Below are 70,613 nucleotides of genomic sequence, written 5' to 3'. Positions count from 1 at the left end.
TCTAGCAAAAAAAAAAAAATTGAACAGTTAGCTGGGTATGGTGGCACATGCCTATAGTCCCAGCTACTTGAGAAGCTGCGGACTGGGGGTTGCCTGAGCCCAGGAGGTCGAGGCTGAGGTGAGCTGTGATTGTGCCACTATACGCCAGCCTGAGCAACAGAATGAGACCCTGACTCAAAACAAAACAAAACAAAAAAAGAGACTGTTCCCCAGCAAGGGCCCATTTGTCATGCTACACAACCTTGCTCCTCAAAATGTGGTCTTCGACTAGTATCACCTGGAAGGCTGTTGGAAATGCAAAGTGTCTGTTCTTACTCCAGACCCACCAGATCAACTCCCTGATTTCACAAGCCCAGTAACATGTGCCGAGCCCTGACTGTCAACCTAAGCGGCCTGACCCCCTGCTGACCCCTGAGGGTTGTACTGCCTTCCCCACCGCAGTGACCCCAGGCCTCAGCTTGTACTTCCTTTCTTATTTCTTTCGAGCCAGAGTCTGGCTCTGTGGTCCAGGCTGGAACGCAGTGCTGCGATCACATCTCACCGCAACCTCGAACTCCTGGGCTCAAGCGATCCTCCTGCCTCAGCCTCCCAAGTAGCTGGGACTAGATCCTCCTGCCTCGGGGTCCCAAGTAGCTGGGACTACAGACATGCACCACCATGCCCTGCTTTTACTTCCCTGAGAGGCGATGCCATCCCCCTCTATCGTCCTACCGATTTGCTGATAATTGCACTGACACATGACTCCTTTTACATGAATGAGGGCATCTAGCTCTTTCCAAGGCCAAACCCTCGCCTAGTGCTCCGACCCCATTCCCTAGGGCCAAATAACTACAAGGCATTTGTCATCCCCACCACAGGGAACAAGGGTCCACTGGTCACAGCGTAGCTGTTATGGAGAGCACACTGCCAGCTCATGTAGCTGCCTTGAAGAGGAGTTTTGAGCAAGATCAGCTAGCTGTTGGCCACATGAGATTCCAGAAGGAGGAGTTCCTGAGTCTTCTTGGAGGATCCAAAGGGTGGGAACCTGAGCTGTGCAACTTCTGAGAACTATGAAAATGCCGGCGTTCAGACTAGCACCGACAAGAGGGTAGCAGGCTGTGGAAGCAAAGGTTTCGTTTTATTTTACTTTTTTTTTTTTAAGAGTTGGAGTCACACTCTGTCGCCCAGGCTGGAGTGCAGTGGCACACTCACAGCCACCGCATCCTCGACCTGCTAGACTCAGGCGATCCTTCAGCCTCAGTCTTCCAAGTAACTATTACTACAGGTGCCTGCCACCACACCGGGCTAGTTTTTTGATTTATTGTAGAGATGAGGTCTCGCCAAGTTGCTCAGGCTGTTCTCAAACCCGTGGGCTCAGACAATCCTCTCACCTCAGCCTCCCAAGGTGCTGGAATTATAGGCATGAGCCACCGCATCTGGCCTATTTTACTTTTTTAGTTGGGTTCTCACTCTGTCGTCTAGTGGCAGCCTCGACCTCCTGGGCTCAGACAATCCTACTACCTCAGCTTCCTGAGTAGCTGGAACTATAGACATACACCACCATGCCTGGCTAATTTTTTGATTTATTGTAGAGATGAGGTCTTGGTATGTTGCCTAAGCTGGTCTCAAACTCTTGGGCTCAAGCAATCCTCCCCTCTTAGCCTCCCAAAGTGCTGGGATTACAGGTGTGAGCCTCTGTGCCTCCCTGTGGGAGCAAGGTCTTTTTTTTTGAGTTGGAGTCTCACTCTGTCACCCAGGCTGGAGGGCAGTGGCATGCCTCCCGGCCACGGCAGCCTCAACCTGCTGGGCTCTGGCGATCCTTCCGTGTCAACCTTCAAAGTAGCCAGAACTACAGGCACGTGTTACCATGCCTGGCTAAGTTTTGATTTATTGTAGAGATGAGGTCTCGCCAAGTTGCCCAGGCTGGTCTCGAACCTGCGGGCTCAGGCAATCCATTCGCCTTGGCCTCCCAAAGTGCTGGAACTGCAGGCTGAGGGTTTTAACATTCAGTCAGCCAGCCCCAGCAACTGTCCCTCACATGATTGCTTATGGCCAAGGGATACAGTGGCGCTCCCTCATCCCACCTCCCGGCCCGTTGCTTATGCTGCCAATCTAGGCTGGAAGAATAGAATGGGCACGTCTGGTCCCAGGTGCAGGCACGCACGTGTAGGCCAGGACACTCCACAGCAGGCTAAGGCAGGAAATGAAGTCTCCACTGCCTTCCAGTTAAGGAAATCAGAGCACCAGCTCCCACGGGAGAAATCAAAACAGTATTGTTTCAAACAACAAAGCAGTACAGAAGAGAACAAAGGTTTTGGCATTGATCCCTCTCTGGGGAAGATATGATCACAGACATTCCACCCCTCTCAGATGCATCCAGTCTGTCTGGGACGCAGAGGAGCCTAGAGATTCACTGATTAGGTCCATGCTTAAGAGTAGTGATCCAGCCGGCATGGTGGCTCACGCCTGTCATTCCAGCACTTTGGGAGGCAGAGGCGAGAGGATGCATGAGCCCAGGGGTTTAGACCAGCCTGGGCAACTTGGAGAGACCTACAATAAATAAAAAAAATTAGCTGGGTGTGGTGGCACGCATCTGTGGTTCCAGCTTCTTGGAAGGATGAGGTGGAAGGATTGCCTGAGCCCAGCAGGTAGAGGCTGCGGTGGCCGTGAGCATGCCACTGCACTCTAGCCTGGGCGACAGAGTGAGACTCCGACTCAAAACAACAACAACAACAAGAGTAGTGACCCTTCCGTAGTTTTGTTTGTTTGTTTGTTTTTGTTTCTTTAAGTCAGAATCTCACTTTGTCGCCCAGGCTGGAGTGATATGACCACGGGTTCCGCCTCAGCCTTCCAGGTAGGTGGGACTACAGGCACACGCCACCATGCTAGCTAATTTTTTTGATTTATTGTAGAGATGAGGTTTTGCCATGTTGCCCAGGCTGGTCTCGAACTCCCGAACTCAGGCAATCTCTCACCTAGGACTCCCAAGTGTTGGAATTATGGGCATGAACCACTGTGCCTGGCCCCCTTCAGCAGTTTGGCTAACGCTCCATGCCTTCACAGTTGGCAATGTGAGAACAAAATCTGATGAGCATTAAGAACAGCTTGTGAGAAACAGCAGTCTTACAATTTAATTTACAGCCGTGTGGAGAGTCTGGCAGGGTGTTTGCATATAGCCACCATATCTGCAAAGGGGACCTGGACTCACACCAGTGGCAGTTTGTGACCTCAGTATAATGCCTTTGTGCTAGAAGAGAACGATGGAGCTAACAGAAACCTCAGAGCCTAGAGTTCAGTCCTTTCTACAACCTCCATTTTTAGAGACGAAATTCAGTTTTAAATTTACATTCCAAATGTAAATCAGCACCCACTTCTTGCCAAGTATTATGACTGGCCCTTGGAAAATAGATGAAAAAGCAATAAGGCCTGTCTTCAAGCTCACTGTCTGGTGGGGACATGTAAGCAGATCATTTTCATCAACAGTCCAGGGCCGTTCAGGGCAGAGGCAAGAAGCCCGACACCCCCTAGCTTCAGATCATGACCCAGCATCACTGAAAGGGAACCAGGCACAATGGCGCACACCTGTCATCCCAGCACTTTGGGAGGCTGAGGCAGGAGGATTGCTTCAGCCCAGGAGTTCAAGACCAGCCTGGGCAGCATAGCAAGATCTTGTCTCTACAAAAGAAAAAAAGCCAGGTGTGGTGGCACATGTCTGTAGTTTCAGCTACTTGGGAGGCTGAGGTGGAAGGATCTCAAGGATGCAGTGGGCTGTGATCATACCACTGCACTCTAGCCTGAATGACAGAGTGAGACCCCGACTCAAAAAAACAAAAAACAAAAAAGTCGGGTGTGGTGGCTCATTCCTGTATTCCCAGCACTTTGGGAGGCAGAAGTGAGAGGATTGCCTAAGCTCAAGTGCTCAAGACCAGCCTGGGCAACATGATAAGGCCTCATCTCTATAACACATAAGAAAATTAGCCAGGTAGGGTGGCGCACGCCTGCAGTCCCAGCTTCTTGGAAGGCTGAGGCAGAAGCAGTGCCTGAGCCCAGCAGGCCAAGGCAGTGGTGGCTGTGATCCTGTCACTGCACTCCAGCCTGGGTGACAGAGTGAGACTCCGACTCAAAAAAAAAGGAAGGTAGAATCCAGAATCCCAGACAGGTCTAAACACTTTACTCAGGTACATGTGGGGAAAGAGAGTGGTACAGTTGAGCAAGGGTACACAGGAAGCCTCTGGTAAGGGTACAGGTATGTGACTTGTGTGTTTTGTTTTGCCACATAGTCTTCTATATGCATGAAGAAAAGAAGGAATAAAGCCAGGTCTTGGCACTACTGAGCCTCCTGGATGAACTGTACCTTTCATTTGCCAGTCCCCCAGGATGTCCATCCAGTCACAGGATACAACCATCTTTCCCTCTTGCTCAATCAATTTGAAACAAGAGTTTTCAGTGATTTATCACCTAATTGTTACAGCATTTTCATAACTTATTTGACTGTGGGATTCCTTCTTAAGGAATATCTTTTGGGACAGAGTGTTCTGGAAAACACTCTGGATTAGAGGTCTGTTCAGGAGCTAGAACTGATGAGGGTAAATTCACAAATTTCGTTACTTCTGGACAAGAAGCCTGAAGACCCAGCCCCAGATGCCTTGCTAATAAGTGTTTTCTTCACTATTTCACTATGGATTCCAGGAATGAATATAGATTTTCCCTCCTCCCCGAGTGTCACAAAAGTGGCAATCTGGAATTGACCACCAATAGGTGGTCAAGGTAAATCCATTTTTAAAAATTGAGATATTTTCCAAAAAGTATTTAAAAAATGGTTTTATCCAAATACTTCGGTTATAAAGCAGAATAAAGAAAAGCAAAACACAAGAGCTAAATAAATACACATATTTCATAAGGAAGAACACATCTGTATCTATGAAAAATCGGGCTGGAATAGCAGACATGGTTTTAGATTACTTAAAACAGAAACATCTCAAGTTCCTAATGCAGTTGAGGTAGACACCGTGCCTAGAATGATCTGGAAAGTCCCTGGAATGTTAAAAGGGTTGCCAACGACTTTATCTTATAGATAGGGATACTGAGGCTGGAGAGGGAAGCAATTTCTCACAATAACGTATGTCAGAGTTGGGCTCAAAGCTGGACTGTCTTACTATCACCGGGGCCGGAGGCAAAATGAGACTCTGACGGCAGCTGTAGTGTTGATTTGCTCAGCCCCATATCATCAAAGATCTAGTCCCCCTTTTTTATTTTTATTTTTTGAGACTGGGTTTTTCTCTGTTACCCAGAGCCCGGAGTATGGTGGTGCAGTCGTAACTCAGTACAGCCTCAACTTCCTTGGTGCTGGCAATCCTCCTGCCTCAATCTCCCAAGTAGTTAGAACTACAGGCACACACCACCACACTTGACTAATTTTTAAAAATTTTTTCGTAAAGACAGGTGTCATTATGTAGCCCAGGCTGGTCTGGAACTCTTGGCTTCAAATGATTCTCCAGCCTCAGCCTCCCAAAGTGCTGGGAATACAGGTGTGAGCCACTGCTCCTGTCTCAATATATCCTTTCCTGTGTTCATGATGCTCTTTTGGGGAGCACTGCCTCAATCCATACTACTTAACACACTCGAAAGACCAGAGCATCAAAAAGCACCTTTAGGACAGAAGCCTCACTGATCATATCATATGCTCCAAATTCCATTTGGAGCAGGTATTATTCTGCCTTAAAAGTTCTTTCTTGCATCTTTTGTTAATTATGCTTCCAGGGATGGAAATTGTTCATTAGTGGAATCAAAACAAGGGATACTTTAAAAGCTCCGGGAAAGTCACGTTTCCTGGAGATTAAAAATATTTTTCTCAAAGGGAACTAAGAAGAAGAAAGAATTTTTAAAAGGATGATCTATGAAAGAGTAACTGCCCTAAGTCCCCACTTAGCCCAGACAAACCAAGTTTGATGAATAGTGCCAAAAATTCAGAACTGATCCTTCACATGGATAATTGTATTGGAAATTCAATCACCTTACTGCCTTAATTCACAATCCTCTCAATACTATGCGTTGGGTGCGTAGTCTTTTGCTGTAATGGAAGAGTCTGTTTAAAAACCAATTATAAAATAATAATTTCAGTGTGGGGAGGAGTTTACAGTTTTAGATTCAGAATAATAAGATTTTTTTTGTTGTTTTTTTTTTTGAGTTGGAGTCTCACTCGGTCGCCCAGACTGGAGTGCAGCGGCCGATCCCGGCCACCGCAGCCTCAACCTGCTGGGCTCCGGCGATCCTTCCACCTCGGCCTTCCGAGTAGCCGGAATTACAGGCATGCGCTGCCACACCTGGCTGATTTTTTGATTTTACTGTACAGATGAGGTCTCGCTGCCCAGGCGGGTCTCAAACCCACGGGCTCAGGCAATCCTCTCACCTCAGCCTCCCAAAGGCGCGGGATTACAAGCTGAGCCACTGAGCCTGGCATAAAATGGTTTTTCTTAATCAAAACCCAGTAGACATTGACACGGATGTGGAGAAAAGGGAACACTTATACCCTGTTGGTGGGAGTGTACATTAGTACAACCTCTATGGAAATTGGCATGGAGATTTCTCAAAGAACTAAAAGTAGATCTACAATTTGATCTACCACTACTTGGTATCTACCCAAAGAACAGAGGTCATTATACCAAAACGACACCTACATTCATATGTTTATCGCAGCACAATTCACAACCGCAAAGATCAAAGTCAACCTAAATGCCCATCAATTGATCAGAGGATAATGAAAATGTGGTATATATACACCATGGAATGCTATAGTCATTTTAAAAAATGAAGTAGTGTCTTTTGCAGCAACCTGGATGGAATTGGATACCATCATCCTTCGTGAAATAACGGCATGGAAAACCAAACACCACATGTTCTCACTTGCAAGTGGGAGCTAAGCTGAGGGTCTGCAGAGGCATAGAGATTAGTATAGTGGACACCAGAGACTCAGATGAGAAGAGGGGAGGGATGAAAAATCACCTGAGCATGGTTGAGGGTGATGTGTACACGTAAAGCCCAGACTTCTTCACTGTAACCAGAAACCATTTGTACCCCCTAAAGCTAACGAAATAAAAATAAATGAAATGTCGCCTGCCGCACACTGCACGTTTGTGGGGAATCTGGCACTAAATCATTCATGGAAGACCTGCTTCTGGGTCAGGGTTCCTACGTAGCAGAGCAGTTCCTTCGCTGTGATCTATTGAAAGTCAGTCCTCAGCAGGGCTCGGTGGCTCAGCTTGTAATCCCGCGCTTTGGGAGGCTGAGGTGAGTGGATTCCCTGAGCCCACGGGTTCGAGACCCACCTGGGCAACTTGGCAAGACCTCATCTCTACGATAAATCAAAAATCAGCCGGGCGTGGTAGCGTGCGCCTGTAGTTCAGGCTACTTGGAAGGCTGAGGCGGAAGGATCGCCGGAGCCCAGCAGGTCGAGGCTGCAGTGGCCGCTCCCAGGCGACAGAGTGAGACTCCAACTCAAAACAAAAAACAACAACAACAAAAAAAAAAAACAAAAAAAGAAAGTCAGTCCTTGACACAAGAGTTTGTAAACAATAAATAAACAAATACATAAATTTTTAAAATGGGTTTTCTTGTATTCATTTCAGCAACACTTGTTTCCAATTTTTAAAAAATTTTATTTAGAGTCTCACTCCTTTGCACAGGCTGGAGTGCAGTGGCATGCATGCTCACGGCCACCCAGCATCGACCGTCTGGGCTCCAGCGATCCTTCTGCCTCAACCCTCCGTGTAGCCGGAACTATAGACGCGTGCAACCACGCCTGGCTATTTTTTATTTTATTGTAGAGATGAGGTATCGCCAAGTTGCCTGGGCTGGTCTTGAACCACCGGGCTCAGGCAATCCACTCGCCTTGGCCTCCCAAAGTGCTGGGATTACAGGCTGAGTCACGGAGCCTGGCCTCAATTTTTCTTTTAATCGGAGTCTCACTCTGTCACCCAGACTGGAGTGCAGTGGCACGCTCATGGCCACCGCAGCCTCAACCACCGGGCTCAGGCGATCCTTCCTCCTCAGCCTTCCAAGTAGCTGGAACTACCGGCCTGCGCCACCATGCCCAGTTAATTTTTTTATTTATTGTAGAGGTGAGGTCTTGCCAAGTTGCCCAGGCTGGTCTCCAACCCCTGGGTTCCGGCAAACCTCTCACCTTGGCCTTCCGAAGTGCTGGCTTTACAGGTGTGAGCACCACGCCTGGCCTGTTTTTAAATTCAACAGCTCTAATTTTATGATTGTGATGCTTGAATTAACATCAAACACAATGGAAATTATATTCTCTAATTGTGACAGACTCAGTTGAGGTTTTCAAAACTTACAGAAGTGAAATGGCTTGTTTTAGGTGAGGATGATGAGGCCTATTTACGGGAAGTAACTTGTTTAAGATCACACAGCCGGTCAGTGTCAGAGTGAGATTCCAATCCAGGATTCTGGGATCCCAGCGTCTCTCCCCTTAACCAACTACTCCATGCTACCTTCTCCTGCTGATTCCATCTCCACCGAAGGACAAAAGGCTGATTCTGACACGCAGGCAGGAGCCTACCTCCAGGACAGCTGGGCAGAGCTTCTGTGAGTTCCTGAGGGCAGCAGCAGCAGAGCAAAAACAACAGGCCGGTCACCTTCCCTCTGTCACTAGGGCTTTCCTCTTCCTCCGTGGAGCATTCCCCACACCTGGGCCACTTCTGTAGCGTCCAGGCTCCAAACTGCAGTCCCAGAAGGAAGCAGTGTCCTCGCACAGTGGCTTCCAGTATGGGCAAGGTGGCCAGGAGATATTGCTATTCTTTGCATCTGGGGACGCACCTGGGGGGGTGATGCACAGACAGGTAGGCAGAACGGACTCAAAAATGGCACACAGGGACACGCACACAGAAGGACCTGTGGCCGAAACCCAGTGCAGGAGACACCACGGGGGAAATCACTAGACACAAGAGGTGGAGTCACTCCGTACGTGGCTTTCCAAGGGACAGTCCATGAACATCCTCTTGTGTAGTTATTGTTTGAGTGAGTCATCCGTTGGGACATGCTTTTTCACTTGGATGGATTCTTGTCATTTGGGGATGAACTAACTCAGCTCAAGTACATGATATGCTGGAAGACGCAAGGAAAGAGAGGAGATGATCACTCAGGTTGGAACCTCACTGTCACCCGTGGCACGACACACGCAAGTTCAACAAACCACTGCTCAGCACAGGGTGTCTGCCTGGACACCACACTGTTGTTCCAGTTCCCAGAGCGGCACGTGCGACTCCCACTGCCCGCAACAGTCTTCCTGCAATTCTCTTCCCAGACAGGCCTTCAAGTCACCTCAGGACTCCTGTTCTTCCAGAAGCTTTGCCCTGGCTCCTCCTCCAACTGGGAACTGTTCCCACAACCTGTGCAAACATCTTTACCCTGCTTCTCACACCACAGGGACTATGCACGTATCTTCAGCATTAGAGGACAGGAAGGGCATTTTATCTCTGTATTTTCAACTCAATGCCCAGTATAGTGCATTTAATAATACTTGCTGGCTATCATAATTAAAGCTCTCAAAAAACGCTACATAAAAATTACTCGTTGGCCAGCTATGGTGGCTCATGCCCGCAATCCCAACAATTTGGGAGGCCAAGGTGGGAAGACTGCTTGAGCCCAGGAGTTTGAAACAGTGAGACCTCATCTCTACAAAAAAATAAAAAATAAGCTGGATGTGCTGTGAACCCATAGTTCCCGTTACTAAGGAGGCTGAGGTGGAAGGACTGCCTGAGCTGAGACCCCAATTAAAAAAAAAATTTACTCTTGTTAATTACTAAATTTCTGAAAACAAAAATTCATACACATGCCTTAGTTTTCTAGCATCTTTAAAAAACAACTCCACAAATCCGCAAAGAATTACAAGTCTTGAGGAAACAACCTTCAGCCTAATTCAGGTTTTTCCAAATATTTGCATAATGTATTCATTCTACATTTTCATGTGCAAATGTATCAAGCCAAAAATGACTCAGAGTTACCCATAAAAGTTGGTAAAAGAATTTTATTACGTGGCTTAGGTAGGTTTTTGTATTCTACTGACAGAAAAGCATCTTTCCATACCTTATTCAACCTAGCAAATTATATATTTGGATTGTATCTACATGACTGCAGTATTATACTGTTGAAAATCTTCCTTTCATGTGTACTTTGGTGCAATTAAACAGTAGATACCTCTCCCTCCAGAAACTAAAAATATTCTCAATCTAACCTCAGAAATGGAACAAAGACATGAATACCCAGTGTGTGTACCACTTGGTAAAAGATTGCAATAAAAATCCAAACAGTATGCTGTAACATACAAAGAAGATGAGACACCTGCCACAGTTTCAGCAGACCCCTTGTAGGAATGGTTTAGCATCTGGGTTTATTTTTACTGCAGTTTTCACATATGATAGGTAGAATTGTACCACAATGAAGAATAGTCTCATTTGTACGAGACTCAAATATTGGACTCTAGTACAGGAAATGTCGCTTGGAGCTTAGTAATATACAAACTGATAGAAAAAAATTGCCTTAAGAAAAATTTCACAATTGACCACACATCTGAAACATTTTCATGACAGTTTTCACATATTAAAAAGTTTCCTCCGGAGATGAAGCTTCTTTGTGAAACAGAGCCTAGTCACTGTCGTCTGACCCGTGCTCGGAGCCTCGGTCAGAGGCCTCGTTGTTGGACCCTTCTGGCTCCGACTCATTGCCAGAGCCCCGGCCGGAGCCCTCATTGTCGGATCCCCTCTCCGACTCGCGGTCTGACTCCGCGCTGGGAGAAGCCGGGCGCGAGTCGTTCTCGGACCCTCCCGAGCGGCTCCTCCCGGACTGCACGGACTCATTGTCGGACTGCTCCGAGCCTGAGGGTCTCCTCTTTCTGGCAGGCTGGTCGCTGTCTGAATCCTCCTCCGAGTGCTGTCTTCGGGGCCTTCGGGGACTGTCCGCCTCGCTGCCAGACTTGTTCTGGTTCTCATCGGAGTCGCTCTCCGATGAGACCGGCTTCGTCCGCGGCTCATCCTCGTCGGAGTCGCTGTTGCTGTTCCTGGGATGTCTGCCAAAGACAAGCGCTGGTCAGAGGGAGGATTCTGGCTAATGGGCCTGGACCAGCCGAGCACATGCTTTTAAACAAGGGCGTCTGGTGTACTATTGCTTCTTTTTAACCAAAGGTTCATTTCACATGTGTTCCATTTCGTGACCTGGATGGTGACCCAGGTATGCATTCTGTGCTATTTGTTTTGTGTCCTGTTCTGTGCGATATATTTCACATTAATAATAAGAACAAAGTTTAACTGATGCAAGTGGCCCAAATAAACTTGGCATTGATCTCAAGTACAGGTTTGGCAGCGGCTCAGCCTCTCACACTGAACCTTTCTGCCTACGCATCTCACAGTGCTCATTCCTTGAAAACATATTTCATCACACAGACTATGCATGCCTCTCACCAGCAGACCAGAGCAGCACTGTGCAGGCAAGAGCAAAAACATGGCATTGGGGAAAAACAATCCCAGTTTGTGTTAGTGTCTTCAGAGCAAAAGGGAACTGCACATCTTTCCAGATGGTTCTCTACAGACCTCTACCCTACAAGGCCAGTCCCCCACGGAATCCTTAGCCTCTTTGACACACTAACCTCTGCCTCTAACCAAATAGGACTCCTGATTTTTCCTAAAATTCAACTCAAACACCCTTTCTTTCTTTTCTTTTTTTTTTAAAGCCAACTCTTACAACACCCACCATCACCCAAACTCAGATCAGGCCTAGTGCCTGGAGCACAAGAAGTGTACAACTTAAGTGATGATGCTTCCCACTACCACGTGGTTTGGTTTATCCACTATTCTCTACTGCACTAAAGCAACACTTCCTTGGGAAATTTATGGGTCTGTGCCTTTGTCTGTATCCCAAGCACTTATACCATCTCACAGAATGGATGTTTGTTGAATGAATGAATGAGACAATGGCTCTAGAGGAACACGGCGTAGCACAGTATTAAGAGACCTAGTGTAAGAATCAAATGGGGACAACTTGAGCTGGAAGGCCAAGTTTAGGACAAATGAAATCAAGTGCTGCTTTCCCAATGGGCCATGAACTACAGGAGAGTCCTGCATAGGCAGTCTAGGATAAGCCCTTCATGGAGCAGGCAGAGTTGGCTTACCACTGCCAACAAGGAAGGAAACATTCAAGAAACTCCTATCTCCACATGACCAGAATGAGTCATGATACTCCTTGTCAGTCAGTAGTAGGGCAGCAAAACGATACATTTAGGAGAATGTCATCTAGGACATTTCAGCTAGTATCCATAAAGAAATGAGATTTCAAAATAAGTTTTCTCAGGAGAAACATGTAGTAGGACAAAATGACAGGGCTAGAACAAGATGTCTGCTAAGGTTTCTTCTAGCTATGTGACTTTAAGAAGCTGGAAACAGGACACTTTGGCACAGGGACGACTCCTAGGTATCTTTCTGTTTCCTCTAATCTTCAAGAGTCTGTTTCCCCCTTGTTTAAAAAAAAAAAAAAAAAAAGAAAGAAAAGTCTGCTTTTCCTAGTACTGATAGGCTGACTAACGGTCACTTTTGATTTACCCATATCATTAGAAGAATTTACCAAGAAAAAAATTCCTACCCTTCATCAGCAATTTTAAGTTTATCCTCATCAGAAGAATCATCGCTTGATGATATAATGGCTTTGGATTTTATTTTTCCCTTCATTGAAGGAGGCAGGCGCTCTGGCTTGGGCTAAAGAAAGTCAAACATAATAGATTAGTCAAGGCTCTTACAGTAGGATACCTTGTTAAATTGGGTTTGCATCATACTGATACAATCAAACAGCCACCAATAAATTTTAAAAACAAGCATTAGTGCTTGAGAAAGCTGCAGGGAAAGAATGTATTCTTGTGTACTGCAATCTTTTATGTCTTTCGTGGACAGAAAAACACAGTACCAGAAACTTACAGCCTTTTTCTTCTCTGTTTTTGGCAGACGGCGCTTCTTCTGTTTGGGGCCATTTTCTGTTTCATCATCATCAGAGCCTTCTTCTCCCTTTAGAGGTCTTAAACAGTGAACACCAAGAGAGAGTTTGTCAAGAGTTACTCATGCCTATAAAGTCCAAGACCACTTTGCCATTAAATTATTATTCATTCTGAATACCCTTCCACATGGGTGCTGTCCTCACTCACACTGTACACACCTCAAGGGCAGAGGTCATAACTGACTTTTGCTGTACAGGGCACAGAAGTCCACAAAAACCACGTATTTATGCACTGTCTGCTGACTCACTTAGTCACAGCTGAGCTCCTCATTAATCTTCATTTGAATCTTGCACTGGTGGACTGATAAAGGTGAGAAAAGACCCACACTCCAGACCTCAACACTTTTCTCCTCCTCCTCCTTCCTTCCCAGGCCCGCTGCTAATATCCTCATCACAGCTCAAGTCCCAGGTCTGTGTTTGGATGAGTCCATCAGGTTCCTTCCTAAGTAGAGCCAGCCAAGGATGTTAGAGGGCAGGCCTGGGTAAGATGGCTGAATGGAGGCTCCTGGACAGGGAAGCACCATGAGAGAGGAACGGACAGTTTAGGGGCATCTCCGTGTGCAAGATGGGCGGGGCACCCCGGACTTAACAGCAGATGGCACTGGGTGGCTTAAAAGGAACTGCCAATCAATCTTATGCATTGAGCAAAACCATGAAGTGGGCATTACAGTTACCATTTTACAGAGGGGAAACTGAGGTTCAGTGACTTTTTCAAGATTGCACATGCACAGGTAGTCTAGATCTTCTCACTCTAAATTGCATACATTTTCCAGTAAATATAACTTTAGAGGCACAGGAAAGGCAATTATGACTAACTTCAATTCTCAAAAGGAGAGCTGAGGAATTGTGTGGAAATTCCAAGCACTCAAGGGAGTCTGTAATGGGGTCTATCTTAGGATTAAAGAAAGAAGTAAGCAGTGGCTTCACTGTGTGGAAAGATCAAGTGATTAACTAACAGGTGTTCACCAGCTCTAGATTCAGAGGTGAAAGGCCTTCTGCCACTTTTGTAAAGTCATTTAAAACACATTAAGCATGACACTACCTCCTCCTCTTTTTCTTCTTTCTCTCGCCACCCTCCTCCTCTTCGCCTTCTTGTTCGCTGCCACTGCCCTTTCTTCTCTTCTTCTTCTTGGATATAGGGAGGTCATCATCGGTATCATCATTGACAAATTCATCAAACTCTCCTCCTTTCTTAGAACGCTAAAATCCAAACAAGACTACAGTTATTTCCTGGCTGGTGGAGTGGACTAGAACACTAAGGTATAGAAAGAGGCTATATTCTATCAGTGATCTGACAAATACAGGATCTTTTACTAAGTCACACAGAAGAAGTACTTGGCTGGGCCTATATTTTGAAGACTTCTAATTGAGATGAATGTTGCACTGGCTAAAACTTTGCAAAAATCATCAACTACTTAAAGAGGTCACAACAAGGTAACACAAACTTAACTAACCTGGGGATGCATTTTATTTTTACTTTATACTTTTCTCCTTAAAGCCATCATGAGAAGCATGGAATGCATTTCTTTTGTTTTTCTTTTTGAGTTGGAGTCTCACTCTGTCGCCCAGACTGGAGTGCAGCGGCCGCTCCCGGCCACCGCAGCCTCGACCTGCTGGGCTCCAGCGATTCTTTCAACTCAGGCTTCCGAGTAGCCGGAACTACGGCGCGCTACTACGCCCGGCTAGTTTGATGGATACAATTTAAATCATTCTGTGTTGAAAGACTGTCTCTTAGCAAAGGAGGAAGTCAAAACTAATAACTAAGTGCAGAGTGTTTTAGCCAGTTATCTTCATTTCTAAAAGCCAAAGACCGGGGCTGACGCCACGAACGCCGGCGGGAATCGCATCTCACCCGGCCACCACCGCCTCTCTTCTTCTCTTTCGCTGCTTCGGTCTCACCAGTAAACATAAGGATATTTTTGGTCTTCTCCACATACTGGGCCCGCTGTTCCAAAAGTTTCTTTTGCTCTTCCTTTTCTCTAAGACGTTTTTCTTCCTGTGAGGAAAAAATGTAGGAAAAAACCCCATCAAAAGGTTCTTATGATGAAAAATCCACGGCTCCCATCCTCAGCAGAGGACGTGCTGACACACCAGGTGCATGCACACAATTCTTTAATCCTCGTGGAGCTGGGACAGGCGGTGGCTACCTGCTCTTTAAGGAGTTTCTGCCTTAGCAGTTCTTTTTCCTGCTCTTGTTTGGCCCGCAACTCTCGTTCCTCTTCATCTTGCTTGCGTGCCCGGGCCACGTGGTACTGGGCCTGGCTCAGTAAGTCAGAGCATTGCCTAGAACATTCCAGAGTTAGAAAAACATGAAGGCAGCTAGTATACTTTGCTCAAAAACTCAGCTTCTCTTGTTTTCCTTGAAATCTCTGAAGCAAGACCATTAGCTGATATCTATGTAAAGACTTAACTAGCAAAATTAACTGTTTATCAAAAATCAATACTGTCAACTATGTTAAGTCTCTAAACTATAAACGTCTTCTCAAAGCACAGCTAGAAAGGTTTCTAACATTATCTTCCGTATGGCTCGAGTCAGTAGCTGACATTAGTGAAATAGGAAAGCATTTTTTGGCCAGTGTGGTGGCTCATGCCTGTAATCTCAGCACTTTGGGAAGGCAAAGTGGGAGGACTGCTTGAGCCCAGAAACTTGAGATCAACCAGAGCAACACAGTGAGACCCTGTCTCTATAAAAAATAAAAAGCCAGGTGTGGTGGCGTGCAGTCCCAGCTACTTGGGAGGCTAAGGCAGAAGAATCACCTAAGCCTAGGGGTCAAGGCTACGGTGAGCTGTGATTGTGCCACTGTGCTCCAGACTGGGTGACACAGTAAGACCCCAACTTAAAAAAAAAAGTATTTCCCCTCCCAATAACCTAAGTACTTGTACCAAATCAACTTTGCCGAATTTCTGGAAAAGGAAAAATTCTTGGTACATGTTAGAGAGCCTGGAGAGGATTGTGAAACACTGAGCCCTGGAAAGCCAGGAATTTCTGTTCACTACTGTGTCACTCTCTCAGTCCACATCAATATCATTGCCTCACCCAACGTCACCTTCCCTAAATAGCAATATTACCTGGCTTCTGTCGCAGCAAGGGCCAAGTCGAATCGCATTTTATCTCCTACTTTACTCAAGTAACTGAAGTATCTAAAAGGAATGAGGAAATAAAAGACTTTACTAGAAATAAAAAGAGTCTAATGAAATAAGGCCCTTTAGATTTTTTTTTACCTGTTCTACAAAGTCTGAGAAAAGATTTACATATTGGTTAATGTACATGAATGTATTTAATGTATAAAGGGCTACCATCTCAATAGGAAAATTATACATGCAACTCACTTTTAACGATTCTCATCAATAAGCCACTCAGTATGTTTAATAAAAGATAAGTTCACCGAGATAGTCAGTTATATTTTAATATTGTCAGAAAATTCACAAATAACTAAAAATCAATTCAAGCAATGAATATTTACTGTACACTACATTTACTAAATATGTCAGCATGGAAGCTAAGGGCTCTGGCCATAAAAGCACTTACAATTTATCAGATAAGGCAATACGAGTTAAATAATAATTTTTTTTTTTTTGAGTTGGAGTCTCACTCTGTCGCCCAGACTGGAGTGCAGTGGCCGCTCCCGGCCACCGCAGCCTCGACCTGCTGGGCTCCGGCGATCCTTCCGCCTCAGCCTTCCGAGTAGCCGGAATTACAGGTGTGCGCTACCACACCCGGCTGATTTTTTGATTTATTGTAGAGATGAGGTCTTGTCAAGTTGCCCATGTGGGTCTCGAACCCACGGGCTCAGGCAATCCACTCATCTCAGCCTCCCAAAGCGCTGGGATTACAGGCTGAGCCACTGAGCCCAGCTAAATAAGAATTTAAATAAGGTTGGACAAAACCTGGAGGGATGTCATGTTGCAGTTTCACTACACAATGAATTACCAAATAAACACTACAAGGTTAAAAAAAATTTTGAGCTGAGCTGAGTAAATCTATTAAGCAGTATCTAAAAGGTAAGACCTTAAGTCTAGCTCAATGAAAGTCAAAATCCCATAAAAAGACACACTGGTGTAAAAAGTAAAAGCAACATAAGAGGAGTCTAAAAACTTCACATGCGTAAAATGCTGAGTCATATTATTGTCAAATTAATGAAAAGGCTATGGCAAGCTGGCAAAGCTGGCCAGCCACGTCTAGGGACGACAGGAGTAAAATCTGGCAGGATCCTGGCTACAGTGTGGCGCCACCTGCTGGCAGCAGTTGTCTGCTTTAGTTTACCTCCCTGGAATGGTTCTAGTAAGTTAACTACCTTTTGAGGGAAGTGATTTTCAGCTCCTTTTGGGACAAATGGCTTTAAAGAAATAAAGCATTTCAAAGCCTGTTTCGATAAAATCTTTACCTGTGCGCAAGCTCCAGTTCTTTCACAGCATTAAGTACTTCCTTCAGATTACTTTTTTCATCTTTCAGGACAGAGGTAGCTAATCTTTGCAGGACCAAGGCCACATTAAACATAAGAACAGTATCACTGGGCGCCACATGTCTAGCCTGTAAATAAAAAACATAGCAGATATTTTGTATGGTCACATAACATGAAAAGGGTTTTAGTCAATAGAATGTTAGTAGCTATGTAAATATGCATTAAAATTATTTAAAAATACAGTGCAGCATAGAAATGGATAAGGGTAATAGTGAGTCTCCTTTTACCTTCAGCAGTGTCTGTTTGCATTCCTGTAACTTGCCACACTTGAAGAGGGCCCGGGCTAAATACAGCACAACTTCAGTGTTCTGGTGCTTATAGAATTTTCTGAGGCAGTTTTCATACTACCAAAAAAAAAAAAAAAAAAAGTTAAACACAACATGGTATGGATAACATTTTCATTTTGTAGCAAAATTGCATGCAATTTTAAAGCTCGTGAGAAGGTGTTTCACCCTTTGAATGGTTAATTTAAGAGAGTAATTTGAGAAATTATTTTTTATATTCATCAGGATACATTTTTCACAACATAAAAATCTGATCATTAGAAAGATTAGATGTTTGGACTAGTTTGTTTTTTCCCCCATTTGAAATTTGAGACAAGACTGAAAAAATGTATAAGTGGATTGGAAAGTCATTTTCCTATCTTTAGCCATACCATCTAGAACCAGCTAATTGACCACCTATTAGAAGTCATATGCCTGGCTCCTTTGGGTTATACTGTCTAGCACCTTTCCTAAGAATTGGTGGAAGCCGGCCAGGTGCAGTGGTTTATGCCTGTAATCCTAGCACTCTGGGAGGCTGAGGTGGAAGGATTGCTTGAGTCCAGGAGTTCCAGACCAACCTGGGCAACATAGCCAGACCTCATCGCTACAAAAAAAAAAAAAAAATTGGGCCAGGCTTGGTGGCTCAACCTGTAATCCCAGCACTTTGGGAGGCCAAGGCAAGTGGATTGCCTGAGCCTGTGGGTTTGAGACCTGCCCGGGCAATTTAGCGAGACCTCGTCTCTGCAATAAATCAAAAAATTAGCCAGGTATGGTATCATGCGCCCGTAGTTCTGGCTACTTGGAAGGCTGAGGCAGAAGGATCACCGGAGTCCAGCAGGTCGATGCAGGGGTGTCTATGAGCATGCCACTGCACTCCAGCATGGGCAACAGAATGGGACTCCAACTCAAAAAAAAAAAAAATTAGCCAGGCATGGTGGTGCATGCCTGTAGTCCTAGCTACTTGGGGGCTGAGGCAGAAGGATCGCCTGAGCCCAGGAGGCTACACTGAGCTGTGAGTGTGCCACTGCACTTTAGCCTGAGTCACAGAGTGAGGCACAGACTCAAAAAGAAAAAAAAAGAAAGAAAAAATTTGGTGAGCATGGAAAGTCTTACAGTTCTGGTTGTTAACTTTTGGGTAAAACCAATTTTTTATGTGACCATAGCACTTTTTGACCAAGAATACATCTTGGATATTTTTCACAGAAAATGGTTCGACAGCTTTTCCCTGAATATCCCTAGCAATTAACTCAAATTTATAAAAGGCTATATTATCGTTCTGCAGATCAGGAAGGGAAATTTCAAAAAACACAACCTCTGAGGCTACCGTATGCAATCAGGGTTCTGTGAGTTCCCGTGACCAGTGTCTTTTCAATAATCAGAATCCTTTTAATAACCCACTTTTAAAAAAAAGGTAAACCACCTCCCAGAGCCTGAACTGCTCTTTTCCTCTACATTTTGTAAGAAGCTTGTTCTTTCTGACCATAATATATCCCACAGAGCCCAAGAGTCTTTTTACTCTGTAATGTGTTATAGATGCTGAGTATGATTTTTATTTCAAGTTGAAGTGCTCAACAAATATGATAAGCATAATACGATTCTACAGTCATGAAACCTTATCTATCCCCATGGAGATTTTCCTTTTTAAAAACAAGTCATTTAACCTTTCTGAAATTGAATGAACAAGTGAATATGAAATTCTACTATTTACTGGGTATTTTCTAACACATAAGGCGTTTTATTAGTGCCAAGTATTTTTCATACTGGATCTTCACAAAATTCTGAGGTTAAGGTACAATCGTTTCCATTTTGTAGGTAGGGAAACTGGCTTAGAGAGGATGTCCTCTGCCCAAGGCATGCAATTAGTGGTGGACCAGGACTCACATCTGTCTGGACAACGAAGCTTTCATATTCTATAGTTATAAAACTCTGAATAGACACTGCATGAAGAGATAGCATGCAGCTCCACAACAGGGCCAGAATGGTTAACATCTGCTCAACAATGAACGTGATATAGATATCTTGAAAGACAAAGACATTACCATCTGCACAGCGCTGATATATTGCTTTTGCTCCACATAAATGTGTGCTAAGTTCAGCCACACATCGCTGATGTCTGCTGTTGCTTCTCTCACTTGGGCAAATACATCACGAGCTTCACGAAAATATCCTTTGTGAGCCAAAACAGCTCCTAAGGTTATAAAAAGGTTCACATTTAAGAAATTTCTGATTGGAACCAGAAAAAAACTAAAACCCTATTTGAAAGCAACTACACTTATTACATTTGTAGAAAAATTCTGAGTTACTAACATTCCTCTGAAAGCATCCATTTCACAAATTGTTATGGATACTCAAGTTTTATAATCACCTATGCCATTAGCAGCATACAGATTCTTTGCATCATTTCTGAGTACTTGTTTATAGATGGCCAGAGCACGATCTTGATGACGCTTTTCCTATAAAAAGAAACAAGCATGATTTTAAAAATTCAAACAAGAACGGGGAGTATCAGTTTTGCTTCAGAAGACCCAAGGAGCACCTTTTCCCGGTCTCGGGTGGGCTGATGCAAAGTCTGGAGCCACACGTTGCCGAGGGCTAGCATAGAATAAGTGTCACTCTGTGTGGATGGCTGCTTTAATATCCTCTCAAATTTTTTCTGGCCTGGACCCCATTCTTGTTTTGCCAAATGAAGATTACCAATCAAAGACCAAGCATCTGGATGATCCTGAAACACACACATATAAAGGAAAATCTGTAATTTAGGCTGAGAGAGACCAATCATCTTTCCATAGTAGCTGACGACTGAAGAGGTTCACAAGCTATATTACAACAGTGGTTTTCCAACTGAGGGTTGAGACCCATTAGTGAGCTATAAAATCAATTTAGTGTGTAGTAATCAGCATAACAGATGCAATAGAATAGAACAAAGTAAAAATATCAGTGTACTGCCCACTAGGAAGAGAAAATAATGACGTGAGCAACTTTCATTTCGGTTGTCTGTATACACATGTTATATGTGTACAAGGCTATGATGTGACATCTCTTTCTTACTAGCTACAATCAAAAGGTTTTGTTTTGTTTTGTTTTTTGGAGACTCACTCCGTCGCCCAGACTGGAGTGCAGTCGCATGCTCATGGCCACCGCAGTCTCGACCTGCTGGGCTCAAGTGATCCTTCTGCCTCAGTCTTCCAAGTAGCTGGAACTACAGGTGTGCACTACCACACCCAGCTAATTTTTCTTGATTTACTGTAGAGATGAGGTCTCATCAAGTTACCCAGGCTTAGGCTGGTCTCGAACCCCTAAGATCAGGCAATCCTTTCACCTCGACCTCCCAAAATACTAGGATACAGGCTTGAGCAACCACATCTGAACTACAATCAAAAAGTTCAGATGACCTCTATGGTTCCATTCAAAATCCTAAGATACTATGATTCTATAAACTATTCTCATATGGTACTAACTAAATCATGAATGAAGTAAGCAAGAGAGGGTAAAAGACACATAAGTCTGGTCATATTTGTCAAAGTGGAGGTGAAGGGATGAAATGGGGAAAGGGAAGGAAGAAGAAAGAAGGAGAAAAATAGGAAAGGTTTGAATAAAAAAATATGGTCCCCATTTATTACATGATTAATAATGCAGCCTACTATATTCTTTAGTATTTTAACAAGGAGAAGGGGAAAAAAAAAACAAGCCAAAAACAAATGACAAAACCAGAAATATGCCAAGGTTACTAGAAACAGAATAGCCATTCAAAGGAAAAACTGATTGATGGGGAAAGAAAAGTAAAAATAATTATTTCTCAAACCTAAGAGTTAATATCACCAACCTGATTGATCTGAAGAGCTTCCTTAAACCAATCTGAAGCCTCATAAAAGTTTCCTTTATCTCTAGCCATGGCTCCTAGGCGCAAATAGCCTGAAAACATACATTTACAAGTTTTTGGCTTCAAAATATTAGCTACAAAAAATTATTCTTTTACTTCTTTATTTTTTTGAGTGTGGGTCTCACTCTGTCACCCAGGCTGGAATGCAGTGGCACGATCATGGTTCACCACAGCCTCAACCTGCTGGGCTCAGGAGATCTTTCCACCTCACCCCCACAAGGTAGCTGGGACTATAAGCACACACCACCACACCCTGCTAACTTTTCTATTTTCTGTAGAGATAAGGTCTTGCTATGTTGCCCAGGCTGATCTTAAAACTCCTAGGCTTAAGCCATTCTCCCAGCTTTGCCTCCCAAAGTGCTGGGATTATAGGCATGAGATACAGCACTCAGCCTACCTTTTTCTTTTTTTATTTTATTTTTTTTGAATAAGAGTCTCACTCTGTTGTGCAGGCTGGGATGCAGTGGCAGGATCACGGCCACTGTAGCCTCAACCTGTTGTGCTCAGGCTATCCTTCTGTCTCAGTCTTCCAAATAGCTGGAACCACAAGCACATGCCCAGCTAATTTTTTGAATTATTGCAGAGATGAGGTCTTGCCAAGTTGCCCAGGCTGGTCTCAAACCTGTGGGTTCAAGCAATCCTCTCACCTCGGCCTCCCAAAGTACTGGGATAATAGGCATGAGTCACTGTGCCTAGCCCCTTTTTCTTTCTTTTTTTTTTTTTTCTCGAGTTGGAGTCTCACTCTGTCACCCAGACTGGAGTGCAGTGGTCGCTCCCGGCCACCGCAGCCTCGACCTGCTGGGCTCTGGCGATCCTTCCGCCTCAGCCCTCCAAGTAGCCGGAATTACAGGCATGCGCTACCACGCCCGGCTGATTTTTTGATTTATTGTAGAGATGAGGTCTTGCTGCCCAGGCGGGTCTCGAACCCTCAGGCTCAGGCAATCCACTCACCTCAGCCTCCCAAAGGCACGGGATTACAGGCTGAGCCACCAAGCCCAGCTTTTCTTTTTAAGGGTACAAATTTGCTTTAAAGAAAAGGGAACATCAAAACTTTCTAAATTTTTTATTATTGGTTCTAAGAAAGATTTTTTTTCAGGATCAATTTTTGCTGCTCTAGCGGGAATTAAGGAATTTTATTACACAAAAAAGTTTAAAATTCTTACAGTCAACATAATTAGGATGTTCTCGTAAGATGTTTTTATACAGTTTTTCTGCTTCATGGAATTCACACATCGCCTCATACAGCCTGGCTAAATTGTATGATGTTGTTACTGAAATGGCATTATAATAATGTTCATCATGCTCAGCTTCTGCCTTTGCACGGTCCAATGATGCTAAAAAATATTTCTAGGAGAAAGAAAAATTACAGTTACAGGACCTAGTTGATACATCTAAAAAAAGGTGTGCATTCCAACTAGATCAAGTATAAAAGAAGGGAATATTTCTGTTTTCTTACTTTTGCCTCTCCTAGGTTTCCAAGTCGAAAGTGGAGGGCACCCACATTATTCAGAATCTCTGGGGGGACATCGGCCTGCACTTTCTCCTGAAGGATTCGTGTTGCTGTTCCATAGGCTGAAAGGGCACCCTGCATTTTCATGGCCAACAGAATAAGGTATGAGTGAAAATGAAAGAGAAACACGACTCCAGGCTTACAAAAACCACATTATGTAGGACATAAAAGTCCTAAAATACCTGTATATCAGTCTGTTCTAAGATTTGTGCCAATTCAATCCAAGCTTCAACATCATCAGGATACTGCTCTGTGACTTTCTTCAAATGGCCCTGGGATGAAAGAGATCATTAAGCTAAAGCATTTCGCCCATGAGCTGTCCAAGTAAAAAAGGGTGGCTGTTTCAACCAGTTTAGAAAGTCAACTCTTTGTTATCTAGCTGGAACAAGCTCGGCTAACGAAACTGCTTCCATCGTAGCTGTACTAGCAATAACACGATGTCAGGAAAGGGAGGCTTGGGAGAACTAACAGAAAGCAGGTGAGTCTCTAAGAAGATGTACCTTGGCAATATCTCGTTTTTCTTGGTCTTCTGAGGCAGCGTAGAGAGAGCCGAGAATTTTCATAGTTTCATAATTATTAGGATAAGCTTTCAAAACTTTCTCGAAGCACTGGGATGCGTTTTCTTTGTCACCTCGATAAATATACATCTGTCCCAGACCAAAAAATGGGAGCACAAAAGAGGACGAGGCAAACTGTGTGGCCTGGTAGTAGTACTGAAAAGCTTGGTCATAATCTTCCTAAAAAACAAAAATCACGCAAGACCAACATGTACAAGGTATTAGAAAGACTTAACATACTATAAATAAAAGGATGAGCTGCTTCGAGAAGTTATACAATTACCTGAACATGGAATGATCTAGCCAGCTGATAGCAGCTTTCTGCTTGCATAGCCTCCACCTCTGTGTTATGGAACGCGTGGAGAGCCAGATGCTGGACTTTACTGTAATCCTGAATGAAGATCAGAAAATCAATGGAGTAAACCCATAAGACTAGCTTGTATAGCTGTCTTATCTTATTATTATCATTTTTGAGACAGGGCTACATTCTGTCACCCAGGCTGGTGTATGGTGGTGCAATCATGGCTCACAGCAGCCTCAGACTCCTAAGCTCAAGTGATCCTCCTGCCTCAGCCTCCCGAGTAGCTGGGACTACAGATACACACCACCATGACTAGCTAATTTTTCTATTTGTTGGTAGAGATGGGTCTCGCTTTGTTGCCCAGGCTGGTATGAACACCTGGCCTCAAGGGATACTCCCACTTTGGCCTCTCAAAGCGTTGGGATTGTAGGCATGAGCCACCATGCCTGGCCTGTAGCTGTTTTATCTTAAACTAACACTTCGTTTACCTAGAAGACATATTTCCCCCTTTGTAATATAACAGTTAGAGCCCAATCTAGAATTCACAATGAAAGAGGGTGCCTCTGCAGTCAGAGAGAGAGTAAAGCACTGTGGGTGACAGCTGTGTGACTTTAGACTGTTAATACATCCACAACATACTCATGCACAAAACAGGAATAGCATAGGATCGTTGTGAAGATTATATAAGTAAATGAATGGAAGGCACTTTTCAACAGTGTTTATCATTAAGTAAGCATTGAATGCATATTAATAATAACAATAACAATATTGTAGCCATTATTACTATTAAGGATTGATATACTTTTGTGAACTTTTGTTTAAATTGCTATTTAACTAGTTTAAAGTTCTTAGTACAATTTGGTGCCCGTTTTGATATAGCAGATTGATTTTCATGCTTATTGCATAAAAACTGTCAGTGAAATCTTAGATTTAGTGTTTTAGGAAATCTAAAACACCACTTCTACAGAATTAGAACTTAAAAAATACACCACAGTTCATATGCTAAAATAAATAAAAATGTCCATGACTTCTTGTCGCCTACACAAGTCTGTTCAATTCTTACATTACAAAGATGCCCCACTACCTGGATCCGATGCATCGCTTCCCATGAGCTATGCTCTTACTAAGCCTCGCTGCTAAGATGATTTCATAGATGTGTGCCTTTCCCTTTCAACTGCCCAGAGACCTCCTCCTAAACACCTAGTTCAAGAGCTTTGCCACCTCGGGGAAAACCCTTCTTCACCACTTAACCACTTCCTCATTTCTCTCTCATTACTGGGTAGAGACCTTTATTTTTATAGATACATTTGCTTACATGTCTGTTTTCTCCATGAAGCTGAACTCCTAGAGTGCGGAACCCATGTCTTACTCACCTCTATCCCTATTGCAGTATTGATTATGGCATACAGGGTCAATACATATTAAGGGAACGAATGGAAGAACAAATGTACCCACCCCCAGGTAACTAGTACAAACTATAATTTGGAGGGGAAAAAAGGTATCATCTGTAATGCAGAAAAACAAAAATCTGAATTTAAAAATAAATGACTTTTCCTACCTTTTTGAAGAAAAAGTGATTTGCCAAATGATTCAATACCATAGGGTTGCTAGGATCAATAGTATAGGCTCTGGAAAGAAGCTGGACACCATTTTTTATGGAATCAGCCTAAAAGAAAACATCACAACAAGATGGAGTTAAAACGTTACTTAGCAATTTTCCAAAGTTTTCTTTAAGGTTACAAAAAATAAGGTTATATGACCCTAAGTTCAGACACCAAAATATAGCTCGTTTGCGCTGATCTTCATCATGATGAACTATTTCACATAGTACATTACCGAATTGTCAGAATTGAGTTTTCTTAATAAATTAGAAACACCCCCACTGTAAAGAACTTCCTGTCCTCTACATACAATATTAGATGCAAAAAATAAATATACTTGATATCACATTCTTAAGTAATTTACTGCTGAACTCTAGGGCAAATAAAGTATACTCCAAAAAACTCTATTTTTCCTTTTCTTTCTTTCTTTTTTTTTTTTTTTGAGGTGGTCTCTCACTCTGTTGCCCAGGCTGGAGTGCAGTGGCACAATCACAGCTCACTGCAGACTCGACCTCCTGGGCTCAAGTGATTCTTCTGCCTCAGATTCCCAAGTAGCTGAGACTACAGGCATGCACCACCACATCTAGTGAATTTTTCTATTTCTGATTCTCTGGCAGATGGCGAAGGGACAGGTCAGACTGTGAGCGTCTCTGCCAAAGCGAGTGTCCATAAAGACTCTCTGCGTGAGTGGGCATGTGCCAGCGGGTAAGTGAAAGTCCGTCCGAGGGGAGACTTGAGTTCATGCACTGGGGTTCTCCTCTCAGAGGTCACAGCAACTCCCCAGCAACCTGAGATTAGAGCCCCGAGTGCACAAGAGCGTCTGCTGCTCTTGGGACTCTCCTGATAATTTTTCTATTTTTTGGAGAGATGTGTCTCATTAAGTTGTCCAGGCTGGTCTCAAACTCCAGGGTTCAAGCAATCCTCCGACCTCAGTCTCTCAAAGTGCTGGGATTACAGGCATGAGCTATCACACCTGACCTGAATTGCACACTTCAAGTGGGTGATTAGCATGCTATGTTGAGAGGTAGCCAGTAGCTTGTATCATTTCATTGTGACAGGAATTAGAAGTCTCTTAGAATTTTTAAAAATCTATATTGCATTTGTAATTAATCCCCTCTCCTTTTTCTTGATTTCAATAGCTTTAGGGGGTACAAATGGCTTTTGGTTACATGGCTACACTGTACAGTGTTTGAAGTCTGAGCTTTAAGTGTACCCACCATGCCCACCTGTGCACATTGTACCCAATAGGTGATTTTTCCTCCTCCACCTATTTCCCCCAACTTCTGAGTCTCCAATGTTCATTGTACCATTCTCTACGCCTTTTCAGGTCTTCAATTTAGCTCCCACTTATAAATGAAAACATGTGGTATTTGGTTTTCTGTTCCTGTGTTAATTCATAGGCTGGTGTTCGCCAATTCCATCCAAGTTGCTGCAAAAGACATGATTTCATTCTTTTTGACGGCTTAATAGTGTATATATACCACATTTTCATTGTCCACTGATCAGTTGATGGGAATTTATGCTGATTCCACATGTTTGCAACTGTGAATTGTGCTGTGATAAATATGAAAGTAGAGGTGTCTTTTTAATGTAACGACCTCTGTTCCTTTGGGTAGACACCTTGCAGTGGGATTGCTGGATTGAATGGTAGATCTACTTTTAGTTATTTGGGAAATATCCATACCAATTTCCACAGAGGTTGTACTAATTTACGTTTCTACCAACAGTATATAAGCATTCCCTTTTCACTGCATCTGTGCCAGCATCTATTGTCTTTTGATTTTTTTTACAGTGGCCCTTCTGACTGGTGTAAGGTAGTATCTCAGTGTGGTTTTAATTTGCATTTCTCTGATAAGGAGTGATTTGAGCATTTTTTCGTTTGTTAACCATTTGTATAGCTTCTTTTCAGAGATGTCTGTTTATGTCATTTGCCCACTCTTCAATTTTTGCTTGCTTTTTCTTGCTGATTTAAGTTCTTTGCAGATTCCGGATATTAGTCCTTTGTCAAATGTATAGTTCGCACATATCTTCTCCCATTCTGTAGGTTGTCTATTTGCTCTGTTGATTATTTCTTTTGCTGTACAGAAGCTTTTTATTTCAAGTCCTACTTATTTATTTTTGCTTTTGTTGCATTTGCTTTTGAGGTTTTAGCCACAAATTCTTTGTCTAGGCCAATGTTCAGAAGAGCTTCTCCCAGGTTTTCTTCTGGGATGCTTATGGTTTCAGGTCTCAGCTGGGTGTGGTGGCTCACACCTGCAATCCCAGCACCTTGAGAGGTAGAGACAAGAGTACTGTCTGAGCCCAGGGGTTCAAGACCAGCCTGGGCAACTTGGTGAGACCTCATCTCTACAACAAATGAAAAAATTAGTTGGGCGTGGTTGCGTGTGCTTGTAGTCCCAGCTACTTAGAAGGCTGAAGTGAAAGTATCACCTGACCCCAGTAGGTTGAGGTTGTAATAGCTGTGATTATACCACTGGACTCCAGTCTGGGAGACAGAGTGAGGCTCCAACTCAAAACAAACAAACAAACAAACAAACAAACAAACAAACAAAAAAAGTTCAGGAGTCTTTAGGATTCTCTAAGTATAAGATCATATTGTCAGCATACAGAGATAGTTGATTTCTTCTTTTCTTGTTTGGATACCTTTTATTTCTTTCTCTTGCCTGACTGCTTTGGCTAAGACTTCCAGCACTATGTTGAACAGGAGAGGTAAAGTGGGTATCCTTGCCTTGTTCCAGTTCTGGGGGAATGCATTCAATATCTATACTGCATTTATAATTAAGTCTCCTCTTTAGTCCTTAATATATATTTTGTTTGTGCCACATTTTTACTATTTTCTTGTTTAGTTCTTGTTAGAGATTTAGCTATTTTATTAGTTCCCACCTCCACTTCCCCTACACAGAGGGACCTTTGGTTTTATTGATTCCAGCAGTCTTCTTGGTATAGCAGGCACCTGTGGATTACCCAACAGCCATGTTTTCCCCTCTTGCCCTGCTAATGGAATCAATTTTGTAACCTGTGAATATTTTTTGACTTCAGAATGGAATACCCTTCCCCTTTCCTCCTGCCCCAGCCAATGAATCATGATTGTTCTGCACAAGTTCAGATCATCTTTTCCCCTTTGCTAAAGATTGGCTCAAGGAAATGGTTCTCAACTGGGTATGATATTATTTTTGGCTATTGCAACTGGGGAGATGCTACTATCATTTCATGGGTAGAGGCCAGAGATGCTGCTAAACATCCTACAGCAGAGGAGACACTTCCCCATGACAAAGAATTATCCAACCCAAAATGTCAATCGTGCTGAGGCTGAGAAATCTGGGTAACCCTGTTTTAGACCATATATAAGGAAAAACACAATGGGGAACTTCCTTCTCAATATAAAATCAAGGTTCTCTAAGAGAATGCTTTTTATCTTTTCTTCTTCCTCCCTCCTTATAAGACTGATGTCTTAATGTGATGCCTGGAGATGTAGCAGCCATCTTGTAACTGTGAGTAACTGACAGGATGAAGAAAGACATACATTAAGTGAGAACACAATGATACAAGATCCTAGGTTTAATGACACTGAAGTGACAAATCTGAAACCTTAGACATCTGGTTTGGTAAACAATAACAACAATGATATTTAAGACACTGGAGTGTGCTTTTTGTTACTTGCAACTGAAAGCATTCTAAACTGACATACAGGTCTACAATCTGCTATCTGAGAATCCGAAATCCAAAAAAGCTCTAAAAACAAATGTTTTCGTAGTCTTGGAGCAAACTTATAGGTAACAACACTTTATCTGAATTATGAGGTTATCCTATTGTGAATAGTCACTCATTTTGCTACAGAAATAGAAGTTTGCTTTTGGGGAGTTGCCCCAATAACTGGGGTGTTACATATTTTGCAGTACAGGTGCCATATTACTTTTCTATAATCTGATATCTTAATTTCTAATACATATCTGACACCAAGACTTTTAGATAAGAGGCTGTGGGCCTAACAAATCAACTAGGAACTAGATAACTTTTTCACCTACAAGTTACCTCTTTATTGTTGAGTTCTAGAACAGCCAGTCCAACCAATGCTCCCACACATTTGGAATTGAGTTCCAAGGCTCTGCTGAATGCCAGGCGAGCTTTCTCTAGTTTGTTAAGCTTCACAAAGCAATGGCCCATTCCCAAACGAACTTCCGCTAAAACAAAGCAAAACAAAAATTAAAATCAATTCATTCAATCTGTCAGATTAGGACAATAAAAAAAAAGTCAATCATTTTTCTCTATACAAACCCAGGCATTTTTTAAGGGTTTAATTCAATTACAAAAATGCCAACATTCTCCATTTATGAGGTATAAAATCCCCCAAATTAACCTCGTGTAACTACACTGCAAAGTCTTTTGGCTTACCGCAAACTTGTCTCACCGGAGGCTGGATATATCATGCTCCAGCCTCTCTCCTATCAGGGACACCCCTCTCACCATAGAACAGAACACCTAGCATGCTAGCTTTTTTTTTTTTGTCTTCTAACACCCCAGCTATACCATTCCTTCAACTTCTCATTTTTGAAGAGCAATTATTAAATGGAGAACAAAAGTTCCATTAAGACCTTAAGTATTGTGGCTGATTACATGCACGTACTGTCACTGCCTTCAGAGCTACGCTTACACATGCTACCTCACTTCAAGGCCATGCCAAAATACAAACCAATATTCAGGGTCAACATCTCTGCTGATCATCAGAACCCCTCTCATCTATTTGAAGATACTGCTCCAGCCACCCTCCCCTGTTTTTCTGGTATCAAAATTTTTCTTCTCTCCTGAATCTTCTCATCCTTCCATTTTAGATACATCCTCCCATCTTATAAACATCTTCTCTTGATTCCCTTTCCAGTTGCCAACCATTCCTGTTTTTCCCTTGATAGAAAAATTCCTTGAACAATCTAGCTACACTTGCTGCCTCTAATTCCTGCCCTTCCATTTTTCTCTTGCATCCACTCCTGTGAAGCGCTCACACCACCATTCCAGTGAAACTGCTTGTATAAAGGTCACAAATGATTTGTATGCTGCTAAATCTGATGATCAATTCCCTGTCCCTATGTTACTTGGCCCAACAACAAATCTGACATTTCAGTCACCTTGCTCTGGAAACATGTTCCATTTGGCTTCCAGGACACTGTACTGACCCTATTTTCCTCCTGCACCTTCGGCTGCTACCTTCTCAGGCTCCATTGCTGATTCTTCCATGTTTTCCTAACCTCTAAATAGCAGAGTGACCTAGAGCTCCAGGCTCAGATTTCTTTTCTACCTACACTCACTCACCTGGTGACCTCGCACAGTTTCTTGAACCCGTGGGTTCAGGCAATCCTCTTACCTCGGCCTCCCAAAGTGCTGGGATTACAGGCTTGAGGCACTGTGCCTGGCCCCAAATGATCCTTTTAAATGCAAGTCAGATCATGATACTCCTGTCCAAAGCCCTCTAATGGTTTCCTGACTATAAGAGTAAAAACAGAAGTCATTATAATAATTCATGTTGCCCTAACGATCAGTCCCTGGTTATATCTTTGACCCTATCTCTTACTCCGTTTCTGCTCACTCTTTCTCTCCATGCCAGATACACTGGCCTCCTCAGTCTTCCTCTAGCTTGTCAGGCACACTCTTTCCTCAGACCTTTGTACCTTCTATGATCTCTCTTTCTGGAAATGATCTTCTCCCATGTATCTGTATGGCTGTTAGTTTTTTAGTCTTCACTCAAATGTTACCATCTCTGATGAGCTTCTCTGGTCATCCTTTCTAAGCAACTCCCAATGCTTCTCACACCCCTTTTCGGCTTTGTTCTCCTCCTTAGCCCTTACTGATAGCCTACATAGCATATATTTTACTCATTTATCTTCCCCACTAGAAAGTGAATTCAATGAAGGCAGTGATTTTTGTCTCTTTAGCTCACTGCTACATTCCCAGGGTTTTGAACAGTGCCTGGCACATAGTTGGTACTCCATAAAAATTTGCTAAATGAATGATGTTTTGGAAAGAAAAATGGCATATGACAAAAAGATTATAATACGATCTATTATCCAGCTTTTGAATCAAACATAACACTAAAAATAAATCTCAATTCTGTCATTTTAATAATTCAACTATACCTTTTTACAACTAACTTCATAAGCAACTGCCCTCCTTAATGTTTTATGTTGAGTCATACATAGCTTAGATCTAAAATAAAGGTTTTCTTTTACCTGGACATCCTGGGTTAGTACGCAACGCTTTCTTATAGTAAGCAAGAGCTCCTCTGTAATCCTTCTTGTTGAAAGAAATGCAAGCTTTACCTGCAATGATTTTTAAAATAAATGTACTGTCTGATTAAAGAATATAAGTCTACTATGCTTTACATTAACTTATCTGTGTTAAAATACATCTCTCAGTAATACTTGAAAATAGTGAACATAATTTCATATTAAAATTTGTTTTCCATGAAGACATTTTATGTCTATAAACAGAACATCCTGTTTTTATGTTAGATATTATAAAGTAATAATTGAAATAGTTTGAATTTATCCAAGTAGAGATTGTTTACTGACTCTTTGAAAGTAAATAATAAATTATTCTTAACTGGTATAAATTTTATTTCTGCAATTTCAACAATAATGTGTTGTAGATAGTTTTTTGTTTTTGTTTTCCCTTTATCTACTTTTTTTTTTTTGAGTTGGAGTCTCACTCTGTCACCCTGACTGGAGTGCAGTGATCGCTCCTGGCCACTGCAGCCTCGACCTGCTGGGCGCTGGCGATCCTTCTGACTCAGCCTTCCAAGTAGCTGGAACTACAGGCGCGCGCTACCACGCCCGGCTAATTTTTGACTTGTAGAGATGAGATCTCGCCAAGTTGCCCAGGCGGGTCTCAAACCCGTGGGCTCAGGCAATCCACTCACCTCGGCCTCCCAAAGTGCTGGATTACAGGCTGAGCCACCAAGCCTGGTACTTTTTTTTTTTAAGACACAGGAACTTGCTATGCTGCCCCGACTGGTCCTGCACTCCTGGCCTCAAGTGATCCTCCCATCCCAGCCTCCTGAGTAGCTGGAATTACAGGTGCCCACCACCATGCCTAGCTGGTAGTTTCATTTTTAACAAGATAAAGCTCTACTACTATGCTGTCCAGCTGAGTTATTAAGAAGTTATTGCAAAGATATTCTAGGCATATGCTGAAAAAATGCTTCTTAAGAAGTTTGCCACAGATTGCTTACCAAGAAGGGCTGGGATATTATTTGGAGATTGGTTGAGTACAAAATGAAATTGTGCATCAGCTTGATCCATTTTGTCGCCTTCAAGTAAGCAGAAGCAGGCTCTTCCCAACAAATGGTTCTGTTAAAGTAATGTATCATCTTAGACTTTACCCCTGATATACCATGAATGTGTAACACTAAAATGAAGGCCATACAGGAAGGAGGTAGAGTAAGATGAAAATTCCTCTATCAACTGTAATGTGCTTAAATGACCAATAAGCAATATTAATTACAAAATGAGAAATTATCATGAAATGTAAGTCTTCTGTGCCAGTAACAATGACAAAAAGATAAGTTCAAATTTCTTAAAATATGCTTGAAATTCACCTGGAGATGTTGGGATTACTGCCTCAACGTGTGGATACATTTTATATATTAAATTTGCCCACATTACTTCAACAGTACAAGGACCAAAAATATTCCAAGTTTAGTGAGGGACATATCTTTTTTACTATATCAACCATGTTATTTGCAGATAAGTTCTTTCAAAAAATATCTGTTGTCTGTCACACACATTTTGCTTTCAGGTAGTATTTCTTCCCCTTTCATAAACTGAAAAAAACTTGACTCGTTTTACCTGATCATACATAATAATTTTATCAGCCATTGTATACAACAAGGTGGCCTGTGTAATAAGATCCTTCTTATTGTCCTTATTCTTTTCTTTCCGAGCCTGTTGTACATAATAGGCTGCCAATGTGTCCAAGCAAGTCATCTGGTCTTTTTCATGGTCTCTATAGTCCAAATTGCCATCTATACGTGCTGCTTCCAACAGCTTTACAAATTCTTCTGTTTTTCCTTGCTTGTAGTATTCCAGCTATAAGGTAAAGGATCAAATTAGAAACACTAAAGCATATGTCCGTATCAGTTGCTGAATACAAATGTTTATAGCAGCTTTATATGTAATAGAAAAACACTGGAAACTCTCCAAATATTGATTAAGAGTTGAATGGATACACAAGCTATGGTATATCCACACAATGGATAGTATCCTACAATAAAAAAGAATGAACTATTGATACATGTTACAACATGGATAAATCTCAAAATAATTATGTTGAGTGAAAGAAGCCAGACCAAAACCAGTACATATTGTGTGATTCTATTTATATAAAACTTTAAAAACCATAAACCAATCTTTAGCAATAAAAGTAGATCAGTGGTTGCCAGGCACTGAGAGGGGTGGAGGTAAAGGGGAGTGGTACAGAGGGAACTTTTGGGGTTGATGGACATATTCATCAATCCTGATTATGGTTAACGGTTTCATGAGTATATACGTGACAAAATTTATCAATGGTAAACTTAAAATATATGCAGTTTATCATAGGTTCATTAAACTTCCATAGGTTCCTAAAGCTGTTTAAAAAACTGGAATCAAGCTGGGCATGGTGGCTCACACCTGTAATCCCAGCAACTTGGGAGGCTGAGATGGGAGGATTGCCTAAGCCTTGGAGTTCAAGGACACAATGAGCTATGATTGCACCACTGTACTCCAGCCTGGGTGACTGAGCAAGACCTTATCTCTGTATAAAACTAAAAAACAAAAACAAAAAACCAAAAAAACTGGAATCACTAAAAATGTTTCCAGTCTGCTTATCTAGTAATGGCTGATTTTAAACTAAAAATTTCAATAAAGTACAGCCTGAGAGAGAAAGCAATAATGGAAGATATAAATAATTCTAGACAGAAAACTAGGGGTTCTGGTTCTAGAGCTACCAAAAAATTATTTATGACCCTGGGCCTGTTGAATAACTTCCCTAAACATCTGTTTCACTATAATAACAGGAATATTCATCATTTACTATCTGTGGGTCACATACCATGCTAAAACTTCACACACATTTTCTCTAATCTGTACAACCACCCTATAAAGTAGGAATTAACATCTCCATATTTTAAATGAGGAAAGAGGCTCAGAAGTTAGACCATTTATCTGAGGTTACATAGCTAGTTAGCAGCCAAGTTGGGACTAGAGCAAAGGCTTCTCTAACCCCAAAGCCTATACTCTTTCCCCTATAAAAACCTATATCCCACATGTTTCATGAATTTATTCTACCACAGTTGTCATGCTAATCTTCCAACATCCCAATTCTTGTATGAGGCTATCAGGGAAGGCATATGTGCTTTATTTTTATTTTTATTTTTTTTGCATTGGAGTCTCACTCTGTCGCCCAGACTGGAGTGCAGTGGCCACTCCCGGCCACCGCAGCCTCAACTTGCTGGGCTCCAGCAATCCTTCCACCTCAGCCTTCTAAGTAGCTGGAACTACAGGCGCGTGCTACCACACCCGGCTGAGGCATATGTACTTTAAAAAACGTAAGTTTGAGCAACTTGGTGAGACCTCATCTCTACAAATGATAAAAAATTAGCTGGGCGCAATAGCATGCGCCTGTAGTTCTGGCTACTTGGAAGACTGAGACAGAAGGATCAACGGAGCCCAGCAGGTCAATGCTGGAGTGACCATGAGTGTGCCACGGCACTCCAGCCTTGGCAACAGAGTGAGACTCCAACTCAAAAATAAAACAGAACAAAAACAAAAATAAGTTACTGTCTGGTTTTTAAAAAATGTGTGATAAGGATTAATGACTTGGTTTCCATGGAATAAACTTGGCACTTCAAGTTCAGAAGGCATTGCTTGTCAGAGAAGTACTGAAAGTACTTCTCTGTAAATCTATATCCAAAGGGAAGAATCTCTTAGGGCAGCTTCAGCACTGGATACAAGCCCAATTCTAGACCTTCAAGATAATATTAGGAGCATCCTCTGTATCTTTCATTAAAGCATACTTGCTTATGAATAATGATTATAGTATTTACATTACCTATTTTTATATAAAGGAAATGTCATTAAGAAGCTGATGCTGGGGGGTAGAGGGCACAGAACTGTAGGCTTCCTGACTGGATTTTCCTGATAATATCTAGCAGCATTCATATTATGGAGGAGACCAAACAGGACAAAAAACAAAAGCCTAAGATGAACTTTACCCAAAAGGGCTTTTGTGGGTTGCCTGGAATCTAATCAGTTTCTAGAGTATTTTAAGGGAAATGTTTTACTGTTATGGGTAATGTTTATACTGAAGGACTTTTGTTTCTTCTCAGCTTATCTATAAACCATTAGCTAGTCTTCACTGAATAATCATTAAATAATCAAATATTCAATATCGAATACTATTTAACTTAAATGAATTTTGCCTTACCAACTATACTAATTTACCAGTATAGTAGCACATCATTTAGGAAACTGATCTAATTGTTCCACACATGATAATACAGTTAACTTCCACACACAGTATAATTTATTTATTAGGCACCTAACCTGGGCTATTACTATATCAGAAAAGAGAAACCACATGTTTTCCCAGTCAACAAATACTAAATATTTGCTACATGAATACTGACCGCCAAAGCAATCCATATGTGTAGTTGTGTGTGTTCTTGTTTCAGAATACTGATAACTTCATCTCCCTCTGGTAACTGATCGAAGTCAAGTTCAATGACCTAAAATATAAAATGTAGGTTTTAACTCTTAATCCTCTTTAAAGATGCGTTTTTTTCTTTGCTGCCTTTCTTGAATATATATCAACGTGCACACCCAAAGTGTATACCGTATTCATTCACTTTCAGGAGGACTGAGCTAATAATACATGTTCATGTTTAGGGAGCACATGACAAATAGGTTATACTACAATGTTAAAGTGAAAAGCACAGAGAAGCAAACGGCTTCTTGTCCAGTTGCTTGTCCGCAAGTCACTAGAACTCTAAAATATCACAAATGCTTTGCTTACTCAAAAATAACAAAACAACCCTGCTTGATGTATAATACAAATAACAGGCAGAGAAGCACCCTAGAGGCTCTGATGCCATAGGTCTGACTCCTTGAGGAGCACGACCCTAGAGGCCATACAGAGTTGAATGCCATTGCACACATTAATCATGGAGGCAGCATTTGTGTGTCACAGATACTCCTGAACGTGGGCACAAAAATAACTAGAGGAAAATGTTCTGGAATTAGAGAGAGGCAATAGCTACACAGCTTTGCGAATATACATTTTTAAAAAACACTGAATTGTATGGTAAGCGAATTATATTTCAATAGTATATCTCAAACAACAAAAACAAACAAAAATAAGAGTGTGAGATGCCCAAGAAGACTCAACATCGAAGCTGAGAGCTTTGCTCAGACAAGCCACAGGCTACCCATGAATAAGGCGTAGGTAAGGAAGCGGAAGTCAATTCTATCAGCGAACAGTAGCGGCTAAATGTTGGGCTCCCTGTCTCGCGGACAGAGCCTGGGCAGCGAGCACAGTGTTCCATGACAGACGCGACCTCCAATACGCTCCCAGGGAGATTCCGAGGTAAGCAGCACACAGACCACGGTGACATCGCGCCCACCTCTGTAATCTGTGGGGTCTTTACAGTTTATCGGGCACTCTCAACCCCCTGCTTTGGTGTATCAGTCAGGACAAGAGCAGGGTACTGTCAAATACAAACAGGCTGGAGAGGAACTTTCAAGAACTCCTTCTCGGAGCAACCCCAAGGCTGCAGGGACGCGGTGTTCCCGGACTGGAAGGGCACAGGGGCTGGGGACGGAGGTGCTCAGAGCTTGGCCGAGGATTTCGATCTGGGCTGCTCCTGGACAAGAAGAGTGCTCTCGCTGCAAAAACGGAGTCGAGCGAATTCGACGGGGGTGATCGCACAAGTTCACGGCCCTCACCCCCTCCATCCTCGACACTTACCTCGTCAGTGTCCCGGAGGGGAATCTCGATGGAGCCCCGCGACATGATGGGGTCCGAAGGCGAGCCGGTGTCTCGCCCAGCCGCTCCGCAGCCTGTAGCCCTAGCTTCGGGCTCGTCCGAGGGTCAGTGACGGCTCGGAATCTGGTCGTGACTGCCGCCCCGCGGCGCCTCCGGAGCTCCGGCTTCTCCTTCCCGTCAGCCGCTTAAACAACGAGCTGCGGACGGCCTCCGACCACTTCCGGTGGTCCCGCCCCCTGCCCCGGAAGCACTCCCCGCGAGGGCGTGTCTTACGCGAGATGGGCCTGTGGCTCTAGTGTTTCCCTCTGAGAAATGACAGCTCCGGTGCTTTCGTCTGCGTGCCGGTTGTGGGTGGCCCGAGAGCCTGCAGGACCTTGGGGGACATGCGGCTTCTAAGCCAGAGTCCAGCGCTGCGTGGGCCCGAATGAAAGCTCGGAAGGCGGTGGGCGGGGCCTCTGACTGATATGGGCGTCCTGGGATGAGCCCAGCCAATCTTGTTTTGTTCTCGAGATTGTTACGGATAGGTAATTCAGTCATTCATTCCACAACCCAATCATTAGTACATCTTTTAGCCCCAACTGTGTGGATCCACGCCTGTAACACCTTCGTGCTAGTTTAAATAGAAATTTTACAATGAATTCTGTGATATTGCGATAATTCATGTGTCTTATCTTTGGTTACAGTTCTTTGAAGCATATAAGAGGATCTGCTAGATTTGTGATTTTTATATAACATTGTGGAAGAATTCGATTAAACTTGTAATCAGTGTTTTGCTTAAATTAGAGAAACTGATTAAGTTTTAATTAGTGATTTCATTAAATTATAGAGGAATGTAATTGAATTATTTTGTAATTGAATCAGTATTTTGACTAAGTCAAAGAGGAATCTGATTAAATAAATTTGTAAACAGTGTCAGTTTTAGGTCCCAAGTGTCTCTCGGAAGCATCTCCCGCTCTTTACCACCTCCATTCTAGCCCAAACTGCTTTCATCGTTCTCCTGGATTGCTGCAATAGCCCACGTTTTACCCCATCAGGGTAAATCTGGCCTTTATCTCCAATCTAGCTTCAGCCTTGTTACACATTTATCTTTAAGAAAATATCAATTTGTCTGGGTGTGGTGACTCATCTCTGTAATCCCAGGACTTTGAGAGACTGAGGCGGGAGGATCACTTGAGCCCAAGAGACCAGCCTAGACAACATAGCAAAGCCTCGTCTCCAAACACACACATCAAAAAATTAGCCAGGTGTGTGGCATGTGCCTGTAGTCCCAGTTATTCGGGATGCTAAGGCAGGAAGGATCACCTGAACCCAGGATGAGCCATGATTGTGCCACTGCACTCCAGTCTGGGAGACAGAGGGAGACCCTGCCTGGAAAAAAAATTTACCAGTTGGATATTTATTTTTCTTCCCACTTCCCTTAAAACCTTGAAGTGGGAATTTTTAAAAAATTCATGTTTGAATTTGTTGGTTGTGTAACATTTCAATGTTCAGGGCAGTGCTGTCCAATATAAACAATGCCAGTAACATGTGCAATAAAATGTTCTAGTAGTCACATTAAGAAAGTAAAATTCCCAGGTGTGGTGACTCATGCCTGTAATCCCAGCACTTTGGGAGGTGGAGGTGAGAGGATTGCCTGAGCCCAGGGGTTCGAGACCAACCTGGGAAATTTGGCAAGACCTCATCTCTACAATAAATCAAAAAATTAGCCAGACATCTGTCATTCCAGCCGCTTGGAAGGTTGAGGAGGAGGGATCTCCTGAGCCCAGAAGGTGGAGACTTTGGTAGCAGTGGCAGTGATCTGTGAACCCACTCCAGTCTGAGTGACAGAATGAAACTCTGACTCAAAAAAAAAAAAAAATAAGGAATATCAGATGCAGTTGATTTTTTTTTTTTTTTTTTTGAGTTGGAGTCTCACTCTGTCGCCCAGACCAGGAACGGCCACTGCAGCCTCGACTTGCTGGGTTCCTGCGATCGTTCCTCCTCAGCCTTCCAAGTAGCCGGAATTACAGTCATGCGCTACCACGCCCGGCTGATTTTTCTATTTATTGTAGAGATGAGGTCTCGCTGCCCAGGTGGGTCTCGAACCCGTGGGCTCAGGCAATTCACTCACCTCAGCCTCCCAAAGGCGTGGGATTACAGGCTGAGCCACCGAACCCGGCGCAGTAGATTTTAGTAGTATATTTTATTTAACCAAATATGCACAAAATATCATTTCAGCATATAAAAAATTTAAAAATTGGAATAATTTTACATGCTAAGTCTTGGAAATCAAGTGTGTATTTTACATTTATATACTCTTCTCAGTTGCTTAATTTAATTGGAAATATTGGACCTGTATTTCAATTTTATAAAATTTGTAATTAAAAAATAGATTCACATACTTTAACTTTTCCAATGTTTAAATTAATTAAAAATAAATAAAATTTAAAATTAGATTCCTCAGCTGTATTGGCCATATTTCAACTGCGTAACAGCCATATGTGGTTAGTGAATACTGTATTGAACAGCACAGCACAATCTTTCCAAGAAATACTGTTTAATACATCTTAAGGTTTATAAAGTGAGCATCAAACAAAAGTATGCACAGTGGTAACTGTTACTCTCCACGCCCAAAAGCCTCCCTGGTATTAAAAACCCTATTACTATGTTTGTTCTTCCCGTTACTGGCTTCCAAAGCCATCCTAACTGATAGCACAGAGTACTATAATTGAATCATAGGGGCACTCAGTTCAGATTGGGATTTGGAGGAAGTGACATTTAAGTTGCAAATGGGAAAATGAGGAAACTTTGGCTAGGTAAAGAATGTAGGGAAGTGTGTACCAGACAGAGGGGACAAGATGTTGAAGAAGAGCTTTGTGAACCCGAAAGAAGGTTATGTGGCCAGAACATAGAAAATCAGGGGAAGAGTGGCCAGAGTTGAAGATTTAAGAATTACCCAGATCGTGCTCAGCTTTATTCATATAAAGCAAAACTGAAGTTTTGTTCTGTTTCCAAAATGAGTAAGTGTATATATTACACCCCACAGTTAGGAAAAACAAAACACTTTGTGCTCTGAAATAAACTGTTAAAGCACAGCGTCACACTATCTATATAGTCTCCAAAGTGAATGAAACCATTAGGATTTCCCATATGTTACTGGCTTTCTAACAAAAACAATTTAATTGCTAACTTGTATAACGCTAAGATCTAGATATGCTGGGGGCATATGGCAATCATGAGAAAATCGCTCTTTTTCCACCATGAAGCAACTAACTATATACCTTATAACCTCGGCATGTGTGTATTTGATGAACAGACAACTCACTTATAAACTTTTTCAAGTTTTTTTAGGTTATGAATATTTATTGCCGGGCGGCTTGGTGGCTCAGCCTGTAATCCTGCATTTTGGAAAGCCTAGGTGAGTGAATTGCCTGAGCCTGCGGGCTCGAGACCCGCCTGGGCAACTTGGCGAGATCTCATCTCTACAATAAATCAAAAAATTAGCCAGGAGTGGTAGTGCGCGCCTGTAGTTCCAGCTACTTGGAAGACTGAGGCGGAAGGATCCTCGGAGCCCAGCAGGTCGAGGCTGCGCTGGCCGGGAGTGGCCACTGCACTCCAGTCTGGGTGACAGAGTGAGACTCCAACTTAAAAAAAAAAAAATTATTAATTTAAAGTCTATAAAATAAATCTTAGCTTTATTTATTTTTTATTTTATTTCATTTTAGAGTTGTAGGGATACATATGAAGATTTATATAAGTAAATCGCATGCAGGTGAGGTTCTAGCAAGTCCTCTTTCCCCCAGTAGTGAACCTGGTACCCGTGAGGTTGTGTGCCCTGATCTCTCCTCCCTTCTTCCCCACCTAGCAATGTCTAACGTCTGTTGTTCCTACCTTTGTGCTTGTGTGTCCAGTGATCAGGGTCGACTTCTGAGTGAGAACATGAGGTATTCAGTTTTTATTTCTGTGCTGGTTCACTTAGAATGATGATCCCCAGCTGCACCCATATTGCAGTAAAGGACATGATTTTATTCTTCTTTGTGGCTGCATAGTATTTCATCATGTATATGTACCACATTTTCTTTATCCAGTCCACTTTTGATGGGCTTCTGGGTGAGTTCCATGTTTTCGCTATTGTGAATAGTTGCAAGTGTTTTTGTGAGTGAACTTTTTTCCAAATGCTTTGTCTCTGAGAATTTCTTTTGAATGGGATATGTCAAGGATTGGGGATTTTATCTTAGGTGCAATGTGTCTGAAAAGTTTTAAGTGATGTGCATGTATCAATGAGAGAGAAAAAAAGACTGAAAAAGAATTTGTTTTGTGGTTTTAAAAGATTCTTCTGGCTACATTGTGAGAGGTGGATTGGAAAGTGCTAAGGGGATGTGGGGACCACTTAAAGACTGCTGTCCGGGTAATAGATGATAAATAGCTAGGTACAGGTTTATGATAGTGGAGGTGAAGAGAAATGAATGGATTTAAGATTCTCTCTCTCTCTCTCTCTCTCTCTCTCTCTCTCTCTCTCTCTCATCTGTTGATATCTTAATCACTAGAACTTGCTAATGTATTAGATATAGGGGTCACTAAAAAGTAGTATAAGGAAGGACTTCCAAGTTTCTGGCATGAAGAACTGAGTGAATGATGTGTCATTTCCTGAGATAGGAACAATGAAAGGAGGAGCATATTTGGGCAAGGGTAGACCACTAGTTGGGTTTGAGATGTGTTGTTTGCACTGTCCTTGAGACAGACAAGTGCAGATATCAGGCAGTCAGTTGAATATGCAGATCTGGAGCTCAGAAGACAATTTCCAAGCTAGAGAAATAAGACTGAGAGCCACTAGCATATAGATGAAATGTAAAACCATGGGCTTAGGTAAGGTAATCTAGAGAGAGAATGGAGAGTGACAAGGGTCCAGGGCTGAGCCCTGAGGAATTCAGAGGGCGTGTAGAGGAGAATGGTCTGCAAGAAATCAGAGAGGATCACCTACCATGCATGGCCTGGCAACAACTGAGCCTGAGACTGCAACTCTTGACATGGGTTGCTACAAGCAGCTTTTTGTTTTTTCGTTACTGTAGCAGACACTGGCTAAATGAGATGTTTTAAAACTGTAGAGGCTTTGCGTGATTTCAGAGATTTTATTTCAACTGGCATGACTGTACAATGTCTGTTCACAAACTGTCATGCTCCAGGTTGGGCCTGACTGCACCAGATCAAGGTAAAGCAATTAGTGTGTTTGGTCAGTGTGGGTTTTGTTGAGCACATTTTCAAAAATAGATGGCTGGTGGGGCACGGTGACTCATGTGCGTAATCCCAGCACTTTGGGAGGCCAAGGTGGGAGGACTACTTGAGCCTAGGAAATTGAAATCAGCCTATGCAATATAGTGAGAACTTGTCTCTACAGAAAATCTAAAAATTAGCTGAGTGTGGTGTTAAGTGCCTATAGTCCTAGCTACTGGGGAGGCTTAGGTGGTTGAGGCCGTGGTGAGCCATGATTGTGCCACTGCACTCCAGCCTGGGCTTCAGAATGAGACTCTGACTCAAAAAAATAAAAAAGGATGGCTAAAATTCTTAGTTTTACATTGTTGATACTGTGGTTAGTTGTAGTGTCAGTAAATACATTTAATCAGAAAGGATTAGCTATTTTATATGTTGATAAAATATAATCATTAAAAAGGAGTGAAAAATGTTTTCTCTTAGAAATATTTGAGATCTTAAATTAGGTATCTTTAAAATAGCAGGACACAAATGGAGATGTTTTAAGCATTTTGTGTAAATTACTAAGAAAGAATAAAAAGTTATATTGGTTTGTTACGGTTGCCATGACAAAGTACCACAGACTAGGTGACAAACAACAGAAATTTATTTTCCCACACTCCTATAGCCTGGGAATTCAAGGGGTTGACAGATTTTTTTCTCCTGGGGCCTCTTTCCTTGGCTTCTATTAATATTTGGCTGTCTTCTTCCTGTGTCTTCACGTGTATGAGTCCAAGTCCTAATCTCTTCTTCCTCTAAGGATGAGTTATATTGAATTAGGGCTAGTTCTTTAAAGATCCTATCTCTAGCCGGGCTCAGTGGCTCAGCCTGTAATCCCGCGCCTTTGGGAGGCTGAGGTGAGTGAATTGCCAGAGCCCACGGGTTCGAGACCCGCCTGGGCAACTTGGCGAGACCTCATCTCTACAATAAATCAAAATTAGCCGGGCGTGGTAGCGCGCACCTGTAGTTCCAGCTGAACCTGTAGTTCCAGCTGGAAGGCTGAGACGGAAGGATCGCCGGAGCCCAGCAGGTCGAGGCTGCGGTGGCCGGGAGCGGCCACTGCACTCCAGTCTGGGTGACAGAGTGAAACTCCAACTCAAAAAAAAAAAAAAGCTCCTATCTCTAAATACAGTCACCTTCTTAGATACTGGGAGTTAGAACTTCAAAATATGAATTATAGGGGGAACACAATTCAGCACATAACAGAAGCTTATCAATATGAGAAATCTCTGTAGGGGATTCTTTTTTTTTTTTTTTTTTTTGAGTTGTTTACTCCACTCTTGCACAGGCTGGAGTCAAGTGGCATGATCACAACTCACCGCAGCCTCAACCTCTTGGGCTCAGGCAATCCCCAAACTCCTGGGCTCAGCATCTTGGATAGCTGGGACTATAGGCGTGCACCATCATGCTAAGTTTTAGATTTTTTTTGTAGCAATGAGGTCTCACTATGTTACTTAGGCTGGCCTCAAATTCCTGGACTCAAGCACTCCTCCTGCCTCAGTTTCCCAAAGTGCTGGGATTATAGAGCCATGCAGTCCAGCCATGCGGGTGAATTCTTAAGTTGTACTTTTCCCTATCAATGATTAAAATAAGGCTTGTTTCTGAAATATTAGGATGCATTAGGCAAAAATTTTAGGATATAATTTATCATTGCATTTGTCTAGGAAGTTATCTTAGAATCCTCCGTGCCATCGTTTCTTCTAGGGTTTCAATAACCATTCATCTCTAGAACATGATCTTATTTTCAGAAATTTAAAATGACAAAATACTCTTTTAGGTAAAGATTAACAAACCTAATTTGATTGTCAGTAAAAACTGTAATAGGATCTTTGCTGTAGAAGGTCAGAATAATCAGAAAACCCTCTTGCTAAAAACACCTAGATTTGGTAGGTTTAAAAAAAAAAGACATAGCAAGAGTCCTCATAATGCATAGTTGAGTCATTTCGTAATCCAAATAACAGGCAGTTAAGTTCATGCTAAGACTACTCAGATAGTGGTGGCTGAAAATGGAATGTTATATTCCATATTCCGGGGACTTGTATTTTTATGGTTGCCCAGAAACAGCATTAGAGCCTTTGGGCCCATGTTGGAACCCTTCAAAGACTATGTCCTATGTAAAAGAAAAGAATTTATAAAACGCCACCAACACTCTGGCATCTGGGTATAAAGGTTACAAATAGTACAGTGGGAGAGTCCGTCCTGAGAACTTGCAACCACAAATCTGTATCTCAGGTAGATTTGGTGTTTAACACTACCTGCTTGGTCTGGGAATCCCCAAGGCCAGAGAATAGTATAGAAGTTATTCCAAAGTAGGTAGTCTCATTATGACGCCTGGGAAAGTTACTCAAACTTTTTGATTGATCCTTACTTCCCCTATTAGTAATTAAGTAATAGTAACTAACAGGTATTTAATATTTATTTATGTCATAATTTTAGGTACAAAAACTCCTTTAATCATCATAACAATTCTACATTGCAGGCACAGCAATCTCTCAGTGCTGGGTTGAGATTGGGGTTGGGTAGTCATAGAGTTGGTATGAAAATAAGATGAGGTAAAATGTGTTAGGTCAATGTTCATGTGTCTCTACTTTGGAAGATGCCACCATCTACGCTGTTCCTTGGGTTTTCTCACTTCCAGTGGAACATAGACTCTCAAACTCTTCTCTTTTTGTTTTTTGTCCTTGAACACAAGAAGCACAAAATTCTTCCCTTCTTGTTTTAAGGATTTTATGACTGATCCTTATTGAAGGAAAGCAGGAAAAAAAGATGGAACTTGAGGTGGGCCTTTAATGATGGGTAGAACTTGAATAGGCAGAATTGTGGAAGGGTATTTCATGCAGAGAGGATACCGTAAGCAAAATATTGACAAGAACAATACTCTTTAAGGTGCATAACAAGTGCACATTGTCACAACATTAAAATTTACCAATTCTTTGACAACTATTGGGTCCCATCTTCTCCAGGACGTCTTCTTTGTTTTCATCTTTCTACAAGGTTCTCTCCTTCATATTTTTTCTTCTTGTCTCCAAAAATAGCTTGGCATTGAACTGTATTCAGTTTGGAAGAACAGTACATATCTCAGTACATTTACCCTTTTCTCTTTAAAACATACTTTTGGTGTGTGTGGTTTTTCTTCCCCTCTGACTCTGACCTTCTTGAAGAAATGCTTTTTGAATACTCCCTTCTCCCAGTGTAAAGAAGCTGGAAGGTACTCACTACATAAACCAATTTTGAACTGCTTTATAAAAACAATTGAAAACATAGCAAAGACTTTGCTTCCAAAAGCAAATGCACACTTGCATGTTATTGCTTAACATAGACGAAGTTTTTTGCTTAAGTGTTTAAGTAAACATTTTGAAGATATTTTCAAGACCTTGAAAAAGAAAGATTATTCTTCACATCCATTTCTAAAATTTTTGAGAAGTATTTCAAATTTAAGAAAAGATGTGTTTTTTTATTGAATTATTCTATATTTTATATTTTAAAAGATCTTTGTTTATAAAATGAGTTTTAAAGTGTTTAAAAATACCTTTTCCTGATTCTTTGCCTATCTTTATGTATGTTACAAACATACCACTCGGTTCTAGGACTTGTTAGGGCAGAGAAAAATTAATGTCCTCTCTAGTGAGAATTCTTTTTACTTACCCCTGGGGTAATTTTATGTCTAAAAAGTATAACAATTTAAGAAATTTTTTCCCAATGAGCCTACTCACTTACCCCCTAGATTGGTGTGGAAAATCAAGTTAACTGTGCAGTTTGGGCCAAGTAAGTGTCTTACACAGTATAGTCAAACTTAGTCAAATTCTGAGTGCATTTTGGCTGAAGACCTGTCAAAGTCGGGTCATACTGACATACCTACTACAGAATGCAGCTGGTAGTGAGGCTTATTTACGAAGGCAATTTAAAAAATAACAGAAAAGAAAAGGCATCCGGGTCAGCACTATTTTTATTTTAATTACTTTTGTTTTGTTTGGAAAAATTCTTTTCCAATATTAATAGCATTTTAAAATAACTTTATTTTATGGTGGAATAAAAGGAGAGGTTTCAAATTTTGGAGCAAATTTTCATTTTGGGGGTATAGACAGGGTTAGGATGGTACCTTGGAACAGTGCTTCTCAAATTTTTCGTGCAAAAAGCATTGGGAGCTAGTTAAAACTTAGATTTCTGGGTCCTACGCCTAGCTTCTGATTCAGTAAGTGTGGGGTGGGGTGGATCATTTGCTGATGTTTCTGGTCCAGGGACACACTTTGAGAATCGCTGCTTAGAGAACCTGGGATTAGAGAAGTCTAGAGTCATATATTAGAAAGCTAAGTTGTAAGTTCTTGAGAGCTTGTTTGGAGGTTCTGGCAGGGGAGTGCATCTACTCATATACCCTTGACTGATGAACGGTCTTCCTCTTGCAGAGTGGTCCTTTTTGACTGAGCACACAGCTTTGGGAGGGAGGCACATGGAGCAGTGAGGGAGGAAGGAAACACCTGCCAGGCCTGCCACATCAGCCTAGTCACCCCTGGCAGTCAGTGGGGTGACAGATGTCACAGCCAGATCACTCTCACATCCATAAGTTCTTGAATACTTACATAGTGCCAGGAGCTGTGCAAGTCATTTGACTTACAAATTGGGAGTGATTATTCCTATTTTATAGGCCAATGTAAGTTAATTAAGTTACTCAAGATCACATAGCTAGTAAGTAGCAGAACCAGAACCTGAACCTGGGCTTTTGTGTCCAGATCCAAGTTGTGTCCATTAAAATATGCTTCTTTGTCTGAATTAAAGTTCATCTGGCTCCAGTTCCTTCCACATGCAGCAATGGCTCCTCTAACATCCTTGGACTATGGCTCTTCAGCTTCTTCTCAGACCTGTCAGTGACAGGCACTCTGCTTCCTGAAGAGGGCCTTGTTGGGAGACAGCTAGAGAGACCAACCATCTGTTGGTTCTATTTGCCTGCAACTGAGTGGTTTCCCAGGATGGGGCTTTCAGGTCTAAAACCAGGACAGTCCCGAGCCAACAGGGAAGATTTGGTCACTCTGGGGCAGCTCAAACTATTTATAATGAGCCAGAACTTCCTTTTATAGTTTTCCACTTCCGTTGTTGTTTTCTGTAATATGGCCTTGTACATGACAGTCCTGCAGTGTTTGAGATGGCAATCATTGCACCAGTCTCCAGACTGTCTTCATTCCCCTTGGCCTTTCCTCACATATATAGTATTTTTGGTATCCCAGGAAGTCTAAATGCTTTCTGTTTGTTAGCTAATTTAATCCTCACAAGAGTCCTGTGAGGTAGGTAATGTTATAATCCCCATTCTACAGATGAGGAAATGAGGCACTGTGAAGTACCCTGCCCTAGGTCCCGGTTACTAAGAGGCAGAGCCAGGATTTCAACCCACACAGCATGGCTCCAGAATCCACACTCCAAATTGCTACGCTGCACTGCCTTCCAGCCAGACAGCAAAGCACTGTGTACACTAGGTGAAAAGACGCAGAAGAGGGACATCTTGTAGAGTATAATCTAGCAGGAGACATATGTGCCTAAGTAAAATAGTTACAAATTAGGACAAGTGCCATGAAATAGGTGCTAAGACAGGAAGTACTGGGAGGTAGTTTGGGTCTGGAAAGGAGAAGAACAAGATGGCTTCTCCTATTCTCACACTCATGGCTCGACACAGACAGTCCTGGTCACCTAGGTGTATGTGGGGCACTTCCCACACATCAATCAGTTCTCCAGCAGACACCAGCTGGGTGTCCTGTCATTTAGTCCAGTTCTGACACTTTACCTGGAGATGGTGGAAACCCACAGCTTAAGGGCTCAGTCCCATAAGACTCTTCCCACTACAGATGCCAATCATTAATTACAGGTGTGAACTGGACTTCTGACCAACAGGGTATAATTTGGGGGTTTTCATGACCCCCATGACTCTGGTTCAATTAATTTGCCAGAGTAGTTCATAGAATTCGGAGAAAAATTCATTTATGTTTACCAGTTTATCCTATCAATAAAGTATGTGATTTTTTTTTTCAGGATCTCACTCTTTGCCCAGGTTGGAGTGCAGTGACATGATCATGGCTCACCACAGCCTCAAACTCCTGGGCTTAAGTGATCCTCCTGACTCAACTTCCCAAGTAGCTGGGACTATGGGCACACACCACCACACCCAGCTAATTATTTTATTTTTTATTTCTTTGTAGAGATGAAGTCTTACTATGTTGCCCAGGCTGGTCTTGAACACCTGGACTCAAGCAATCCTCTTGCCTTGGCCTCCCAAACTGGTGGCATTATAAGCATGAGCCACCACACCCAGCCTAATAAAATGTGTGATAAAGGGGACAGATCATTCAAGACCAGACCAGGCACCTTGGCGAGACCTCGTCTCTACAATTAAAAAAAAAATTAGCCTGGCCTGGTAGCACGGGCCTGTAGTTCCAACTACTTGAAAGACTGAGGTGGAAGGATCGTCAGAGCCCAGCAGGTCGAGGCTGGGGTGGTCATGAGTGTGTCATCCAGCCTGGATGACAGAGTGAGACTCCAACTCAAAAAAAAAAAAAAGGAGGACAGATCAACAGCAAGATGAACAGATGCATGGGGCAAGGCACGGGGGAAGGGCATAGGGCTTCCATGCCCTCTCCGGGTGCCGCCCTCCAGGCACCTCTGCATGCCCAGGGATCTGGAAGCCCTCCAAACCCCAGAGTCCAGAGATATTTATAGAGGCTTCATCACCAGGCATGACTGATTATTAACTCAGTCTCCAGCCCCTCTCCCCTCCCCAGAAGATGAAAGTTCCAAACCTCTAATCAAGACTTGGTCTCTCTGGTGCCCAGCACCCATGAGCCCACCAAGTCACCTCATTTGATCAAAAGACACCTAGGAAATTCCAAGGGATAGGAGCTCTGTGTCAGGAACTGAGGTCAAAGACCCAATATGGGAGTAAAAGATGCACTTAACGCTACTGTTGCTCAGGAAATTACAAGGGTTTTAGGAACCCTGTGCCAGGAACTGGGGGCAGAGACCAAATGTATATTTCTTACTGTATCACAATATCACAGGGTCCAATCAGGAGGCAGAAACCACACAGCAGGTCAAACAGGGGAGTTTGGTATAAGGAATTACCAGCTGTGATGAAAGGGTAACCCTAATATAAAAGGAAACTACATGTGGTAACCTAGGGCTGAGGCCATGAATCTAGCAGAGCACAAACTTGGAAGGAATTTAGGTCTCATTAGAGACGGTGTGATTCAGTCACCAGAGAACAGAGACGTCAGGCTGGAGCTGGTTGGGACTGTGAGACAAGCAGTAGGCCACCCCTGGAATGCAGGGAGAGGAGCAGGCCATTAGTAACGAGTGGCCTGGGTGGTCAGGGCACTGACTTGGGCAAGAGGCCTTCAGAGCATGTAGGTCACACAGGGGTTGCACGGGGGCTCTCATTTTTGCTGAGAGGGCTGTGGAAAGGTTATGGGTAGGCTGAGGTTACAAGGCTGCAGGGGGACAGTGCTCTGTGCCCATGGCTGGGGCATAATCCATCATGTGTCCTCAGGACCCTCGATCTCAGTGAAATGACCAGAAAGCCTGTTCCTCCTGCAACATCCCTCCAATGGCTCAGACTGAGAAAGCTTAACATCTTGCCCACTTTAAAGGACAAATGCTTAGAATAATTCTGTTGTTTAGCACAGAGCATATATTGAAAGGTTCGTTCAGAGCTGAGAGGCAATACACTGATACCAAACAACTGAGCGTCAGGTTTTTTTAAAAATACAAGTAAAAAGTAACATAAATCAAAGTAAAACTTTTTTTTTTTGGAGTTGTAGTCTCATTCTGTCACCCAGGCTGGAGTGCAGTGGCATGCTCACGGCCACCCCAGCGTCGACCTGCTGGGCTCCGGCTATCCTTCCACCTCAGCCTTCCCCATAGCTGGAACTATAGGCGTGCTACCACGCCCAGCTTATTTTTTGATTTATTGTAGTGATGAGATCTCACCAAGTGACCCGGGCAGGTCTTGAACCCGCAAGCTAAAGTAATTCACTCGCCTCGGCCTCCCAAAGTGAAGTGCTGGGATTACAGGGTGAGTCACTGAGCCCGGCCTTTTATTTATTTATTTATTTTGAGTTGGAGTCTCACTCTTGTTGCCCAGGCTGGAGGAGTGCAGTGGCACGCTCACAACCACCACAGCCTTGACCTGCTGGGCTTAGGTGATCCTTCCGCCTCAGTCTTGCAAGTAGCTGGAACTACAGGTGCACGCCACCACGCCTAGCTAGTTTGTGTGTGTGTGTGTGTGTGTGTGTGTGTGTGTGTGTGTGATTTATTGTAGAGAAGAGGTCTCACCAAGTTGCCCAGGCTGGTCTCAAACTCCCAGGCTCAGGCAATCCTCTCACCTCGGCCTCCCAGAGTTATGGGATTACAGGCTGAACCACTGCACTTGGCCTTAAAGTAAAACGTTTTAGCCCTTTATTTTTTAATTATTTTTTTGAGTCAGGGTCTCCTCTGTCACTCAGGCTGGAGTGCAGAGACAAGATTACAACTCACCACAGCCTTGACTTCCTGTGCTCAGGCGATCCTTCTGCCTCAGTCTCCAAAGTAGCTAGGACTACAGGTGCATGCCACCACACTTGGCTAATTCTTAAAAATTTTTTGTGGAGATAGGGTCTTACTATGTTGCCCAGGTTGGTCTCAAACTCCTGGGCTCAAGCAATACTTTGGCCTTGACTTCTCAAAGTGCTGGGATTACAGACATGAGCACCGCACCCAGCCAAGTCCTTTAACTTTAGAAAGATATAAAATGAGCCGGGCTCGTTGGCTCAGCGCCTTTGGGAGGCTGAGGTGAGTGGATTGCCTAAGTCCGCGGGTTCGAGACCCGCCTGGGCAGCGAGACCTCATCTCTACAATAAATAAAAAAATCAGCCGGGTGTGGTAGCGCATGCCTGTAATTCCAGCTACTTGGAAGGCTGAGGCGGAAGGATCGCCGGAGCCCCAGCAGGTCGAGGCAGCGGTGGCCAGAAGCGGCCACTGCACTCCAGTCTGGGCGACAGAGTGAAACTCCAACTCAAAAAAAAAAAAAAAAAAAAGATATAAAACGAAGAAAGAAAAACTCATTCCTTCCCTTCCCAACCCATTTTCTCTCTCTCAAAGCATACTTTTCTGTGACTCTTCCAGAAAAAAATTGCCTTTACCTACATAGGCGTCAATGGTATAATTTGTACAAAGGGGATTATTTTTCTGTACATGATGCGTTTTCCACTTAACACGTCTTAAAAATCCTTCCATATCACTCATTCAGACCTACTTTATTCTCTTCATTCACTGTATAGTGTTGTGTCATGTGGAGGCTGGATCATTTAAGTACTTTTGATGAATACACTGGGCCTGACTTTTACAAAAATTCTGCCAAGAAGATTCCTGTGGCTCAATTTTGTAGGTGCAGTACAACTGCATCTAAATTTTTTGCACATGCCTTTTAAATTTTGATAGATTTTGTCAAATTAACCTGCAGTACGATTAAATCAATTTGACCTATTGTCTCATCGAAGTAGATGATAGTATTCCTTTTCTCAGGTTCCTGCCAGCACCAGAGAAGACTTTTGCCCACTTAAATGAAAAAAAAAACTCAAACACAAAGCTGTTCTCTCTATACTTTGATCCGCATTTCTTTAATTATGCCCCAAATAGTTTTATAGTTTTTTGAAGGCCGAGTGTGGTAGCTCACACCTGTAATCCTAGCACTTTGGGAGGCAGAGGCGAGAGGATTGCCTGAGCTCAGGGGTTCAAGACCAGCCTGAGCAACATGGTGAGACCTCGTCTCTACGGTAAATTAAAAAATTAGCCGGACGTGGTGGAGCACGCCTGTGGTTTCAGCTACTTGGAAGGCTAAGGCAGAAGGATCGCCTGAGCCCAGCAGGTCGAGGCTGCTGTGGCCATGAGCAGCATGCCACTGCACTCCAGCCTGGGTGACAGAGTGAGACCCCAACTCAAAAAAATTAAAAATATAGTGTTTCAAATTTGTTTTTCTGTAAACTGTTTTCCATCCTTTGCACAATTTTCTATTGGGTTGTTTATTTTTTTCATATTTATGTATTTAAAGAAAAGAGCTCTTTGGCAAATATGTTTTGAATGTTTTCCCTGTTTATGAACTTAGACTTTTGATTTAGTTGTGGTTTTTTTTTTTTCCCCCTCCTTTTTTTATACCAAAGTTAGATTGCTGCTTAGGTAAATGTATTAACTTTTCCCTTTATGGCTTCTGAGTTTGATAACCTTCTTAAAGAAATCTTCATTTTTCTTAGATTAGTAATACATGAATCCACATTCTAGGCTTGTTTATTTATTTATTTTTGAATCGAGGTCTCACTCTGTCACCCAGGTAGAAGTGTAGTGGTACATTCACAGCTCACTTCAGCCTCAACCTCCTGGGCTCAGGCGATCCTTCCACCTCAGCCTCCTGAGTAGCTGGGGCTATAGGTTTGTGCCACCACACCTGGCTCATATTTTGATCTTTTGTAGAGAAAATCTGGGGTTCCCCATTTTGCCCAGACTGGCCTTGAACTCCTAGGCTCAAGCGACCCTCCCACCTTGACCTCCCAAATGCTGGGATTACAAGCGTGAACCACTACACCCAGTCTACAGTTGAACATTTGATTTATCTGCTATTAGTTTGGGTAGAGGTTACTCATACACTATGCCATGACCATTTGTTTACTATTTGCTCTTTTCCCAAGTGATTTGAAAACTCACCTTTACAGTGCATGAAATTCCCTGTGCATTTGAGTCCACTTCTGATTTTTCTTTGATTCCATGAATAACTTCTTGTATATCAAACCGCTTTACTGACTGACGTTTCAAAATATGTTTTGATATCAAGATAGATCTAGAAGTGAACATACTTTGAACGCGGCAGGGAGAAAAGATCTTGCTGAGTGGGTAACATTTAAGCTGACATTCGGAAAAAAAAGAAACAACTGGCTTTGTGTCAGGAAGTAGCATGCCAGGCAGAGGAAGCTGCATATACAAGGGCCTGGAAGCAGAAAACACTTGGCACACTGAAGGAGGTAAAAAAGGCCAGTGGTGAGCACATTCAACAAGGAAAAGAAGGACATGAGCCGGGGTTGGGAAGCAAAATCAGATTTTGTAGGACTCCATAGACCGCGGTAAAGAGCTTGGTTTTGTCCTAAGCGTGAAGAGAAGCAGTTAAGGAACTTGAAGTAGGGAAGTGCTATGCTCCTGTTTCCCAGAGCATGACACTATCACTCTGGCTTTTATAAGGAGGAGAGCTGAGGGACTTTAAAAAATATATTTAAGCTTCTTTATAGTATAAAGCCTCAGCAAGTGGTAGGTACCCTTTGCTAGAATGGGGAAGACTTAGAAATCGGTTTGGAAGTGAAGGGGAGCAGGCCGGGTTATACCAAGAGCACAGGGTTGAGGTGTTGGGTTTGAGACATCTGAGGAATCCCAAAGCAGACAGCTAATAGATGGCTCTTAGATATGTGGACCTGGAGCCAGGAGAGGGATAGGTGGAGACCCCAACCCACAGTGGGTGTTACTTCGAATCTAGGAATGGGTGGGATGACAGGGTGGGAGTGTGGAAAGAGAACAGAGGACCCAGGGTGGTGAGGAACGGCCGCATTTAGAGACGGAAGGAAGAGAAGAGCCAGCAGGGCACTGGTGAGCAGCCAGAGGCGTGGCAGAGGGAGCAGGAGGACAGGATCTCAAAACTTACTTCCCAACCCTGCCAAGACTCCCACCGCACTAGAAGAGTCCCAGGCCGGGTGTGGTGGCGCTTGCCTGTAGTCCCAACTACTTGGGAGGCTGAGGCAGGAGGATCGCTTGAGCCCAGGAGGTTGAGGCTGCAGTGAACTGTGATCGCTGCATGCCAGCCAGGGCAACAGGGTGAAATCCTGACTCAAAAAAAAAGAGTCTCGGCTTCTTTCCAACCTCTTCAAGGCCCTGCCAACTCTGGTTAATGTCTGTTCCTTTCTTTCAGCTATAGCTATTCCCAGCCTCAGTCACTTTTAGGACCTTCACAGTGGCTTTCTTTCCACTTTGCTTGGAAGACCTGCCCCAAGCCCTTATACCTAGGAGGTGACTCACATTGATCCTTAAGTGGTGTTCTCATCCTCTGCACAGCCTCCCCCTGTTATAGTCTATCCCAGCATCTATCTTTTTTGTTTTTTGAGTCAGAGTCTCACTCTGTCACCCAACTGTGGACAGGAACCTGCTGGACTCAGGCGATCCTTCTGCCTCATCCTCCCAAGTAGCTGGGACTACAGGTATGCACCACAGCACCTGGCTAATTTTTAATTTATTGTTGAGACCAGACGCCAAGTTGCTCAGGCTGGTCTCAAACCTCTGGGCTCGGACAATCCTCTCGCCTCAGCCTCCCAAAGTGCTGGGATTTATAGGCGTGAGCCACCGCATCCAGCTATCCCAGTATCTTACTTATTTTCTTTATCATGACTCATAACTATATATTTGTTTATACAGGGCAGTGAGCTCCATGAGGGCAGAGATAGTTTCTTTTTTATTCCTTTTGGTATCCTTACTACCAACACAATGTCTAGCAAACAATAGGTGTGTAATAATCATGTGACTCATGAATGAAAGAGTAGGCCCTTTTAATCTTCACCATGGTCCTGTGAGGTAGGAGTTTTAACTCCTTTTTTATTTTTTAAACAATCAAGGACACAAGACTCAAAATGAGTAGGTGACTGTTCATGTAGAGGGAGTTGTAATCCCTTTTCCTTTTTTAAAGTTTCTTTTCATTTTTTACTTTTTTTGAGTTGGAGTCTCACTCTGTCACCCAGACTGGAGTGCAGTGGCACACTTACGGCCACCACAGCCTGGACCTGCTGGGCTCTGGCGATCCTTCCGCCTCACCTTCCGCCACACGCCTCCTTCCAAGTAGCTGGAAATACAGCGTGTGCCACCACACCCAGCCAATTTTTTGATTTATTGTAGAGATGAGGTCTTGCCAAGTTGCCTAGGAAGGTCTCGAACCTATGGACTCAGGCAATCCTCTTGCCTCTGCCTCCCAAAGTGCTGGGTTTACAGGTGTGAGCCACTGCGCCCCGGCCCCTTTTTTAAATTGAGGGCACGAGATTCAGAATGAATAGGTGACCATTCACGGATTCCTGCATAATGAGTAGCAACGGGTGGGCGAAAATATTGGGGAACCGGTTCCAGCCACCAAACCAAAGGGGAGCACGAAAAGGTTGACCAAGAGCCCTGGGTTCCCGGTTGTGGGTGAGCCCCAGGGCTGTGCAGGCAGGACCCCCAGCAGAGGGCAGCAGAGGACTGTCCTAGACTGGGAACCACGGGTGCGAGCCCTGGGCTAGCATCTGGGGAGAAGGTGACATTTTGGCTGTTCCTTTGTGGGACTCTAAATGGCGCTGAGGTAGCACTTGAGGCAAACCTAGTTGTGTTTAGACGTGCAGATTCTTAGTACAGAGTATCATGGAGCTGCCTTACTGTGGGCCCCCTGTTGGAAAGGTCCCAAAGTCTCTCCAAGGAGGTGAGGGGAGGGTACGGGGGTGGGAGTGATAGAGGATGGAGGACCTTGAGGTGGAATGGTGAGTACACATGGGATTTTTGGCCAGGACTTCGAGGGGACAAGCCTTCAGAAACTCGGGTGGCGTCCAGCAGTGAGCACCCGGCTGGGAACTGGGAAGGCTCAAAGGCAGACAGCACTCTGGGGGAAAACAGGAGGTAATTACTGGCTTGGGGACATACCTTGTCAGAAGTGACTTTGTGTGTTTCTTATGCTGTCTGAATTGATTTCCTTTCTGGTCTCCTTTTTTCTTAGTAAAGTTGTTATTAACATTTCTAACCTATCATCTCTGCTCAGGGGAAAAGGAATTTTACTCAAGCACTGGTGGGGCGGGGCAGAGAGGTGAGAAGACTTGGGAGGGGGGCGGTTGGAGACGAGCACAGCACCCCTGACTAGCAAGGAGGTGGCAGCAGAGGTCAGAGCAAAAGGCCCCAAATGGAATCCAAGCCAACACTAAGTCCAGGCATATGGTCTTCCTGATGCATACAAGCACACACTTTAAATGTACACACAATTGCACACAACATATACTTTGACACATCACACAAACATCCATGCCCACACTGATAAAGGATCTCTGTAGTGGATATTATAGTGGTGTCTCCAGTGGCCATTCCAGGTTTCCTCCTCCCACACCTCCGCAATGTGGTTGAAGTTTTGAGTCTCAGATCAGTTCTTTGTTTCGGGGATCAGTTCCACCTAAACCATCAACATAATCCCTTGGAAATTCCTCAGCCCCAGTGGTGGTGTGAGGAGCAGGCACACAACCATGCTGATCCCCAGACATGAGTAGGAAGCACATAGCCCTGGAGGCCGTTAACGGCCATCTGTTGCCCCAAAGACAGGCGAGGTTTAGAAACAGATAACAAGGAGAGGCAGAGACAGAGAATTACAGACAAGCAGAGATGCTGCCCCCAAAACGTGGGAGCCTCTGAACAACCTGTGCCAGGAGCCAACATCATCTCTAAATTTTAGATTTTGTGAACCGATAAGTTGAATTGGTTGCTTAAGGCATTCAAGTTGGATCCTCCCTCGCTCCCTCTTTCCCTCCCTTCTTTCTTTCTTTCTTTCTTTCTCAGGGTCTCACTCCATCACTCAGGCTGTCATAGCTTACCACATCCTTGAACTACTGGGTTTAAGCAGTAAGCAGTCCTCCCACCACAGCCTCCTGAGTAGCCAGAATTACAGCTGGGCACCACTATGCCCAGCGATTTTCTCATTCATTTCTCTCTCTCTCTCTCTCTCTCTATTAATCTGAAAAAATGGATCCGTTGCTCCTGGAACTCATATAAGAAGACCAAGGAGGGGTCTGGTCTTGGTTTTAGTCTAGAGGGCTATTCCTTCCTCCCCCTCTTTTGGCCTGTTGGTCCTCAGAATGACTACAATGCACAGCTGGTGGAGCTTTACACATATGACAGAGAAAAACATAGTATTTAAAACCAAGACCAACTGTTGCCTCTTTGCCTTATAAGAAAAGTGACACGATTGAAGTCTGTAGAGGAATATATCTCTAAACAGATCCTGTTCCTTGCAGAGACTGAGAAGAGATACAAACCAATGTTTTTGAATTTCAAAGGGCAGGAAACCTTGGCTGACATGAAAGACTATATATATATATATACACATATATATATACACATATATATACACACACACACACACGTATACATTTTTATATATTTTATTATAGATATAAATATGTTAAATGTGTTATATATGTATTCCTTTAATTCCTCTAATCACCCTGAGAGTGAGGACTCCTGACCCCTATTTTACAGATGATGAAAGAGGCTCAGAGAGGATGTCACCTGCTCAGCTACAAAGAGGAGGAGCAGGGCTTCCATCCCAGGGCTCTTTGGCTCTGAGGCTCGTGGGTGCCCCTCCAGGGTAGATGGCCATCTGCCATACCCATGGCTGCCTCCTGCAAGTGATTTGGTCTGGGTGGTCTTCCTGGGGAGGTGCGTGGTGAAGAAGTACCAGGGCAGTTTTCCGAGTTTGTGTCTTTGACTTTTCATGGGAGCGACGGAGGGAATGGGGGGTGGGGAGGAGATAGAGAATCTCTTAACACCATGATCCTGAGCATGGTAGGAAGGAGAAGCAAAGTGGACCCTAGAAAGCCAACCTCTGCCTGGGATGCAGTGTGGCATAGTGGCTGGGCACACAGGCTCAGAGCCCAACTAGACTGGATCCAAGTCCCAGGGCTGTGATGTATTCACTTTGTGACTTCAGACGAATTAGTTAACCTATTGAGCTTTGAGTTTCAGCCCTAAAAACAAGCAAACAAACAAAAAGGAGACTTTATGCCTCCTGGGGTCTTTATGTAGATCAAGTCAAAAACCACAAGGAAAGCAAGGGGGCATAGAGGCTGGCACCCCCAGAATGGTAACTGTTATCATACACATTACAATACATAGTGTTTGACACATTCCCAAGTCCCCTGCTGATAACATTGCCATGCTCAAATGCTGAATCATGCAGAGAGGGCACAGAAAGGCAGCTCATGCACAGGGCTTTTCTCTCTCTCTCTTCTCTCTTTTTTTTTTTTTTGGCCTCTTGGGAGCAAGTTGTTGGGAAGTGGGATGGGCCTAGCCATGTGCTACCTCTATCATTGACTACTGGTGTGAAAAGAGAAGGAGCTCCTTATTATACCAGACAAAAGGCCAGCACCCCTCCTGGAGACCTCAGCACAGAGGGACTAAGATATGGCTGGTTATTGAACACTCCTGAATTAGGGAAACCAGGCACAGAAGAGTTGGTCTTGAGAGCCTAATGCCCCCTCTGACATCTGGTTCAGAAATCAAGCTGGAGGTGGCCACTGTGCCTGGCCAGGACCTGTTTTAGGAACTGTCAAGGCTAAGGTAGGAGGGTGGGTTAGATTTGCTCTGGGAGCTGGCTGAAAGGAAGATGAGGCAAACTAGGCCCTTAGGTATTTAAGGCGACACTCACTCTCAGGTACTGACCTGCACTTGCGTGAGCCAGAGAAGGAGTGTCTCCTTCAGTTTCTGGGCTTGGCCCAACCTGAGGCCAAGGAGAAGCAGGTGTCACATTACTGCTTCTGCTTCAGAGTAAAGGAGACAGCTCTCTCACAAAGTGGAGGCACACAAGTGTGTCAGGCCTCCACATCTCCAGGATGTGTGCTGAGGCCAGAGGCCCCACCTGCCAGGCAGGCCCAGTGGTCCCAGCTGTGATGAACTCTTAGATGTCTCCTCTTGGGCGGAAGGGCAGATTTCAGGGTACTCTGCAAAGGAGAGCATGTTCCTTTCTCCTCTTCACTTCAAAGGGAGCTTGGGCTCAGAAATAGAACCCAGGGTATCGTGAAAGGAAGAGTTTGAGTTATCCATTGCAGCCTAGCAAATTAGCCAGAAACTGAGTGGCTTGTAGCAGCATTTCTTATTTTACAGTTTTTGTAGGTCAGGAATCCAAGAATAACTTGTCCAGGTCCTCTGTTTCAAGGTCTCTCACAGGCTGGAATCACGGTGTTGTCTGGAGTGTGGTTAGAAAAGATTCTCTTCGCCTTGGTCTTCCCCTGGTCACTCAGTCATGCATTTGTTGGCAGGATTTAGCGTCTTCCTTGTTGGTGGCTGGAGGCCTCCCTCCGTGCTTGCCAAGTGGCCTCTGCAACATGGAAGGTTGCTTCAGCAAAGCCAGCAGGCGGAGAAGGAGAAGGAAGAGGAGAAGGAGGAATGGGAGGAGAGAGAGAGAGAGAAAGAGGAAAGTCATTGTCTTTTATAACCTGATCTCAGAAGTAACACCCTATCACTTTTGTCATATTCTTTTTTTTTTTTTTTAATCTCACTCTGTCGCCTAGGCTAGAGTGTAGTGCCATGTTCACAGTCATCATAGCCTCAACCTGCTGGGCTCAGGTGATCCTTCCACCTCAGCTTTCCAAGTAGCTGAAACTACAGGGACGTGCCACCACACCGGCTAAGTTTTTTGATTTATTGTAGAGACATGGTCTCGCCAAGTTTCCCAGGCTGGTCTCAAATCCCTGGGCTCAGGCAATCCTCTCACCTCAGCCTCCCAAAGTGCTGGGAGTACAGGCCTGAGCCACCACACCAGGGACTTATTTATTTTTTTGAGTTGAGGTCTCACTCTGTCACCCAGGCTGGAGTACAGGGGCATGATCGTGGCTCATCGCGGACTCAACCTTCTGGGTTCAGGTGATCCTTCTGCCTCCTGAGTAGCTAAAGATGTACACCACCATGCCAGCTATTTAAAAAAAAATTTTGTAGAGATGAGGTCTCGCTATGTTGCCCAGGCTGGTCTCAAACTGCTGGGCTCAAGCGATCCTTCCTCTCTGACCTCCCCAAGTGCTGGGATTACAGGCATGAGCCACCGTGCCCAGCCTACTTTTGTTACATTATTCTATTTGTTAAAGGCAACTTACTATGTCCAGTGTGTGTACACACACACACACACACACACACACACACACACACACGAGGGAACACACCAGGGAGTGAGTACCCAGAGATCAAGTCATCAGGAACTGTTTCAGAAGCGGCCTACCACAGGAAGGAGATAGAGGTAAGCAATTGGGATTTATTTATTTCCAAACCTAAGTCAGACCATCTCATGATCCCATTAAGTTCTCATGATAAGCTTGTGAAGAGACTGGCCTCAGTTATTCCCTGCACAGAAGCATGTTGAGGAAGGTCTCTGAGGAATTAAAGGCCTGATAAGAGGCCCATGTACATCCGAGGAAGACAAGTCTGAGTTCTGTGAGAAACTGCAATGGGGCCCTGAGGTTGGAACTCAGAGGTTAGTCAAGTTTGTAGCATGACTGGCAACTGAGAGACAAGCAGACTTCAAGTCCAAAGCCACTGTTTGCATGGGAAAGTTAGAGACTATCTCATGACTGATGAATGGGGGACAATAATGAGGTCGTTGGGACAGCTCCTTAGACGCAGAGGTTGGGATTGCATTTATGAAACTGTTGCACACTGATGTTCCAGAATTGCCCACATTGTTGGAAGAATTAATGAAAGACTCCTCTAAGAGGACATCCTCTTAGAAGCAGCAGTGTGAGCCGGGCTGGGTGGCTCAGCCTGTAATCCCACACTTTGGGAGGCTGAGGTGAGTAGATTGCCTGAGCCTATGGGTTTGAGACCCGCCTGGGCAACTTGGCGAGACCTCATCTCTACAATAAACCAAAAAAATCTGCCCGGCGTGGTAGTGCTTGCCTGTAATTCCAGCTACTTGGAAGGCTGAGGCGGAAGGCTGAGGCGGAAGGATCGCCGGAGCCCAGCAGGTTGCAATGGCCGGGTGCAGCCACTACTCTCCAGTCTGAGCGACAGAGTGAGACTCCAACTCAAAAAAAAAAAAAAAAAAGCAGCCAGTGTGTTTGCTGAAGAGTGGCAGGGGATCACTTCGGCCCAGCAGAACATCATCCCGACAGCATCTCACGTAGAAGCTGGCAGGCGAGTTGGTTTCTAAGGTAGTTGGAATGGCCAAAATATAGCAGGAGCTTGTGCACAGAAACATCACCTTGGAAGACATGCGTGTTAGGGTACAGACGGACCGGGTGAGGGCAGAGAGGCACAGGGAGGCGTGCAGCACTGCCGGGACTGGCAAACCAGAGGTGCTGTGCTGGGAACTCAGAGATCTGAGTAAATTGCAAAGAATTGCGACACACAGAGGTGAGAGAAGAAAAGATTTATTCAAGAAAAGTTCACCCCCCATAGACAGGGAGTGGGCCTACACTCTAGGTGAGTGTGGCCTTGTAGCCCCCCAAAGTCCTGGCTTAAATCCTTTTCTTGGAGAGGTTGCACGTGACTACTGTGACTCCATTGTCAACTACCTGTGGATGTCTTGGAGATCCTGTGACACAGTGACCCATTAATGTTCGCCCACATTATCATAGCCCCTAGAGAAGGGCGTGACAGGGATTCTAATGCTCCTGCACCTTCCCAAATGACATTCCTTAGATCTAAAGGAGGGTGTACCTCCCCTTATCTTCTAGGCATTCCCAGTGGGTAGCTTCGGGGGATCCTTGGCTTCCCTGAAGATAGTGCCCAATTAATTTACTGGAAGATCGAATCCCCACCTGCCCTCCCTCTCAGCGGTTGTAACTTTTATTTTTTTTGTTTTTTTGTTTTGAGTTGGACCCTCACTCTGTCACCCAGACTGGAGTGCAGTGGCCGCTCCCGGCCACCGCAGCCTCGACCTGCTGGGCTCCAGCAATCCTTCCGCCTCAGCCTTCTGAGTAGCCGGAATTACAGGCATGCGCTACCACGCCCGGCTGATTTTTTGATTTATTGTAGAGATGAGGTCTTGCTGCCCAGGCGGGTCTCGAACCCGCGGGCTCAGGCAATCCACTCACCTCAGCCTCCCAAAGGCTGGGGATTACAGCTTGAGCCACCGAGCCCGGCTGTAACTTTTGTAATTACAAGTTTCATGACTTTTACAGTCCTTGCCCAATGTGTGATGTCTTAGGCCTTGTAAATTCCATTTACTCTAGGCAAGTTTGATTGACACTATGAGAAACCTCTGATACCTGGAAGTCTGTTTCTGAAAAGACAAAGTCGGTAAAGTTAATTATACCTAAAGTGTGCATTTCTCCAAAAGCATAGCTTCTGCATTCTCATCATTGTGTCAGGGTTTAAGAACAAGATGAAAAATGGCTTCCTCCTCTCGGTCTGTCCTTTCAATGAGGACATTTGGAATTTCTAATGGATGAACCTGTCCTCTTACCTTTCCTCAGCTTACATGATTTGGGGTATGGGAATGGGGGTTTTCCCCACTGTCCTGGGATGCATGTGTCCTGATGTGATCTGGGGCAAATGACTTACCTGCTGTAAGCCTTAGTTCCTGCGCCTTTAATATAGTGACAATGTCTACTCACAGTGTGTTATAGAAACCAAATGACTAAGGGATATAAATGACCTAGTATACAGTATGTGTCTAATAAAAGTTAGTTCTCTTTTCCTCTCTACCTTTGTCCTCCCTCCTCCCATTCAGAATGATATGGTATGGTTTACGTGTTCACAGGAGACTGACACTCAGCCTTCATTCCAGCTGCCTTCTCGTGAACTGTCTCATGCTGCAAAGGCTGGAAAGCTAAAGGCATTTCCTAGACTCCCATGTGACCTGGGATCCAAGGGAATGGAGACTCAGCCCGATAAGATGCACTATGGGAGATCAACAACAGCTCATGCTGTTTCTGCTGGCACCGCAGTGAAGGGACTGGCACCAGCAGACATCCTGGAGCCCTGCAAGGGCCTTATGACATTGGGAGGAGAGGGGCATCTGTTCTGCGGGAGGCCTTGTGGCAGGAGCGGCAGGTTCCAAAGCAGGTAGCCTCCTGGTCAGAGGTGATCCGGCAGCCCTCTTGGTGGCCCAGGTCTCCTCTGGCAAGTCTTGCCGAAGGCTCAACCTAAAGTCTATTCTAAATCCCTGCTAGTTGTTCTGTAAGACACTTAATACCCTGTCATAAATCTTTTCTTGCTCAATCTAGCCAGAGTGGATTTTGTTCTCTGCAACTAACCAATATACATGGTATGGGGAGACTTTTATTGCTGAATTCCTCTTGGAGCAATCACTGTGTGTGTGTTTTGGAGGAATGCCTTGGTAAATGCTGCTAGAGAGTAGTCCCCTACCCCCACTGCCCTCCCACTTTCCCCCCACCTCATTCCCACCCCAGGTCTAGGTGTCAGCTTACACTAAGGCTTTAGATTTTTTTTTTTTTTTAAGTCAGGGTCTCATTCTGTCACTCAGGCTAGAGTGCTGTGGCCGGCTTACTGCAGCCTCAACCTGCTGAGTTCAGGCGATCCTTCCTTCTCAGCCTCCTGAGAGGTTGGGACTACAGGTGTGCACCACCACACCCAGCTAATTTTTTGTAGAGATGAGGTCTTGCCAAGTTGCCCAGGCTGTTCTTGACCTCCTGGATTCAAGCAATCCTCTCACCTTGGCCTCCCAAAGTGCTGGGATTATAGCTGTGGCCACTTTAGGAACTTTTTGATTGTTCCTGAACCAGACAGAGAAAGAGACAAAAGTGTGGAGAGAAGGCAGAAGGACTCAGTGGATGGCTGAGGCCAGGTGCTATATGATATGACCCTTTTTCAGGATTTTCCTCCCCACATTTTCCACACAGCCTGTGTAAACGCCTGATGTAATTGACTCTTCTTGTTGTTGTTGTTGTTTTTGTTGTTGTTATGGAAACTAAAGTAGTGACTGATTTTCATGTTGGGGCGAACATAGTATGGAGACAGAAGTTGTATGAGAGGAAGACAGGGCTGTGGGCACGGTGGCGGGAGGATCGCTTGAAGCCAGGAGTTCAAGACTAGCCTGGGTAATGTAGTGAGACCCCCATCTCTACAAAAAAATAAAAAATAAAAAATTAGCCGGGCTTGATGGCACACACCTGGGTAGTCTCAGCTACTCAGGAGGCTGAGGTGGGAGGGTCTCCTGAGCCCAGGAGTTCGAGGTTGCAGTACGCTAGGACTGCATCATTGCTCTCTCCAACTGGGTGACAGAGTGAGACCCTGTCTCAAAGAAAGAGAGAGAAGCACATCATTTTGAGAGACAGAAGGGCCAGGAGACCATGGGACCTCACAGGGGACCATAAGAAACACTGGAAAGGGGGTTGAATTTCTTGTCCATGGGATTCAGAAGTCCAAGGCCATCTACTTGGGTATGGAGGCGCCGAGGCCGCCAGTGAAGTCTGGAGTGCACACGGACAGCATTTAGGACTGCTTGGCTCTTTCTCCCTTCGCTCTCAAACTATTTAAGTTCTATAATCCTCCAGGGCACAGGCCACTCTTGCATTTGTATTTACATGCATTTGTTTTGTTGTTGTTTACTATTTCTGCAAGAGCGCCACCTCCTGGAAGGCAGAGACATGAGTCTAGTTTATCTTTCAGTCTCTGAAGTATTATGTGTGAGTGTGTTTGTGCATTTTTCTCAGAATTTCAGTCATAATCTCGAGGGAGTTCGGAACCTAGAAAAGTGTTTAGAAGCTAGATGAGGAACATCTAGACACCGTTCCTTTATTGATATGCAAAAAAGTCATCTTTCAAAAGCCAAATCCCCCTTATGCTCGTTCTTGTCTTCCATCAAGGATGCACACCCTATGGAGATCTAAAACTCACGGCCTATGTGGAAAACCCAGACTTGGTCTCTGGTTTCCAGATTCTGTCAATTAGATGCTCAGCCAAGCACTGCTGTTTATAGCTCTTCCCCAGGACGCCTTGCCCTGCACTCAGAGAGGTTTACAAGCCTGGCTGACAGCGAGTGAACCCCACTGTGGGTGGGATCCCTGGCTGTTGTGTGCTTTCCAGGCTGCTGTCTCTGAAGCTGTAAATATTTATCAAGTGAATGCGGGGATGTCAGGCTCTGAAGAGTGTCTGGGGCAGTGTGTGGGGCTTGGGGCGGAGCTAGGAGCACGAGAGACCCCCGTGGAGTCTGGTATGTGAGGGTGGTGAGGCATTCAAGATTAAAGACAGAGCACTAAAAGCCCCAGCAGGAGTCGGCATCTCTACAACCTGTGGTTGGTGGGAGGTGAGCTCTGTTCCAACCTGTGCACCTCAGCCCAGAAACCATAGGCAGGAGTCTGTCAAGGAAAGCTGAGTTTGTAATCTTTCCGAAGTTTCCATATTTATTTCTGTGATTCAGTGACACTTCCACTGGGCTGACAGCATGGTATGTGGGTGTGTGGATGGATTCCATGAGGGAGACAATAAAAGACAGGAGAGGACCAGATCCATGTTTTGTTAGCATTTTGTGGTTCTTTGAGTCGGAGTCTTTGGTTGTTAATGTGGTGTTTAGCTCTCTGTTGTAGCAGAGGCTTCAAAATCTTAGCATTTCCAAGGTTAGATCACCTGTGAATGCTTGCGAAGGGGTGCCTCCACCCCAGGAGAAAACTTTCTCCTCTGTGATCCCCAATTTCTTGTAGTCCAGGGTTATGTGTCTCCTTTTATTCCTACTGAAGGGTATAAAAGAATTGAAGTCGAGGTGGCCAGGAAGAGTAGACATCGAAGGAAGAGTTTGAGGAAAGCCATCCACGCACTTTGAGTCCCCCCAGCCTGACTCTACATGAGTCTAAAAGGTTCTAGAAGGCCTGAGCACTTTCTGCTCTCAGGAAACCATCCACCAACTTGCACAACTGCTACCCCAGAACCATGTCATCCTGGCTCCAGTCTCATAAGAAGAGAGTGTCCTTCTCTTTCTCTCGATACCCATGAGCTGGGGTCTGAACACTGGGGCTGCCACCTGTGCTGTCAAAAAGAACAAACAAACACCTCCATGGCAGAGCTTGTCAGCAGACACAGCAGAAGGCATGGGAGTACAGCCCACACCCAACTTCTGCCTTCCAAGTCTTGCTTTAGCGTGTCTTACTGGTGGCAACTTCATCCTGTCCAGAGGGTTGCCTGCAAGGAGTCTGGAGAATGTAGTTTCATCCTATGAGCCTCTGTAGTGCAGGAAGGCACCCCAGGAGGAGGTTCACCTTATCTGCCACACTCCTGCTCATACTCCAAGGCTCACATCCAAGCCCTCTCTGAGACTCCCCTCCCGCTGCTCCCTGACCTTAACCAGTTGAAAACTTCCTCTCTGTGATCCCTGGTTTATTATAATCCAGGGCACTATTTCAGTCTCCTTTGTTAAGCTGAGAATTTCTTGAGGGTGGGGATTTTGTTGATTTCCTTCTATTTCTATAGCACCTAGTGCAAGGCCTGACTTGTAATAACTGTGGTGGTTTTAAAATATGCCCACAAATTTTTTGATACTTCTGTCTTCAAAAAGTTGACCCCATTTCCCCTCCCTTTGAGTAATAGCTAGACTCACTGACTTGCTTCTAATGAAAAGAACATGGTGGAAGTGATGTGTGACTCTGAGACTGGTCATAAGAGATATTAACTGGGTCTTTCTTGGATCACCATCTCTGGGGGAAGCCAGCTGCCATGTTGGGAAGACTCTCAAGCAGCCCTCTGGAGAGGTTCATGTGGCCAGGAACTGAGGCCTCCTGCCAACAACCAGAACTAACTTGGTGGGCATTTTCTTCTCCCAGAATGTGGAGAAGACATTCAAGTCTCTTGACTCTCCTGATCCCTTAAAGTGACTAAAGACTATAGCCTATTGACTCATTCTCTTTGTTTCCTGTGAGTTAAGGCATAGTGGACAAAGAGAGAAGGAACTGAAGGTGGACAGGACAGAAGGGAGGCTAGGAGTTTCTTGTTCTCCTTCAGGGTTACTGGTTGGGGTTTGACCAAGCCTGACTAATCCCACTGAGGAAGGACATCAGCAGTTCAAAACCCCCCTCTCCTTGTCTAAGAGCTTGCGCTTCTGCTGAACCCCAGTCTCTGGCATAGGTCCTGCCTGAGGAAGGAGAATGCATCAAAGAGCAGTCTTCCAGGCCATGACCACCCTGGTGCATTGCATGCAGGTGAGTGTCCTGGGAAGGGTATACCCCACAGCGGAGGGAGAAGGTTGTTACGTAACAGTAATGTAAGAACATTTGATGCAAGTGGATTAATCCCAGCTCTTCAAGCAATACCTTCAGCAGGAGGGTCCACCCTTTCTCTAATTCTTTAGCCAACTGGGGATATAGGAACAACTGACCTCAAGCAAACCAGCTGAAGGCAGAAATTCACCTCTTCCAGAAGGCAGGGCCTTGACATTCCTTGCCCTGCTTTTTTTGTGCTGGAATCCAATATCTTTTTTTGTTTCTGATTAGGTAATTAGTATATTTTACCTGCTAAAAAAACTCATGACAGTGGTGGCTCACGTCTGTAATCCCAGCACTTTGGGAGGCCAAGTTGGGAAGATCGCTTGAGCCCAGGAATTAAAGACCAGTCTGGGTAGCATAGCAAGACCTCGTCCTTACAAAAAGTAAAAAAATTAGCAGGGCATGGTGGCACATGCCTGGAGTCCCATCTATTTGGGAGGCAGTGGAGAAAGGATTGCCTGAGCTCAAGAGGTCAAGGTTGCTGTGAGCTGGGATTGTGCCACTGCACTATAGCTTGGGTGACAGAGTGAGAACCCAATCCCCCCCCAACATTCAAACTACACAGTTACATGAAGACAAAAAAAAAAAAAAAAGATGTTCTCCTTCCCAAACTACTCCCGATCTCATGTCTTTTTCATAGGTAACTATGGCTGACAGTTGGACATGTAGCCTGCCAGCCCTCGTGGATATGGTGATCACATTTTATATATTGCCTGCAGCCTAGTTGTTGGGGTTTTTTCATTTGAATATAAATCATGGGCATCTTTTTTCATGTCAGTACATACAGATGGGACTCGCTCTTTTCTAAGAGCTGCCTAATGTCTCATAGTATATGTGAGAGGAAGAAAACAATTCTGTGAAGAACCACTTTCCACTGCCTTCTGTGGAGTGTGGGGAGGGTGCTGATGGGAAAGGCTCTCGGTCCAGCTCGGCACCCAGGGGGTCTGGGTGGGAGAGTGTTGAGGAGGGAATTATGGAAAGCTGAATGAGTTCTTCTAACAGAGGAGGAGGAAATGAAGCTTTCTGAGACCCTTTGGGTGGGGGGGAAGAATGCGGAAGAGGTTGCTAACAAGATGGAGTATGAGGCCCCTCCCACACCCTCATCACAGGTTTGCTAAATTCATGAATGAACATTTTTCCCATCTTTTGAAGTGTTTCCTTAGAACAATATTGCAGGGATGCTATACAGGGTCAAAGGGTAGGAATTTCTCTATGGCCCTTAAGACGTTGTTTGTTAAACTGTTATTTTAAAGGGCTGTAAGAATCATGCTGCTACTTATCATGTTTCTGTGTGGAGAGGTGAAAAGAAACCCCACTTTAGGACGTGCGTTTCTGGACTCTGATAATTGAAATGATCGTCACAAAGTCTGACAGCTCAACACATAAACATGGATGCCGGCTGTGTGCCAGCCCTGTGCTACATTCAGATGCCAAGGAGGCCAAGCTGGCTCAGGTATCCACCTCATGGCCCAGTCCCACTGGCTGACAAGCTTAGGGGTCAGGTCATGTACGCAGAGAGCGGCCACAAATACTAGGAAAGCCACAAGCAGGGAGGAGAAAACGTGTGATACCCTGCCTCACCCCCAATGCCCACACTTTTGGCAAATGCCCCTGATTGATCATGGAAGTTTTTCTTGCTGAGCCCAGAAGCTTTCTCAGAATTCTCCACCTAGTGCTGTGGGCAGCTGTCACCTGTCAATCAGTGTTGCATCCTGGATGGGATATACTCGTCTTCCCTCCCTGCTGTCAGCTCAACCTAAAATGGGATTCTGAAATTTTGCCTTTTCCAGAAAATTTATTTTTCATAATGTACATGAGAATACAGAATTAGCTACAAGACCATGCGCTGTGGCTCAAGCCTATAATCCCAGCATATTGGGAGGGTGAGGCAAGAGGATTGCCTGAGCCCAGGGGTCCAAGATCAGCCTGAACAACTTGGTGAGACCTTGTCTCTACAATATATCAAAAAAAAAAATTATCCAGGTGTGGTAGTGCGCACCTGTAGTTCCAGCTTCTTGGAAGTCTGAGGCAGAAGGATCACCTAAGCCCAGTGGGTCGACCCTGGGGTGACCATGAGCGTGCCACTGCACTCCACCCTGGTCTACAGAGTGAGACTCTGACTCAAAAAAAAAAAAAAGAAAAGAAAAAAAAGAATTAGCTACAATTAAAGTGCCTCTTCATGCCCCACCAAAGGTATATGCACACTTGAGAAAACCCTTGCATGGCAGGAAGATGGTTGAGTAGAGTTCGGAGGGGAGGCGGATCCCCTGCTACCACCTTCTGGAGGCTGGCATTGAGCCCATCGGGTGAGTCTGTAAGCCCGTATCTGAGACCCCAGGCACTTGGGGAAGCAATGGTGGCCAGCTGATAGTGGCTGGGAAACCCTCAGGAAGTGGCAGGAGCACATCTGTTGGGCAGTTGGTGTGCTATCCGGCAGGAAGTCAGGGCCTGGAATCAGAAGAGAAATGAAGGGGGTGTTGTGCCCAGCAGCTGCTAAGGGCCTTTCATGATCCTTGGGCCTGAACCAGACATAGTAGGGGCGGAGGAACCCCAAGTGAAAGCCCACGTGGCTCTAGGCCTGCAGTTGGGTAAACCTCCTTGCACGGTCACAGTCCCCTCTGCTTCATTTGTACAAGGGTAATTATTTCTCTGGCAGTTAGACAAGAAGTCTCTTTTCTCTACCTTGTTCCCACCAGTCAGGCCCAAGGGAATCAGTCTTAGAGACCAGTTACTTCTGACCTTGGGGCAGCACCTTCCCTGATGGGTCCCCGGGGCCTCTCCTCACCCCACCTTCTGGCCAGCCCTGGGGTCACTCTGA

At 44.1% G+C, this 70,613-nt stretch overlaps 1 protein-coding gene across 2 annotated transcripts; it reads right to left on the bottom strand.

Annotated features, from left to right (window-relative positions):
- Positions 1 to 9,995: 9,995 nt before the first annotated feature.
- Positions 9,996 to 38,049, bottom strand: CTR9 (CTR9 homolog, Paf1/RNA polymerase II complex component). 2 transcript variants are annotated; one of them, XM_008069289.2, is made up of 25 exons: positions 37,590 to 38,049; positions 36,253 to 36,351; positions 33,434 to 33,673; positions 32,818 to 32,935; positions 31,817 to 31,906; positions 29,631 to 29,779; positions 25,556 to 25,663; positions 23,980 to 24,087; positions 23,640 to 23,876; positions 23,322 to 23,411; positions 23,086 to 23,214; positions 22,793 to 22,976; positions 21,573 to 21,661; positions 20,286 to 20,471; positions 20,115 to 20,202; positions 19,789 to 19,937; positions 17,714 to 17,830; positions 17,409 to 17,554; positions 16,093 to 16,164; positions 15,171 to 15,306; positions 14,876 to 15,019; positions 14,066 to 14,223; positions 12,948 to 13,044; positions 12,619 to 12,731; positions 9,996 to 11,053 (listed from the first exon to the last, which is right to left on the bottom strand). In XM_008069289.2, exons 1-25 carry the CDS (start codon positions 37,632 to 37,634, stop codon positions 10,633 to 10,635), a joined length of 3,513 nt encoding a protein of 1,170 aa, XP_008067480.1. In that variant the 5' UTR covers positions 37,635 to 38,049; the 3' UTR covers positions 9,996 to 10,632. The 2 variants fall into 2 exon arrangements, with proteins under 2 accessions (XP_008067480.1, XP_021573866.1); XM_021718191.1 differs by lacking the exon at positions 16,093 to 16,164.
- Positions 38,050 to 70,613: the final 32,564 nt, after the last annotated feature.

This window comes from Carlito syrichta, unplaced genomic scaffold, assembly GCF_000164805.1.
Source record: "Carlito syrichta isolate Samal-C Ts95f unplaced genomic scaffold, Tarsius_syrichta-2.0.1 Scaffold311906, whole genome shotgun sequence".
Lineage (NCBI taxonomy): Eukaryota > Metazoa > Chordata > Mammalia > Primates > Tarsiidae > Carlito > Carlito syrichta.
This window is presented reverse-complemented; position numbering and strand designations above follow the sequence as displayed.

Excerpts from the sequence above, each read along its gene's own strand:
- CTR9 (XM_008069289.2), bottom strand. The coding sequence starts at position 37,634 with ATGTCGCGGGGCTCCATCGAGATTCCCCTCCGGGACACTGACGAG. Across the intron at positions 31,907-32,817 it reads TAATATCCCAGCCCTTCTTG|GTAAAGCTTGCATTTCTTTC; the intron begins GTAAGCAATCTG and ends AAATCATTGCAG. Across the intron at positions 23,215-23,321 it reads TAGAACAGACTGATATACAG|GGTGCCCTTTCAGCCTATGG; the intron begins GTATTTTAGGAC and ends ATGAAAATGCAG.